The 69,978-nt window shown below is 49.4% G+C and overlaps 2 protein-coding genes across 2 annotated transcripts; one reads left to right on the forward strand and one right to left on the reverse strand.

The window, feature by feature from the left end:
* Positions 1-16,869: 16,869 nt before the first annotated feature.
* LOC148049018 (zinc finger and BTB domain-containing protein 32-like) lies at positions 16,870-29,286 on the forward strand. The gene is made up of 3 exons (XM_087703519.1): positions 16,870-17,032; positions 23,872-23,946; positions 25,184-29,286. The coding sequence occupies exons 1-3, from the start codon at positions 16,870-16,872 to the stop codon at positions 25,411-25,413; spliced, it is 468 nt and encodes a 155-aa protein (XP_087559645.1). The 3' UTR covers positions 25,414-29,286.
* Positions 29,287-43,389: 14,103 nt separating this feature from the next.
* On the reverse strand, positions 43,390-59,422 carry LOC148049019 (5-hydroxytryptamine receptor 3A-like). The gene is made up of 9 exons (XM_087703795.1): positions 59,356-59,422; positions 52,447-52,613; positions 51,306-51,350; positions 51,012-51,121; positions 49,295-49,464; positions 48,473-48,633; positions 46,842-47,052; positions 45,476-45,709; positions 43,390-43,679 (listed from the first exon to the last, which is right to left on the reverse strand). Exons 1-9 carry the CDS (start codon positions 59,420-59,422, stop codon positions 43,390-43,392), a joined length of 1,455 nt encoding a protein of 484 aa, XP_087559921.1.
* Between the last annotated feature and the right edge of the window lie 10,556 nt (positions 59,423-69,978).

Here is a 69,978-nt window from a genome sequence, read left to right on the forward strand (position 1 = left end):
AAGCCAACTCCTGGTCCCCACAAAAACCCCTTTTATGTGAATTCTGCTCCTTCACATCCAGCAAAGTCTTTCGAGGGAGGATTTACAGTCACAGACCTCATCTGGCTTGGAGAGCTGCCAGGGCGATCTCTGCAGAACTTGGCAAGGAGTCTCAGAGTGACATGAACCAATTAAGCGAACTAATGGTCTCCTGCAAACTCCACTCCCCTTTCGCTCCTCTTTTATTTCTTCTGGGAGGGGCCATTCACCGTCCACCTGTGGCCTTACTCCCAAGTCGACCCCTGTTCTTTAGCTGTTCCCTTCGTCTGGCAACTCTGCACATGCGCACACTGGGAACAGGCTCCAGCTGTTCTTCTGCCTCACTGATGTCTGACTCCGAAGGCAGCTGATAACTGTCAGACAGCAATAGCAGTTAGACTTATATACCGCTTCATAGGGCTTTCAGCCCTCTCTAAGCGGTTTACAGAGTCAGCATATCGCCCCCACAGTCTGGGTCCTCATTTCACCCACCTCGGAAGGATGGAAGGCTGAGTCAACCCTGAGCCGGTGGGATTTGAACAGCCGAACTGCAGAACTGCAGTCAGCTGAAGTAGCCTGTAGTGCTGCACTCTAACCACTGCGCCACCTCGGCTCTCAAGATGGCCCTGGCCCCCTCTCTGCCTCCGACACAGAGCCCTCGTCAGAGCCTTCCCCAGACTCCAGAAGTGGCCCATCTTCCTCCCCAACCTCCCCACTGTCCGAGTCTACTCTGCTGGCCGCTGGTGGGCCACAACACAACGCTTGATGTGCTAGAAAACCTGTTGGACTCATAACGTCCCCCATAATAGACTCTTAAGAGATTTGGGGAACCTTAGAAGGTCTCAATCCAAAGGAAGGTCAATCCGTCAGAATAGGGCTGGAAGGGACCTTGGAGGTCTTCTACTCCAACCCATGTCTTGTTTTTAGGTTGCCCGTTGCACCGATGGGTGGGCAAGCCCCTTTGTCTCCTCTGAACTCCAGCCCCCGACAAAGAGGGGAGAAAGAGAAAGCCCCATCGTTTGCCGGCACTCAGAGGGGCCATGTGAAGAGGAGGGACGCAGAGGTCGAGGGAGGAGGGTGTGACTAACATGGCCAGCCATTCAAAGATGGGACCACATTGTTCCCAAAGTCCAGATGGCCCCTGGAATAAATCAGCGGAGGCTGGAGCAGAAAGTTTCTTCACAACTCAGCGGTGTAATGGGGAGGCAGAGCCAGGAGCCGCTCCTGAGAAATGGACATTTGGACACCAGGAAATACTTTTCAGGCTGCAGCCAATTCGCTTCCCTTCATTTTGAAGACCTCTGCTTTTCTTTAAAAAAAAAAAAGACGTATTACACTCCAACTTTTAAGGCTGTTGTTACATTCTCGACTTCTGTTATGTATCTTATCATAGGACGTTTTGTCCTGTCATCCCTGAATTGGCAACGGAGACTGTATATGTGAGAAAGTCTGTTGTTGTTGCTGTTGTTGGAAGCAGCTGAGAGCCATCGACAGGGTTGTTAGTGGTCAAGGGAGTTTGCAAGAGGCAGGAATGTTGATTGGGGCTTGGCCAGGTTACACTCTTCACACCCCTCTGCTGTTGCTTTGTGAGATGGAGGCTCTTCTCATGCGGGAGAAGCACACTTAAAAGGGAGGAAATACACATTTACCTGGTTGGGATCTAAATGCCATCTATAAAACATCTTATAAAAATTTTCTCTCAGGTTTTGTGCTTGTGTAAATTTCACATTTCTTACCCATACTCTTTCCCACGTGTCCAGCATTATTGGTTCTTCAATATTCTGAGCCCTCTTTATCATACAATCTTTAACCAATTCCGTTTCCGAATCCATCTGTATTAGTGCATTATATACCTCTTTATATGCATTAAGCTTTGATCTCTTATTTGTTTAAACAGATTATCCTCAACTTGGATAAAATCAGTTTTTTGGTCTATTTTCCACCTGGCCTGTAATTGGCCATACTGGAACCATGTTTGAACTACCTTCTCCTCTTTCAGTACCTCTAAAGATTTTAGACATTTACCTGGTTGAACAGATTGCTTCCTCCATTTCTCAAGCTATGCTGGTAGTCAGATTACTTCCACATCGTGGCACGACAAAACCGCAGTCCACTAAAGCGCGCCCAATTAAAGCGCGTACGTGACGTCATCAGCAGCGCGACAAATAAAATTAAAAATGAATTAAAATTAAAATAAAATTAAAGCAAGCCGATTCACATAAAGGTAAGGGTTAGGGTTAGGGTTAGGTTAAGGGTTAGCGTTAGGTTTAGCGTTAGGTTAAGGGTTAGGCTTAGGGTTAGGTTTAGGGTTAGGTTTGGGGGGGTTAGGTTTAGATTTACGCGTTAATTTTAAGTTTACCGCTCACAGCGTGCTGTTTTCGTCGCGCTGTGATGACGTCACGTATGCGCTTTCGTCGAGCGCGCTTTAGTCTACCGCGGTTTTGTGTCCACACAGCTTGGGGAGGAGGGAAAACCTAGTTCTTCCGTGGAAATGCTTAGGAAGAGAAACTGTCCCTTTTGCTAAAAGCAGAGCCAGCATCTCACCTGTGCGAGAAACGGAATTTGCTTGATCCTTGCCCATGTTAGTCTTCAATTTTAGAAAACAGCCTTTGAAGTTGACCTAGAGAAACGGCCAAATCCATTCTAAGACAAATGCCAGATTCTTTTTTTAGACTCACGCGTGTCTTCTAAGATCTTATTTCCCCTCTTGCCTTGTGATTTTTCCACAACACGTAGAAAAGTCTGTCCTTAAGTGGAACGGAGCTCATGTTTTACCCATGGATGCCCCACCTCAGTCTGGGGCAGGGCTTCTCATCAACTGGATGGGGGATTGCAAGGGTTGAGGTCCACCCCAATTAACGTTGGTCTAGGGGGCATCGTCAGTTAAAAGATTCTCAGGTGGCAAGTATCTGAGATACTTCACTCTCCAGGTTAGGAAGGGCAGGAGGACTTGGTCAGCACCTCTAGAACTTCAGTGTTTCTGCCAGTTGGAGGCAGCCTTTCTTTCCCGAATCCCCCGCTAGAAAATTTCTCATAGGTTTCTTTACTCCGGGTGCCTGCTGGTTGAGTGATGTTCCCCAAACGTTTGAGACAGAACATCAAAGTCTCACTGATGGTCAGTGATGAAAACAAGCCTCCTCCCCTGTCCCCCAGCAATGTGTCCCTGTTGTAAGGAGGCTGTCTTCATTTTGGACCTTGCTCTGACAGGTTTCACTCCTCAGCCCTTGATCTGTTGGGGGTTGCTCCAGCAGAGAGAAAGCTTGCTTGTTTTCAGGCAGGTGGGATTGATCTGAAGGCAGCTGAAAGGAATAGGAAGTAAGGGAAGGCTGGAGAAGGAACCAAAGACACCCCCAAAAAGCATTGGGAGAACCTGTGGATATTGTCTGCAGATCTGTGACTTTGGCCCCTTGTTGTTTACATTTGATTCCTGGTCATTTGAGTCCTCATTACAGAACTTTTCTGGTAGATATATATTAATATTCTCTGTAATGACAATAAAAATGTGATTTTAATTTTATTTACTTACGAAATTTATTTGCTGTCCATTCTGTATCTATCGATTCTGGGTGGCTTACAACATACTTTTAATGCTGAGATAAAACCATCTCCATCAAAGGCCACGGAAATACCAAAAATATATAAAGGACTCTGTTCTGTGGCTTTGCTGGAAATACATCCCAGATATGACAACTCACATTGGCCAACTCAACTTGGCCAACTCAACATGGCCAATTGGCTGCAAGGCAAGCGTTACACTAATATCGAAGAAATGGTGGAATAGAATCATTAAAGAAAGGATGAAAAAGGAAGGGACAGAATGAAATCTGAAGGGCAAAAATGAAAACATTGTTTTAACTCTTTTAAATAATTAAATTGAATTGTTGAATTCTCCCTTGGTGAGTTGTTCGTGGCAAGGTGTCCATGGTGTGCAGGGAGTTGTCCCATTCCATCCCAAGTGAAGGCCAAGAAATCTACTGAACTCTCACTGATGGAACTCCAGCTGGTCTGTTCAAGGCTCAGCAGAAAAGGATTCCAGAATCTCAGCAACCCAGCCGTCCCTCTTGATCCAGTCGGAGTTTTGATACTGTTCACTTCAACCAACGCACCTCCAGAAAAACAAACGGTGTGCCTCAATTTTCCACAAGCTGCCGATTTATTGATGCCTTGGACTATAAATCCCATCATTCCCAATCTGTTGATCATGGCGGGCGTTTGACTGAGGAAGGCTGATCCCAGGCTCTGAAAGGGATCAATGATCTTTGAGTATTGTAATATTGGATTTCCATGGTATCAGGCATGCTTTCTTTTTTAATCCACAGAGCTAGTGGTTCAAGAACAGATTTTGCTTTCCCAATAACAATATTTATTCTGGCCATTTATTCCAGAAATGTGTGAGCCACTCCTCAAAGATACATTGTTGATATTCCTAAAGTGTACAGCCACAATGGATAGCCAAATCCCTGACCCCAGCCAGCAAAGAATTCTGGGAGTTGAAGTCCACTTGTCTTAAAGTTGCTAAGGTTGAGTTAACACCGGCGAGGCTGTTCTCATTGAAATAAGGAGTCAGGAGAGAAAAGGAGGCAGGATGGTGGACCTTGCTTTGCAGGCTTTCTTTCGACCTGCTTGTCCTTGTGGATGGTACCACATCACGGTCGACTTCAGAACTTGGCAAGATGACCAAGCCATCTCTGCAGGAAGAAGAGAGCAACGAGGAAGGCGAACGGTTTTACTTTGAAGCAAGCAAACTCTCTGAGGTTCAGTTTTATTTCCAGATTCGAAGGAACAACTGCTAGAGAACCTCTGGAGAACTTCTCCCCATTGGGTGGGATGCTATTGAGCTAGGTGGACCAAGGACCTAGTCAGTTGAAGCAGAAACTCCCTACGAAGTCACGGAGGGTGAGTGCAGGAAACCACAGGGCTAATACTCACAGTCATTTCACTTTGGGTTTCAAAGAAGCATCCAAAATTAAATCAGAATCCGAGGCAAAGGATTCCTCAAAGTTCCAATTGATGAAGAGAGACATGTTGGCACATCTGGGGAAACCCGAATCTGAAAGCTTCCCGGTTTTCCCCACCCAGTTGAAAGTTCAAGATCTTGCCTCCACACCCATAAGTCCATTCCACGGTCCAATCTCCCACTGACACGCTGGCAGCTTCCACCCATCCAGTTCCGGTCGGGTGCAGAGGTGCAGAGACAAAGGATGACCTTGGTTTTCTAGAAAGAACGTTGTTATGGCTACATAGCATCTAACTCTGTACAATCCTCCCTCCCGTTTTCCCACCATAGAAACAGCATAGTAGAATAATAGAAAGTGTGGCAGACCCAAAAGAAAAGATGGCGGCAGGCCTGACATCAGGAGGGTTGAGTCAAAATATTCCATGGAAAAGGTGACATTCTAAACAAAACAATACGATGGCCTTGCATCCCTGTTCTTTGAGGGACTCAAGGGTGGAGAATGGTGGAGTCTCTGCTTCTTTGGAGAGGTTGTATGGACTCTTTTGTACCCTGAGACATTCATTTCCTGGGAAGCCACCCTTGGGAAGACTTCAACCCCCACAATCCCCAAGCACCAGGAATTATGGTCACCCAACCCACTAAACTCTAAACCTAGCTTAGCAAGCATCGTGGCCACCTGCACAGAACAGGTTGCACCCCCAAAAGAAACCCCGTGGTGCCTGAAATATTTGCCCCCCACCCCAGAGCTGAGGTCCCGCAAGACGCTGCCTTGCAAACTCCCCCTCCCCCAAAAGCCCACCGAGCTTCCTTCCCCAACGTGTGTCCTGTGGACTCAGCCAGGCGGGCGGTGTGTGTTTCTGTATTTTTATTTTTTCCAGGGTGGAGGGTAAGGAGACTTGAAGTCAAATGTCTGAAAGTCAGATCCCTTTTTAGTATGAATTTGCTGTATCTCATTCCGAGCACTAATTCCAATTTAATTGCAAGTGGCCCGAAGCCTCTTCAATAGGAGTAACAAATGGTTTGATTTTGTAAACTTCATCAGACTGCATTTTAAATGCGACACAGTAGCCTGGCTCGAATGCCAATGAAGCACTGAAGTAGCTCTCTGTTTACTAATTATCCGTTTTTACTTCAAGCCACGCTGGCTGGCTTGTCTGATTAAATCGGATTTGTGGGATACAGAGCAGCTAGCTGAGTTTTCTCTATAGTAAACGAGATTGGAGCTATGGAGCGCCTGGCTGCACACTGTAAATTATATTTCCTTTTAAAGGGGACGTGTCTCTTTTATGCCTTCGGCCTGCCTGCTGCATATTAAACATGGCGGGATGGGAGAAGGGAGGCAGCCGGCTTTAACTTTTAATGGGATGTGTGTCTCCAGCCGTATTTATTTCCCCCCAAGCTCACCGGAGGCCGAGCTGCCACCCGGTCCGGCTGCAGGGAGGATGAGCGGCTGTGCCCCCCCCCCCCTGGTTTGGGGGAAAGGGGGAGGAAGTGGGCATTGGAGAGAGGGGGAGGGATGGGAAGGAGGAAGAGGAGAGGGAGGGGGAGAGGAAGAGGAGAGGGAGGGGGAGAGGAAGGAAAGAGGAAGGAAGATGGGAGGGAAGGAAGGAAGGAGAGAGGAAAAAGAATGAGAGGGGGGGAGAAGGTAAAAAAGGAAAGGAATATAGAAGAAGGGAAAGCAAGGGAAGGGAAGGATAAGGGAAATGAAGGGAAGGGAAAGGAAGGAAAGGAAAAGAAAGAGAAGGGAAAGAAAGAAGGGAAAGGAAGGAAGGGAAGGGAAAGAAAAGAAAGAGAAGGGAAAGAAAGAGAAGGGAAAGGAAGGGAAGGAAAGGAAAGGAAAAGAAAGGGAAGGGAAAGAAAGGGAAGGGAAGGGAAAGAAAGAAGGGAAAGGAAAGGAAAAGAAAGGAAAGGAAAGGAAAAGAAAGGAAAGGAAAAGAAAAGAAAGGAAAGGAAAAGAAAGGAAAGGAAAGGAAAAGAAAGAGAAGGGGAGGGGAAAGGAAAGGAAAGAAAAGAAAGAGAAGGGAAAGAAAGAGAAGGGAAGGGAAAGAAAGAAGGGAAAGGAAAGGAAAGGAAGGAAAGGAAAAGAAAGGAAAGGAAAGGAAAGGAAAAGAAAGAGAAGAGAAAGGAAGGGAGGGGAAAGGAAAGGAAAGGGAAAAGGAGGGGAAGGGAAGGAAGATTCTGGGGAAGGGAAGGGCTTGAAAGATGAATCAGGACAGATTCATTCAATCGTAGCATTTATAAAATCCAGCAGTGAGGAAGCTGAACTTTGGGCCTGTAGGAGCAGCTCCTGGTCCAGCCTCCCTTCCACAAATGCTGCTTTGCAAAGAGCTAAGACTCCGGGCAGCTCTTTTCCTTTCACCCTCCCTCCCTCTCTTCCTCTCCTGCAGCCCCTCCGTTGCGTCCCCCCAACTGGGTGCCAGCCTCTTTTCACCTTTGATGTATGTCGCATTTATTGGTTGGCTCCTGCTGGCGTCTGAAGGAAAGAGACCCGCGTCCAGTTGTTGTCCTGACAAAGCCCCCACATGCCTGACCCCACTTCTCCCCCCCTCCCCCCTCCCCTCCCCCCCCAAAGCCAGAAAGGCCGGGGAGGGGTGGGCCTGCACTGCCACGTCACGGGGGCCCCCCCTTAAGCCTCCTCGGCTGCTGCAGGGGGGGGGACTTTAATTCCACAGGGTTGACCTCTCTTGCCCCTTCTTTCCATATCTGTCTTTTGTGCTGGGAGCTTTTTATATTTTAATTTGCTTTTGAATGTCCTACAAAATTAATGGTACACTTTTCTCTCTCTTTGGGCGATTGTGCGCCGTACAGTCCTGCCGAGGCCCCACGGTGCTTTCTGATAGCGCCGTTACCGTGGAAATGAATGGCCGCAATGCTTTTCCCCATCCATATTCTCCCGTTTTAATTGTTGACAGTAAAAAGCATTTAAATGCTCTAAATTTGTAATCATCTTCTGGAGAAGGAAAAAAGGGAGGGGGAAAAACATTAAAATGTCAAGCCCGTGAATAAGTCTGCCCCGTCCCCATTTCTGGGATTGCATCTCCCCTTCTTCAAACGCTCTCCCAGCCACCCCCACAAAAATGCCTCGGGGTGAGGGTGGGGGGCTGGTTGTTATTTTGGGGGTGACTTCTCCCCAATTGCCTTGCCTGGATTTGCCTGGATGTTCCAATATCAAAATCTGTCTTCAAAACAAGGAGAATTTGCCCTTTTCACAAATGTTCCCTTTTTGTCCACTTCCGGACAGGAAAAAGGGTTGTTCTTAAGATTCCCCAAAAAAGCAAATGGTTGCACACACACAAACACACACACGCACACACACACACACACACACACAAACACACACACAGACACACACCTCCATTTGTGGGCCTCTATCAAGTTGATGAAAAGAATCGCCAGTAGCTTCAAGCCAATGAAATGGGACACACTGGATTTTTATTTTATTTTATTTTTTAAAGGCAAACGTGCAAACATTTTGTGGGAGACCGCAAAAACTAAAAAAGTATACCTCCACCATCATCAGGAGCATCCTGACAGTCAGAAGAATTAATTCGTGGAACAACTCGCCTCCAGAGATTGTGGGTACTCTGACTTTGGAGGTTTAAACAGCCATTTGTTCTGAATTGGTGTAGGGTTTCCTGCCTGAGCAGGGGGCTGGACTAGAAGACCTTCATGGCCCCTTCTGAGTCTGTTGTTCGGTTAAAACAGGGGAATTTGCTGAAATTGGGCAGAGGTAGGAGGACATAGCGGAGTGCCGTCTCTCTCTAGGTTTAATCACGTCCCTGGGAAGGGCCCCAGGTTTGGGCTGATCAGGAAGCGCGAAAGCCGAAAACACGAAACCATTTGAGTCCCCCAAAGTCGAAATGGTGACTGCAAACGCAGGACCGGATGTTCCAGGTGTGGTGACGGGGCGTCCCATCCTGACTCGCTGGCCATCGTCTCCTCAGTGGACTCCCGGAGGATAAACTAAAGGGGCTGCAGTCGGAAAACGAGTCCAATCAAAAGAAGAAGATGAAATGAAACAATCTTGGCAGCACAAACTTACGTGAATCCGAGGAGCAGAAGAAATAGACGGGAAGAAAGGACTTGAGAATGCCATGATGAAGCCAAGGTGGAAATACAGAAATGAGCAGGGCATTTTTTCCCCTGGCTATGGGAAATAGCAACCCCCACCCCCACCCCTCCGGCCACGTGGCAGATTGAGCGTCTGCCTGGGGGGGTGGGGGACACAATGCTGTGAGGGGTGTTGTGCCAGCAATTGGCAAGGCTGCCAAAGACTAGACAAACAGCCTTGGCAGTTGCCATGAACAGGGTTAAGCCCCCGCCTCACCTCCACACACGGATTTGGCTCCCGAAAAAGCTCTTTAATTCCTGGCCCTGGGCCAGGCAGCCCCTCCAGGCTCCCTCCCCGGCTGAGCATCTGCCAAAGTTGGCCGAAAGGGAAATGGTGGAGAAAGGACGGTGCCCTTTGTCCCTTTCTGAACACTCAGCCTGCTGGAAAAACCAGCCGCCAAACCGCCCAGCTTCCCACTCCTCCAGGGAAGCCTACACAATTTTGCCAGATTTCCACGCTTACGCTGTATTTCACAATTGCAGTAGACAAATAGGGACACGGTGGCTCAGGGGCTTAGACGCTGAGCTTGTCGATCAGAGGTCGGCCGTTCTGCGGTGTGAATCCCTAACGCCGACTAGCCCACATCTGCTCTGCAGCCAAACCTGAGATGCTTCTTTAGGTGAAGCATGCAGAGCACATGGCCAGATTTGTTTAAACCCCACCCCACCCCCAACTTTGCTCTCCACACCATCCTCTGGAGTAGCGGGCACCAAAATTAGAGGTCCAGGGAGGGAGGGGGGGTGTTGCATTTTTGGCAAACATTTTTGCATTTTTGCATTGTGCAAACTTTATAGAAGCAGCTCACGCATTGTCTGATGCAGTGTTTCTCAACCTTGGCGACTTTCAGTCCTGTGGACTTCAACTCCCAGAATTGAAGCATAGCTGGCTGGGGGATTCTGGGAGTTGAAGTCCAAAGGACTGACAGTTGCCAAGGTTGAGAAACACTGGTCTGATGCAACAACTTAGCATCTCATGATGGCCGGCCTTTGCCACACAGGGGGGTAGAATAGCCTAGCTTGACTTCTGGCTGGGAATCTGCAACTCACCTGGATCTGGGATGCCTTCCTGGGGAAGGGGTTACTCTACAAGGGGCAGCTAGAGGGGGTTGCTTTCCCGGCGTACCCAGTGGCACACCCACCACATCTGGAGGGCCCTCTGAAGGCCTGCAACTGGACACCCTGCTCTCTCAGCCCCCCCGGACAAAAAGGGGGAGTGATCCAGCCCTGCCAAGACAGGATCCCTGCCCCTTGGGTGTAGATCTTGAGAATCTGCTGATGGTATCGGGTGGAGCCATCAGCTTCTATCCAATTGGGTTGGAAACCAAATCCTCTTTTGGGCACAGACTTTGGGCACAGAGGTGGCGCAATGGTTAAATGCAGCACTGCAGGCTACTTCAGCTGACTGCTAGTTCTGCAGTTCAGCTGTTCAAATCTGACCGGCTCAGGGTTGACTCAGCCTTCCATCCTTCCGAGGTGGGTGAAATGAGGACCCGGATTGTTGTTGGGGCCAATATGCTGACTCTGTAAACCGCTTAGAGAGGGCTGAAAGCCCTATGAAGCGGTATATAAGTCTAACTGCGATTGCTATTATTTTGTGTTTGGCAACGGCTGGAGAAGAAGGTTCAGCGCGCACGATGCTTCCTCCTGCCCCCTTCCGCCCCCGCCCCCCATTATCGGGGCCCAATTAGTTCCACAAATGAGGGTCCGGGGGTGCCTCTGTAGATTTGTTCCAGCCCTGCGCACCGGCCCAGCGTCATTGTCCGGCCTTCATCTCCTGCTGGCAACTTTTGTCTTGGCCTCAGCGGGTGCAACGTACGGGAGAGCGCTCTGGCCAGGCATCCTGCCGGCTGGGGGCCGCTTTGCCACAGCTGGCCGAGGTGCTCAGGCCCTCGGACCCCTGACCTTTGCCCCCAGCCCTGCTGACATTTTGAAAGTGACAGCCCCGAGGCCTGCATACTTTGGGGGATTTAGTCTTTGAGGGGTGCCTCTCCCCCCCCCCACCCTCCTGCTTTTGTTGCCAGAAGTGGTGGGGTTGGGAGCACCAGCGAGGCTTGGCCAGGCTGCGTGTGGGACTGGGGAGCGGGGGTAGATAAGAGGGATTCTGGCCCAAGAGCGGAGGCTCCTCTTAAAATGCGTCTCTTCATTCTTTGCCTCATTAATTCATCGCCAGGCAGGTCCTTTGCCTGTCACTGGGAGGGATGGGATAATTCCTGCTCCCCCCCCCCTTGGCTTGGCAATGGGAGCATCTGCCATCCAACAGGTGCATTCAGGAGCTGCACTTCTCACAGACTCCATTAGGGAAGGAAGGGAAGAGCCCAGTTGTTAGAGGGTCCCTGCTGCTTTGGCTGTCCCAATCTGGGATCTGTGGAAGCCTCCATGCTCTCTCTTTTTGGTCCCAGGAGGCTTCAGGGAGGCCTAGGCCCAAAATGGGGCATGGGGGGGGGGTTTGCACGCATGCACAGGGAGGTTGTGGGGAGGTCATGCACATGTGCAAGGGGGGATTGTGTGCACATGCACAGGGGAGCAGGGCGCATTGCATTGTGGGTGTAGGCACGTACGCATGTGCACAATTTCGGCACGTGAGGACAAACAGGCTCGCCATCATCACTGGTCGAGGGTTTCCTGCTTCAGCAAGGGTTGGGCTAGAAGACCTCCAGGGTCCCTTCCAGCTCTGTTCTGATTCCGAGGGCCACCATCTTTCCCGTGAAGACAGCAACTGTGGTTTCCAGGTGTAAAGTTTATCCATCCGGCCCGAATTCTTGGTGTCTCTGCTTGTCCGTCTCCTCGGCCTTGGGGAAGCTGGGAAACGCAGAGGCCGCTGTCTTCATTTGGGTGACCTCACGTTTGTCCTCTACCCCCACCCCAAAGTCCCTGGCACTGGCATGCCGCTTTGCAAATTGCCACCCTCAGAAAGCCCGTGTCTATTTCGAGGCCCTCTCTGTGATGAAGCTGGCGTTTGCCACGCAAGATAATGAGAGCTTTGTGCCGGGAAGGTGTGCGCACCTGGGCCTGGCTCCAGCAGGGCCCCTCCCTCCGGGGTATAATTGGGGGGGAAGACAGTGCAGGTTGTGAACAGAAGAGGCTGCTTGGCTGGCACTGGGGCTGGATTGTCTCCCAAGGCACGTGGCCGTGTCAGAGCGAGAGGAAGGATTCGGGCTTTTATCGGCGTCAGGAAGCGTTTATTCCCGAGCCGTTCCTGCCAAAAGCTCAGCCGGCAGCCTCCGGCGTGTGTGGCTTCATAAGCAGCTCCGTGCAAAGACCCGGAAGAGAAGGAACAGCCCTCCCCCACCCCCGGATCCCGGATTTCTGAACACCTGTGGCTTTTGGGGAAGGGGTGTTCCCAGGGGTCTCAAGGTGGTCTGTCTTAGAAGCCCAGTTGGGGCCTTTGGTGCACCAGGCGCACCTTGGTAAAAGTCCTTTGTACATTTTTAAGGCCCTGGACTAGAAACCAGGAGACTGTGAGTTCTAGCCCTGAAAGCCAGCTAGGTGACTTTGGGCCAGCCAATCTCTCTCTCGATCCAACTGACCTCACAGGTGAGGAGGAGGAGGAAGGTGTACCAGCAGGGTTCGCTGCCTGTGTTGTTTCTAAAAATAATAAAGGCAGGATATTAAATAAATAAAGAGTGCGGAGAAGCACACCAGAGATGATTAGGGGGCTGGAGGCAGGACAAGAAGCAACAGATGGAAACTAATCTAGGAGAGAAGCAACTTGGAATTAAGGAGAAACTTCCTAACAGTGAGGACAATTAACCAGTGGAAATGGAGAAGGAAGGAAGGTAGGGGAAGGAGAGGGGAGGAAGGAAGAAATGAAGGAAGGAAAGAAAGAGAAAAAGGGAGGGAGGGGAAGGAAGGAAGGAAAATGGAGAAGGAAGGAAGGGGAAGCGGCCACTTTCACGGGTGAAATTCAGCAGGTTCTGACAGTTTCTGGAGAACCGGTAGCAGAAATTTTGAGTAGTTTGGAGAACCGGCAAATGCCACCTCTGGCTGGCCCCACCCCCATCTATTCTCTGCCTCCCGAGTCCGGGAGGGAAAGGGAGATTTTGCAGTATCCTTCCCCTGCCACGCCCACCAAGCCACACCATGCCCACCAAGCCAGCCCACAGAACCAGTAGTAAAAGAAATTGAATTTCACCACTTGGATGGCTCCCCTCCCCACCCCACATGGTTTTCTTTGACTAGATGCCACAGGAATTGATTTCAAAATGTGTTGCCAATATTTTACGGGGGGAGAGATCTTTTCTGCACAGACAGGACATTACTCAGGAGCATCTCTCCCTCTGAGCACCTTCCTGGAGTGACCTGCGTTCGGCATGGAACCGAATTTAGCCTTTGTGATGAAGGCAATTGGCACCACTCCCCCACCACCACCCAGTTTCCTTACAAACATCATCATGGACAGTTCATTTCTGGCATGCAAATGAAGTCACAATTGCCTCTCATTTTCTCTTCCCTTTCCTCTCCCCCCCCCCACCCCTTTCATTCTTTCAAGGCAGCGCACCACATTCCTTGCAATGTTGTGCGGCTGCTAATGAATTGCTCGTATAATTTCCTAGATCATTTAATTTTCCATCTTTCTCCAAAAGGGCCTTTAAGAAATCCGCCATTCGCTTCCTTTATTCTTGCCAGGCTGATCTGATTTTGACTGTTTGATGTTTCAAGATAATGAACGGTGCATCAAGTGAAAGAAATTGGCCTTACGGTACAAAAGGTCAGCGGGTGTTTCGTCTTGGCTACCCGTAAAAATTGAAATGAGGGTGGGAGAGCTTGGTCACCTCTGCAGACCCAGGCCGGAGAAGACCCTTGGGTCAAAGGTCTGTAGACAGTTCCCTGGGGATTCTCCAAGGGTCCATAAGCTGGAGACTGAACTCAAAATCTTGACCCTCCAGTGGTGGGATTCAGCCGGATCGCATCCTTTCAGGAGAACCAACTGTTAACTTTCTGAGCAGTTTGGTGAACTGATTGTTAGAAGAAATCTTACGGCAGAGAACCAGTTGTTAAATTATTTGAATCCCACCACTGGATGGGTGGGTGGGTAGGTGGCTAGGTAGGTAGGTAGATACAGACAGACAGGCAGATGATGTGAGAGAGAGACAGAATCTAGGGAGAGAGAGAGGGAGGGAGAGGGAGAGACAGGCAGAAGAAAGATAGATACAATGGTGGGGTTCAGCCAGTTCGCACCCCTTCGGGAGAACCAGTTGTTAACCTTCTGAGCAGTTGGGTGAACTGGTTGTTGGAAGAAATCATCAGGGCAGACAACCGGGTTGTTCAATCATTTGAATCCCACCACTGACCTTCGTCCCTTTGGTGGGTGAACACGTCCCGGCACCCTTGCACAATTGGTGTGGAAGCTGTTGGAGGTTGTGCTGAGCTGGCAGGGAGAGTGAAGAAGTAGGCTTCCTTCTGACCTGTCTCCACAAGCAGGTATCTCAAGTGAGACACACGCTTGTGAAGACAGGTCCGAAGGGGCACAATCGAGCAGGCGGCACCGTGTCTTTCCCAGCTGTGAAAATGTTCCCAACTGAGCTGGCATTAATTTCCTTCTTCAAAGAGAAGAGCATCTTCTGAAGCTGCCCTTGTTGCTCAAGAAGACCCCATAACTGTCCTGGATTGTCCCAAACCGTGGAGACCAAGAATGGCTCCTGCACACCCACCCCAGAAAGATAATTCTCAGAATATTTGGAAGTTCAGGTTTTGGGAGCTGTGAAAAGAAAGTCCTGACTCTTTTGGAGTTAAGTGCAGAGGTTTTTCCACCAGCGGCTATTATTATGTTTATTTTTTTAATTTTACATTTTGAAAATAATCTCTGGTTTCCTTTGGATATGTGGGAAGCCTATTAGAGAAAGCATCTCTTCTCAATTGCAGATGGTGAAATTACACATCTACCCTATGAATATGCTTGCATTCCTTATTTTCCGTCTCTCTTTAATTTACCTACTATTTCATTTTATATTATTCTGTTCTAATTTGCTCCCTAACTAGTATAATAATCAGGTTTCATTAGAGAGAAGGGAGGGGGGGGGATATTTAGTTAATAAGTTCCTTTGATTGTTGCCTGTGATAGAACTCCATACATTCAAAGTCACAATCTTCGCTACTATTGTTATCGTTCAAGGAGGTTGTGTGGTGAAAACTTGCTTGAGTTCCCTGCTGTAAAACAGGTAGTTAGGTAGGCAGGTACAGTATATAGGAGTTTGGGAGTGGGATGGATGGATGGATGGATGGATGGATGGATGGATGGATGGATGGATGGATGGACGGACGGACACAGAGACAGACAACTAAAAAGATGAAAACTCCAAATGCTGAATGAACTCATGAGTCGAGTTTGCATAATTTCATTTCTCCCAAGAGGGAAGCAGGCCAGGGTCTCTGCATATTGGGTGGAGACCATCCATGGGGAGAAGAGGTTCGTGAATGTCAGATTTGTAAAAAACTTGCCTGATCCATGCATAATTCTTTTTTTTTTAAAGTTTTAAAATAAACATTGTCCAACAATGTTGGAGATGGTGCGACGTTTCTGGCATAATCATTTCCTTGGAGTTTTTTTGCTCTTACAACAATAACAGTTTGTATCATTACCAGTCGAATTACCTACACATTAAACCCTTACATGATATAGTTACTATCACTGCATATACATATCCAATGCCTACCTTTCGTACAATATTAATACCATATTTTCCAATTCTTAACTTATCCGTGTTATTCTGTCCCAACCTTTTCCCCTCGTTTCTAACCATTTCTCCCAGATTTCGTGGTATTCCGCCTTGCCCTCGTCTTTGAGCTCTAGAGTCTGTCCATTTCTGTGCACGTCAGTATCTTCTTTATTATTTCTTGTTCTGGGGAGATCTCTTCATTTTTTCCAGTTCTGTACAAAGACCAATTTGGCTGCTGTTAAAATATGCAACATTAAATATAATCCACCTTTGCTATGTTTTTCTTTTGTAATCCCTAACAGAAATAGTTCCGGCCTATCAACTCTATCCTTTTTGATTTAGCATCTCTTCTAACCACTTTCTTGCCTGGTGCCAAAAGGCTTTCGAGCACTCCCACCACATATGGCTAAAGGTTCCTAGCACAGGATCTATGCATAATTCTTATCCTTTTCCCAAATCGTGGAAACTAAAAGAAATTATGATCGATAGGTAATGATTGTGAACTAATTTGCAAAGTCTTATTGGATTTGTTCCTCAATCTAGGTAGGGATTTGTGACCGATGGACGTGTTGGCCACTGTCCCCCTTTCTCTGGCCATTCACAAATCGTCCATGTCCCAGACGCAGGTAGTATAAGCTGAGACGGAGCCCCCTGGGGGTGCAGGCCTTCTGCCCACCTAGCCAGGCATTTCTTGAATGTTGAATGTTGAATGTTGATTTTATTTATATGTTGCCCTTTTCCCCCGAAGGGGACTCAGGGCGGCTCACAACTCAACCAGGGAAGGGGGGATACAGACAAAATTAAAAACGACACAAAACAATGCATGGTTTAAAACACACGTCATACCATTCGAGACGGGGGCAACGGCTCTTTAGCCCCAGGCCTGTCGGAACAGCCAGGTTTTAAGGGCTTTGCGGAAGGCCTGGAGGGTGGTGAGGGTTCGAATCTCCACAGGGAGTTCGTTCCAGAGGGTCGGAGCAGCCACAGAGAAGGCCCTCCTCCGGGTAGTCGCCAGTCGACACTGGCCGACGGATGGAATTCGGAGGAGGCCTAGTCTGTGGGATCTAATCGGTCTGGTGGAGGTAATTGGAGCTGACCTCCCATTTCCCTCTTCTTCCAGGCTCGGACATGGCCGTCTTCTGCCTGCTCTGTGGGAAACGCTTCCAAACGCAGACGGCCCTGCAGCAGCACATGGAGGTGCATGCTGGTGTGAGAAGCTACATCTGCAGCGAGTGCAACCGCACATTCCCCAGCCACACGGCCCTCAAAAGGCACCTACGCTCGCATACAGGTAAGCAAGGGGAGCTCTCTGGGAAATGTACCCGGACAGTGACGGGCAGGGGGTGAACGACGTGCTTCTGATGAGCAGCACCTGGCGCATTGCTCTACCCAGGCTTCTTCAAATACACCTTCACAGCCAGGGAATTCTGGGAGTTGCAGTCCACATATCTTCACGTTGCCACGGTTGAGAAACCTGGGTTTAGCCAGCTGTCCCTTCCCACAAAAGGGGAGGCCTGTGCTGGCTTGGAAGTGGGGCTGACTTGACCCATTGGTGTTCACCCTTCCTCATCCCCTCCAGGCTGCAAATCATACAGAAAGGCCAAACCAGACCTTAAAGGTTTACCTGCTGTTGATGGGTGCTTCGTTTGAGTTCCCTTGTCGATCTGTCCTCGGAAGACCCTGTCCCACAATGGCACAGGATGCTGCGAGCTTTTTTTAAAAAGGGGGGATTTCAAGGAGTAGAATCTTGTTTATTCTCAGCTCCAACCTCCTGGATGAGGATCTAACCAGATTTGACCCTTTTGAATTGTGTCTCTGCATTGTGTGTGTCCGAGGGCATCATCCAGGAGATGCCACAGATGCTGCAGCACCAGTGGGCATGGCTCAGTGAGCCTAATCATAACAGATGCACCAGCCAGTTTTAGCACAAATCACGTCTGTGTGTGAGAGAGAGAGGGGGGGGAGAGAGAGGAAGGAAGGAAGAAAAGAAAGGGAGAGAGAGAAAGAAAGGAAGGTAGGAAGGAAAGAAGAAGAGAAAGAGAAAGGAAGGGAAGGCAGGAAGGAAGGTAGGAAGATAGGAAGAAGAGAAAGAGAGAAAAAGGAAGGGAAGGAAGGAAGGAAGGATGAAGAGGAGAAAGAGAAAGAAAGAGAGAGACAGAGAGAAAGGAAGGAAGGGAAGGAAGGAAGGAAGAAGAGAAGGAGAAAGAGAAAGAAAGAGACAGAGAGAAAGGAAGGAAGGAAAGAAGGAGGGCAGGTAGGAAGGAAGAAAGAAGAGAAAGGAAGTGAAGGAAAGAAGGAAGGTAGGAAGGAAGGAAGAAGAGAAAGAGAGAAAGAAAGAGAGAAATGAAGGGAAGGAAAAGAAAAGGTAGGAAGGAAGAAGAGAAAGAGAAAGGAAGGAAGGAAAGAAGGTAGGAAGGAAGAAGAGAAAGAGAGAAAGGAAGGAAGCAAGGAAGGAAGAAGAGAAGGAGAAAGAGAGAGACAGAGAGAAAGGAATGAAGGAAGGAAAGAAGGAGGGCAGGTGGGAAGGAAGGAAGAAGAGAAAGGAAGGGAAGGAAAGAAGGAATGTAGGAAGGAAGAAAAGAAAGAGAAAGGAAGGGAAGGAAGGAAAGGAGGAAAGGAGGAAAGAAGGAAGAAGAGAAAGAGAGAAAGAAAGAGAGAAAGGAAAGAAAGAAGGAAGATAGGAAGGAAGAAGAGAAAGAAAGAAAGAGAAAGAGAGAAAGAAAGAGAGAGAGAAAAAGAGAGTGAGTGTATTAAGGGTTTGATGTCCTAGACCTCTGTCCTCTAACTACCGAAAGCAGTCTGAGGGCTGACTGCACCTGTTGGACAGCAGCCTCCTTTGCCTTCTGCAAAATGCCTCCTGCGTGCTGATTCGTCAGCCACATTTGCTTCCGGAGTGGCATCTTTCGCATCAGCAGCTGCGTGTGGGGCAGAGCCCAGGCAGCTCCTGGCACTGACAGATCCCTGATTCACGGGGCTGCTTGTATAATAAAACCAGGTTGCTGTGCCGGCGAGGAGGGTGGGCTCCCGCTTTGGGGATGGGCTAACCAGGTAACAAGAGATTAGGGGGGGGGAGACGGGGTCCCAGGTGCAGCCGGCCAGCCAGAGGGGGCTGCAATTAGTCCCGCTTGCCCTGGACTTCATGTCAGCCTCATTAAGCGGCCTTGCAAAGTGAATCAACGAGCCATAAATTGGATTTTTTTTTTTAAAAAAAGAAAACAATCAGGGGTTTTGTGTACAGTAGAGAAGGACGCAGCCCCCACTTCCTGCTTCTGAGCCAACGGTTATTGGTTGGAGCCGGGGAGGCCAGGTTCAAACCTCTTCATCACGGGACTGGCCCTCTTCGTTGGGGTTTCCAAAGGGGGCTTCTGCTGGCTGAGCCGAGGGAGGCCATTCCAAAGAAGAAGAAGCCCAAGCTAGCAGGGAAGACCCTTCCTGCGCCTCTGAGGAGCTCTCTCCACCCAAGGCCAGCTGCTGGGTGAGGGGGCTTCTGCGGCAGCTGAGCCCCATCAATGCTCAGGGGTGGCTCTCTTTGAAAAATTAATTTGACAGATTTATTGTCCCTCCCGACAGAGACGCACGGAGGAGGCTGTGGCTGCGTGGAGAGTTTGTGTCTGTGTTGCTGTGTGTGTGTGTGTGTGTGTGTGTGTGTCGTTGCCTCTTCTCTCCAGGACTGAGAGGTTTAAGAGTAGGAAAAGTCTTGATACAAGAGAAGGAGTCACCTTAGAACAGTGTTTTTCAACCTTGTCAACTTGAAGTCCTGTGGACTTCAACTCCCAGAATTCCCCAGCCAGCTATGCTGGCTGGGGGATTCTGGGAGTTGAAGTCCACAGGACTTCAAGTTGACAAGGTTGAAAAACACTGCCTTAGAAGGTGGTTTTAGAAAGCCAAGTAGGACGGCTGTGTGACAGGTGTCACGCAGGACGCGATGCCCTGTGGGACACCCCTGTAGTGGAACCCAGGTGGAGTTTCCACCCCACACCTGCAGCCTCCATCTTGACTCTTCTGATCTCCCCCTGTGGACAAAACCTGATCAGAAGCAGAGTTCCAGCGTCTTTACAGCCACATGGGACCAGGTGTGGCCTGCGCCTGGGAAGTGAGTTGAAGCCGTTCCCATTTTACAAGGGGGAAAAACTGAGGCTGAGGGTTCCCAGGAAGAATCCGTAGCCCTGGAGGAACCAACACTTTGCCTTCATCCCAAGCCCAAAATTTTATGATGCCTTTCCTTGCTCAGCTCCAGAACCAACTTCTTCTCCCCTTCTGCAAAGTAGGCTTGGTTTGGTATCAAAAATGGAGAAACAGAGCAGGAGGAGAAGGAGGAGGAGGAGGAGGAGGAGGAGGAGGAGGAGGAGGAGGAGGAGGAGGAGGAGGAGGAGGAGGAGGAGGAGGAGGAGGAGGAGGAGGAGAAGAAGAAGAAGAAGAAGAAGAAGAAGAAGAAGAAGAAGAAGAAGAAGAAGAAGAGGGGGGATGAGAAGAGGAAGAGGAAGAAGAGGAGGAGGGGTGAGAAGGAAGAGGAGAAGAAGAAGAAGGGAGAGAGGGGAAAGAGAAGAAGAAGAGGGGGAAGAAGAGGAGGGGGAGGAGGAAGAGGAGGAGGAGAAGAAGAGAGGGTAGGAGGAGGAGGAGAAGAAGAAGAGGGGGAAGAAGAGGGGGGAGGAGGAAGAGGAGGAGGAGAAGAAGAAGAAGAGGGGGAAGAAGAGGAGGGGGAGGAGGAAGAGGAGGAGGAGGAGAAGAAGAGAGGGTAGGAGGAGAAGGAAGAAGAAGGGGAGGAGAAGAAGAAGAGGGGGAGGAGGAAAAGAAGAAGAGGAAGAAGAAGAGGAGGGGTGAGAAGGAAGAGGAGGAGAAGAAGAAGGGGGAGAGGGGAAAGAGAAGAAGAAGAGGGGGAAGAAGAGGAGGGGGAGGAGGAAGAGGAGGAGGAGGAGAAGAAGAGAGGGTAGGAGGAGAAGGAAGAAGAAGGGGGAGGAGAAGAAGAAGAGGGGGAGGAGGAAAAGAAGAAGAGGAAGAAGAAGAGGAGGGGTGAGAAGGAAGAGGAGGAGAAGAAGAAGGGGGAGAGGGGAAAGAGAAGAAGAAGAGGGGGAAGAAGAGGAGGGGGAGGAGGAAGAGGAGGAGGAGAAGAAGAGAGGGTAGGAGGAGAAGGAAGAAGAAGGGGGAGGAGAAGAAGAAGAAGAGGGGGGAAGAAGAGGGAGGAGGAGAGCAGCAGGAGGAGGAGAAGAAGGAAGAAGAGGAGGAGGAGGAGAAGTAGAAGTAGTGGTGGTGGTGGTGGAGGAGGAGGGCCCTAAGGTAGGAGACTTGGTGCCTAAAGACCCGTCTTTGGGGGGGGGTGGGGAAGCAGCTGGCGGGAGGGCAGAAAGGGAGCCTCCTTTCCTGGGCCGAGGAAGTGGAGGCGCCCGCCTGTGAGTCTATAACGAGGAGGAGAATTTATGCTCAGGCACGAGTTGCCTCTGACATGGGGATAATGAAAAAGCGTAGGTCATTGTGGATGACTTAAGCTTTCAGCAGCGGAGGCAAATGTATGAAATGGGAGCAGCATTACACGCTTGGCGGCTCCGCACATCTGCAGCGGGACCCGTGAAATACAGTGGGGCCATTCTTTACCATAAACTTGTGGCCGTCGGATTTGCCGAGCCCGGAGAAGATTGTAATTACACTGACAAGACAAATCAGCAATATTTAAATATTCATGAAGAAAGTCTGGGGTGATCAATCTATCTTTATTGTCCTTCCATTCAGCTTCTGTAATAAATATTTCTTCAAAGAGGGGGAGAAGGAGCTGGAGCTGCTCACTTCCTCCTCCTCCTTCCTCCCCCACCCACCCACCACCTCCTTGAAGAAGGAAGCCTGAGATTTGGAAGGCAGGAGGGAGATTGGTGGCCGGAATCTGGATCTCCTCAACAACGGTCACCAGAAATAAGCTGAAGGGGGTCAACAATTCCTTGAGAACTTCTCCTGGGCAGCTGCATGGATGGAGGGCGGCAGAAGACACCAAAAGAACCAGCATCCCTGGGTGGAAAAACATTCCATGTTCCACAACCTGTTGATTGTTGAACTCCAGAAGAAATAAGGTCTATCTCCAGAAGATATAAGGTCTATCTCCAGAAGAAATAAGGTGTAACTCCAGAAGATATAAGGTCTATCTCCAGAAGAAATAAGGTCTATCTCCAGAAGAAATAAGGTCTATCTCCAGAAGAAATAAGGTCTATCTCCAGAAGAAATAAGGTCTATCTCCAGAAGATATAAGGTCTATCTCCAGAAGAAATAAGGTCTATCTCCAGAAGATATAAGGTCTATCTCCAGAAGATATAAGGTCTATCTCCATAAGAAATAAGGTCTATCTCCAGAAGATATAAGGTCTATCTCCAGAAGATATAAGGTCTATCTCCAGAAGATTATAAGGTCTATCTCCAGAAGAAATAAGGTCTATCTCCAGAAGAAATAAGGTCTATCTCCAGAAGAAATAAGGTCTATCTCCAGAAGAAATAAGGTCTATCTCCAGAAGATATAAGGTCTATCTCCAGAAGATATAAGGTCTATCTCCAGAAGAAATAAGGTCTATCTCCAGAAGAAGATCAGTCATTCCTTAAGGTGGCCCAGAATCTTCTCCCTCTCGTGTTCCCATCCTACAATTCTTTGGACTCCACCTTGTTCTCAAAGGTCTACCAAAAAACCCATCTCCACCCCTCCTGGAGACCTCTGTCCTCACGATCAGCTTTTGACCCCAGGAAAGACATCTTGGCTTCTGAATCTACAGGGTGGACCTAATTCTTCCACCCCTTTTCCATGACGGATCCTGAGGTGTGTCGTTTCATCCCAGTGATGTTTTCACAACATTAATGGAAAATTATGGGCATTCTACTACTGAGACAACTTAGACCCGGGGGGGGGGGGTGTCGGCCATCCATATTAGTTGCAATGTAGGATGCCAACATCGCAAGCATGAAATGATTTTGTCTTTCCTACCCAAAGTGGAGCACAACATTGAATAAAGAACCACTGAAAATCGATTCGAAGTATTTGTTGAAAAACCATAAAGGTTTCCCTTTTAAGCTGATTATTTGGTATTAAAGCCTGAGGGGGTCCTTGGTGCCCTCTGAGCTTGGGTGTTTTCTTGCAGACGTTTCGTTACCTAAGCCAGGTAATGTCATCAATGCTAGAAGGGAGTGTGGGGCTTGTGGAGAGGAGGAGGGGAAGGGGGAGGAGAAGGACTGAGGGGTCTTTGGTGACCTCTGAGCTTGGGTGTTTTCTTGCAGGCGTTTCGTTATCCAAACTAGGTAACATCGTCAGTAACATAGTGACTAGAATTGATGATGTTACCTAGCTGGGTCATGAAATGTCTGCAAGAAAACAGCCAAGCTCAGAGGTCACCAAGGACCCCTCAGTCCTTCCCCTCCCCCTCCACAGTCCTTTTCCTCCTCCTCTTCCTCCTTCTCCTCCTCCTCCTCCTCCTCCTCCTCCTCCTCCTCCTCCTCTTCCTCCTCTTCCTTCTCCGCCTCTTCCTCCTCCTCCTGGTCCTCCTCCTCCTCCTCTTCTTCTTCCTCCTCCACTCCCCTTTCTCCTCCGCCTCCTCCCCTTCTCCTCCCTCCACTCTGCAAACCCCTCTCCCTTCTAGCACTGATGAGGTTACCTAGCTGGGTCATGAAACATCTGCAAGAATACAGCCGAGCTCAGAGGGCATCAAGGACTCCACAGCCTTCATCCTCCTTCTCCTCCTCTTCCTCCTTCTCTTCCTCCTCCTCCTCCTCTTCCTCCTCCTCCTCCTCCTCCTCCTCTTCTTCTTCCTCCTCCACTCCCCTTTCTCCTCCGCCTCCTCCCCTTCTCTTCCCTCCACTCTGCAAACCCCTCTCCCTTCTAGCACTGATGAAGTTACCTAGCTGGGTCATGAAACGTCTGCAAGAAAACAGCCGAGCTCAGAGAGGAGCGAGGACCCCTCGTTTCAACCCTGAGCTACCAACGTCCCCTGGGCCCTCGTGGGCGGGCGGGTGTGGGCCTGGTCTCTTGGCCACAGGACAGCTTCCCTCTGACCCCCCCCCCTCTTGTCTTGGCTGCAGGCGACCATCCGTACGAGTGTGAATTCTGCGGGAGCTGCTTCCGGGATGAGAGCACTTTGAAAGGACACAAGCGCATCCACACCGGGAGAAGCCTACGAATGCAACGGCTGCGGGAAGAAGTTCAGCCTGAAGCATCAGCTGGAGACCCACTACAGGGTCCACACGGGTAAGGGGACGGCCGGACGGCCTGCAGGAGGCAGGGTCCCCCCCCCCCCACACACACAGACCTCCTGGGCAACTTCTGCCTGCAGCTTTTGTAAATAGCCGGTCGATATTCAGATTGCTTTTTCTGTTCATTACTTCATTATCCGCTCTGCCTGGGCATGGATGGGTATTGATACCGAGAAAAAGCCAGGCGGTTAATTACTGCACTGAAGGAAGCCCCCTCGGCTTTCGACCGCAGCTGCAGCCGACGGTGCCTGGAGGGGCTTTCTGGGAGAGGCCCCCAGCCCAGCTGGCTCTGGCCTGGGAAGGGAAGGAGTGGCCCCGGACCAGGCCACGCAAGGCCCGAGATTGGGGAGGGGGGCATTCTCACTCTGACTGCCATGTTCCTGGAAGAGGGTCCAGACTGTTGCAATAACTTCTAACATCCCACACTCATGATTTCCCCCTCCTCCTCTTTCTCTTTCCTCTTTTATTTCTCCTTCCCTTCTCCTATTTTTTCTCCTCTTTCCTTTCTCCTTCCTCTCACCTCCTTTCCCTTCCTTATCTTTCATCTCCTATTTCTCCTTCCCCTCCTCCTCCTCTTTCTCTTTCCTCTTTTATTTCTCCTTCCCTTCTCCTATTTTTTCTCCTCTTTCCTTTCTCCTTCCTCTCACCTCCTTTCCCTTCCTTATCTTTCATCTCCTATTTCTCCTTCCCCTCCTCCTCCTCTTTCTCTTTCCTCTTTTATTTCTCCTTCCCTTCTCCTATTTTTTCTCCTCTTTCCTTTCTCCTTCCTCTCACCTCCTTTCCCTTCCTTATCTTTCATCTCCTATTTCTCCTTCCCCTCCTCCTCCTCTTTCTCTTTCCTCTTTTATTTCTCCTTCCCTTCTCCTATTTTTTCTCCTCTTTCCTTTCTCCTTCTCCTTCCTCTTACCTCCTTTCCCTTCCTTATCTTTCATCTCCTATTTCTCCTTCCTCTCCTCCTGCTTTCTTCTTCTTCCCCTCCTCCTTCTCCTTCTTCTCTTTCTCCTTCCTCTCCCCTCCTTTTCCCTTCTCATCTTTCCTCTCTCATTTCTCTTTCTCCTTCTTCTCATTCCTCTCTCCTTTTCCTTCTTCCCCTTCTCTTTCCTCTCCCCTCCTTTCCTCTTCTCCTCTTTCCTCTCTCCTTTCTGCTTCCCCTTCTCCTCTCTCTCCTTCTCCTTCCTCTCCCCTCCTTTCCCCTCCTCCTTTTCCCGCTTCCTCCTTCTCCCACTCCGCAGGCGAGAAGCCCTTTGAGTGCAAACTCTGCCACCAGCGGTCTCGAGATTACTCCGCCATGATCAAGCATCTCAGGACCCACAACGGCGCCTCTCCTTACCAGTGCACCATCTGCCTGGAATACTGCCCCAGCCTTTCCGCCATGCAGAAGCACATGAAGGGCCACAAGCCGGAGGAGATCCCCGCCGACTGGAGGATAGAGAAGACCTATCTCTACCTGTGCTACGTCTGACGGGAAGAGAAGAGAAGCTGGGAAGGACTGGACAGAACCAACCCCCTCCGTCGCTCCCTCCCCTTCTCCTTTCCTCCCCTTCGCTCCCCCCATTTCCTTCCTCATTTCGCTTGGGGTTCTCTTCGCCCAGGAGCTGCTGGCCCCTCCCTTCCCAGCTTCATGAGCGAGGGGGGAGAGAGCCCGTTGGGGTCCCTCAAAGGAGCATCCCCTCAACCCACCCCCAGCCCTGGACAGCTGTGAAGTTGTCTCACGTGGGGGCTGTGTCCCCCCCCGGGGCTGCCTCGGGGCTCCAGACTTCTTTGGTGCCACTGTTGCTCCTTGGGGGGCGGGGGGAGGGCTAATTTCTCTCTGTCGGGGTGCACGCTGAGAACCAATCAACCCTCTGAGCTGCTGCCTTGGTTTCCCCAAGGATGCTTGGAATTGTAGCATCGTGAGGAGTCTCTACTGGGCCCCCTTTATTTTGCCCCCAATGTGGATCCCTAACACACCCATCCATGGTCCTCCTGGAAGCCACATCAACAGCAGGATGCAATGTTCCACACACGCATCCAGCCGATTCCCCAAATTCACCCACGCGCACACACCCTGTCCTCCCTGGTCCCTCTGAGAGGTGACCTATCTGCCAAGCCAAGGACATGTTTGGGGGAGATAGAACTGTTAGGGAGCAGAGGAGCCACAGAGTTCTGGGGTGCCACAGCTGTGGGGAAGGTACCAGCTGCCTTGGGACTTCCTGGATCCCTCCTGGAATCTGCTTGAGAAGATCAAGGAAGATCAGAGGGTGTCCTGGGGGAGGGGGTGTCTCTGCTAGGGGAGAGCATTAGGACCCCCAGCGCCAACCCTTTTCCCATTGATTCTACCAATGGCGTTTAGGCCTTGGTGACTCAAATGTTGAGGGTTGCTGCCACAAAGATCGAGGCCCCCAGATGCGCTCAGAATTGGCCTCCAGCCTGGGAGCTGTGACCCTTTCTTCTGACCAAAGACCATTCTATGCATTTATTTTTATTTATTTGTTTTTTGAGCAAGAGGGGAGAGGAGGAGGCAGGCAGGCAGGCAGACAGCATAAGTTTGCACATTTGCTAGCTTGGACGGCCGGCCGTGTCTGAGCGGAGGAGAAATCCAAATGACAAGGCTTAGGGGAAACCCAGCGGCTGCTAGAGAGGCCCCCGATCCTACCCTCTGGGGCCTTGGGGAGTTCTGCGGAGCCCCTATTCTCAAGCCCTTTCCCATTGGCTTCCATGGGGGGGTGGGGGGTGGAAGGGCTGTGCTTTCTCCTAGTCAACAGCCTCAGTCCCACGCCTTCCTCTGCAATAACCACGAGGCAAACTCCATGGAAGCCTCAGCTCCATCCACATGGAGAGAACCTGACCATCAGTGGATGGGAACCAACCCAGGCATGGCTTCAGTTACTCATGAGGATGGGCTGTCTGGAGACTCTGGCCACCTGTAGCCGATCGTGGTACCTGGGTTTGAGGTGCAATGCCCAGCAGTGTGGAAGCCTCCTTGCAGTCTTGACTTCTGCACATGGAACAGCCTTCTTGGTCCATGGAGCTGTCCAAGGTTCAGCTCAGAGCTTCCTTCTGCCCAGGACGGATGTCCTGATCTCTGCCTAGCAAATGCGGGGATGGGTGAGCTGAAGAGACAGGGCTGGTTCAGCCTTCTCCCTTTCCTGCTCCCTGTGCATCATTGGCAGCTGGATAAATTGGCTGGGTGGACCTGACCCAAAGTTGAGAGTGTCATTGAAGCACCACTTCCTCTTCTCGGAAGGGTGGAAGACCTGAATTCCCAGAGATGTAGGAAGCTAATGCTGTCTCTGGGCAGGTGTGTCTCCTGGCAGCCACCTGCCAGCTTATTTGAGAGGCTAAGGAGCCATTTGTCCCGCTGGTCCATCTTGCAACCATCAGCAAATCTTCATGTCCCCAATATTTTCTTCCAGGGAGGATCTTCTGCTTGTGCTTTGCACATAACAACATCGCCAAGAGGACGAACAGTTCTTACTATAGGCCTATCTCTTGGTTGGGGGGTGGGTCTCCTGCCTTGATTGGGGGCTGCCTCTTCCAGCTCATCCCTCTTTCTGCTCCAGGGATGTTGTGAAACCTGGGACCTCTCCCCTCCCTTCCAGGACCCTAGGTTAGGGGCAGCTTCCAGAGTTTTTCCCCAAATAGCCCCCAAATAGCAATTTGGCAGAAGGAAGGAAGGAAGGAAGGAAGGAAGGAAGGAAGGAAGGAAGGAAGGAAGGAAGGAAGGAAGGAAGGAAGGAAGGAATACAGGTCTGGAAGAACGACTGTTGAGTGGACTTCATGTCCTTGATTTAAGTGCAATCAAAATTCAGTCCAGTTTAGATTTTTACTCGCCCCCCTCCCTCGATGTCCTTGTCCTGGGATGCCCCTTCTGGAGGACCACCTGAGCTGGAAAAGGTGTCCCCTCTGCCCACTTGAAGCCCTGGGAAGTGGCTTGAGGCTCCCTTGCTTCTCCACCTTGGCCCTTGGTGACTTCAGCCAAGGGGAGAGGTTCTTTCTCTTCTCTCTTGCCCCTCCCCCCATGGAACCCCATCCCATCAAGACTTCTCTGGAGGCCCTTCCTGCCCGGGACGTCTGTCGCCATCGCAACTGAGTGGGGAACGCAGCTGCCCTCCATCTTCGCTGTGTCTTTGCTTTCGTTTTGATGATTTTTTTCTCATTTTCGCACATTGTACTTGAAATGACCTTGGTTTCTTGTGACCTCATGAGCTTCTTTGAGTCGGCTTCCTGTGGGGAAGGTGGGACGAGTTGGGGTCTTCATTGCTGAAAAGACCACCTGGCAGGGCTGGGAAGGAGGGTTTGCACCCGTGTCCAAACACAGCCGACAACCCCCCTCCCCCCCCCGGACGTTGCTCTCCTCGCCAGCCTTCCTGTTTCGTGTTGATTGTGCATTATTATTGTTGTTGTTATTACCAAAATTGGTGTTTGTTTTGATGATCCAGCCTGACCCGGCTCAGAGATGATCTTGAAAAGCTACCTCTTTTTAAGTTGATGTTGTTATTGTTAAGTTTCTTGTTCCTATTTTTTTTTTTTTTGGCAGTTACAGAAGCACAGTTTTTGCAATATTTTAAGGGCGGGTGGCTTTGTAAATTTCACCTCATCTCATGCTTTATATTTACCATTGTACCTTTTATTTTGTAAGTTAGCTGCTTTTATACATGGGGGGTGGGGAATGTTCAGCGAAGGCAGATCCATGTTGCTCCACCCCTTTAAGCGTTGGTGTGGACTCCAACTCCCAGAATCCCCCCAATCCTGGCTGGGGAATTCTGGGAACTGAAGTCCGTGCAGTTTAAAAGGGGCCAAAATTGAGACTCGCTGGTGTCGATGGAAGAACTTTTAAGCGATCTATCTCTGTGTTGTTGCTCCACACACTTTCCCTCCTGAAATCTGACCCTGATCCTTCCTCAACGTTGGAAAATACTGAAGGCCTTAAAAACGGGGATGGGGGGGGGGAGAGAGAAAGAGTGATAAAAGAGACTCTATACGTCATTGTTAAGTCCAGAGAGCTAAAAATTTAGTGAAACCTTTAGCAATTTGGCAAAAGAAAAGGAAAAAATAAATAAACCAGTTAAACTTGAATATGTGAATAGTTAAGTAGAGTTTTGTTTATAATGTGAAAAAGAGAGAGAGAGAGAGAGAGAGAATTGACAGCATACAAAGAAGACCTTTGGATGAACAATATGCAGTAAATGTATCAGTGTGACGTATGTCGGAGGCCCACCCGATGTAGCCCCAACCTCGTTGGGTGTCGTCTTTTTAAAAACGGGGAGGGGGAGGCGTTTGAGGGGTCTTCCTCTCTCCCCCGCCCCTCCCCAAGCTAAAAGTGTTGGACTGATAAATTATTTCAAAAGTGTAATATTTTTGTAACCTTTGTTAGTCTCTGTGTCAAGAGGATGTCGTCCCTCTCCTTCCCTTTGTGACTGTGAACCGGAATACGTTTGCGTCTGAGGGGGGATGCGTTGGAAACCTAGTATTAAATAATAAATCACGCAGTATTGTTGCAACGAGTTCGCCATAGCAGACGGTACTCAACTCAAAGCACACTTGGGAAGGGCCCGGGGTCCAAGGTTTGTCGGTGGGACCCTCGGCCTGCCACGGAGAGGACGGGCGGGACGGGGTGGGAAGGAGACTCCACTGGTTTGGGGGAGCAAAGGGTGGGCGGGCCTCATGCCACTTGCCTCCCTCCCTCTCTAAATGATGGTTGGCTTCCTATCATTGCTGGCTTGACCAGTGACAGGGTGGCAAAGTGCTTGGCGCCACAAGGAGGAGGAAGAGGGCCAGTCACAAAGCGGGACCTGCAGAAACCAGATGGAATTTGGCGGGTTGTCTGGGGCCCCTTCCTTTCTTCCTTGGCCCTTCTGCCCCCCACCCAACCGCTCTGAGCGTGGGATCCCCTCCCAACGACCCCCACCCCCCACCCCTCTGGCGTGTCCCCCTCCCACCGCCCCCCTCCGTGGGCTTTTAATTTGGCTTCCCTTTGCAAGTATATATTCCTGGCTGTCTGTGATTGTGGCTTTGGGATGACATTTCAGAAACTGAAAGCAGTACGGTTATTGTGTACAAACCCTTGCCGGTGTGTGTTTCGTGCGTGTCCGTCCGATGGAGAAATATAACTTTGTGGCTTCTTTGTGGTGGGAAACAAGACTGGGGCGGCTTCATTGTACGATCCTCAACACAACTTTGGGGGGGGGAAATGGCTTTTTTTTTTTCCTTTTGGTCAATCTTTGTGCCTGAAAACAAGTGTGTTTGTGTGTGTGTGTGTGTGTTGTTGATTTCTGCGCATTTTTGAAAAGCAAAAGAGGAATAAAATGTTGCAGTGCTTTCTTAATGATTTGGTACCTTGGGGGATTAGGATGGCGGGGGGGGGACTTGCTCGCTGAGGAATGTCATGGTATTGCCCCATCTTTATTCTGGCACCTCCCTCCCTCCTGCAGTTCTCGGCCCATGGTTCCCTGGCACTGGGGGAAGAGGCTCCGTTGGCACAAGGAAGGAAGCCCGGGCCACGTTGCACTCCAGTATGCACACCCATCCTTTGTGCCCCTTCCACCTCACAGGGCTGTGTTCTGCTTCACAGCAACACAACCTGCCCCGCCAAAGTGTGGGAGGCCACGCCAACGCTGCCAAGCGTTACAGAGATTCAATCAAAGCCTCCTGAATGGCCACTCCCACGCTTTAAGCGGTCTCGCTTCCAATTCCAAATAATCCAATGGAATTCTCCGCCCCGCCCGCTTCTTCCTAGGCCCCGCCCACTTCCTCCTGACCCCACCCTCCAGTCTCTAAAGGCTGCCCCAGGAGTTTGCTTCCCCTTGATGGAGGCCAAAGGGTTTTGGCAGGGAAGGCTGTGGTCGGGGTGGGCAGGGGGCGCAAAAGTTGTGGTCGAGGGCTGGATGTCTCTGCAAGCTTTCCCTCTCCCCTTACCATGACCTCCCTCAGCCCAGGCCTGTCATTTTCTTGACACACATCTCAGTATTGGTTGGGCATCATGTCTAAAGGAGGCCTGGCTTTTGGGGAGGCTCAGAAGCCGTGCCCAATCTCCACGGACGCTCGTAGATTTCAGATATCTATATATATTAGCACTGAGGACCAACCGTGTCCTTCCGGACCAAGCAAATGGAAAGCTTATTCTTCACTTGTTGTGTTTAATCTCTTTATCTCTCCATGTCGTCGCAGTTAAAAGTGCCAGTTTGATTGCTTCATGTTAAAAGAGAAAATCTGTTTCTTGCATTGCTATATCCTGGCTCGGTCTACCTCAGCACCTCCTGCTAGCCTGACTTAAGAAGGTGCCAGTTATTGTTTTTTTTTTTTTTGTTATTTACTTTATTTTTCCAAATACGGTGTTATGTGTATATAGATTTTTTTTTCCCCCTGTACAAAGTACTTTTCTGTTCGTTCCTTTGCAGTGCAGCTTCTGCGTCTTGTTATAAGCTTCGTCCAGAGTCTTAGATGCATTGAAGTTAAAAATACACACACACACACACACACACACAATAAATCAGTTCCCCTCCACCCCCCCCCCCAAAGAAAGTTGTGGTGTCCCTTTTCTAGTTGCCATTCTCTCCTCCTGCATCTATTCTGAAAGGCCCAGGAGCGTTCTCTGTCAACCTTCCGTGTTTTCTGGCGAGGGGGGGGGGGAAAAACACGACAAAAGGAGGGGTTTTCCCCCACCCCCACCCCCAAAAAATGATGTATTGCTGCAGGTTTTTTTTTCTCTCCATCTGTCACTAAGTGAAGTTTGTGCCTTCTATAGCAAAGAGAATATTTTTTACATCCTACTAACAGTAGATTTTTTTGTAGTGGACATTTTTTGTATTTTTATTTATAAGTCTCATAAGGAAAATAGCAATGTTCAGTTGTATATCTTGAATCTGCAGTTAGGAATAAAAAAAATACAATAAAGTTAATTCAGTCGTTGATGCTGGTGGCTCTTGGTTTCCTTTCCTTCTGTGCAGTTTCCCAGCTGGGACGGAGGAGGAGGAGGGGTCTCTTGAGCCCATTTATGAACTGAATTTATCTCATCCTCACCTCCCCTTGCCAAAAAAAAACAGCATCCAGGATTGGCCACTGCAGGAGGAAGGGAGGGAGAGAGAAGAAAGAAAAAAGAAAGAAGGAAGAAAAGGAAGGAAGGAGAAAAGGAAGAGAGAAAGAAAAAGAAAAGAAAGAGAAAGAAAGGGGAGATGGAGGGACTGAAAGAGAAAGAGAGGGAGGAAGAGAGAAAGAAGAAAGAAAAAAAGAAAGAAAAGAAAGAAAGAAAAAGGGGAGAGAGGAACTGAAAGAGAGAGACAGGAGGGAGGGAGAAGAAAGAAAAAAGAAGGAAGGAAGAAAAGGAGAGAAGGAGAAAAGGAGAGAAAGAAAAAGAAAAAAAAGAAAGTGGAAAGGGAGGGACTGAGAGAGAGAGAAGAAGGGAGGGAGAGAGAGAAGAAAGAAAAAGAAAAAGAAAAGAAAGGGAGAGAGAGAGGAACTGAAAGGGAGAGAAGAAGGGAGGGAGGGAGAGAAAGAAAAAGAAAGAAAAGGAAGGAAGGAGAAAAGGAAGAGAGAAAGAAAGAGGAGAGAGAGAGGAAGTGAAAAAAGAGAAAGTGTGTGTGTGTGTGTGTGTGAGAGAGAGAGAGAGAGAGAGAGATTAGATAGATGATAGATAGATAGATGATAGATAGATAGATGATAGATAGATAGATGATAGATAGATAGATAGATAGATAGATAGATAGATAGATAGATAGATAGATAGATAGATAGATAGATAGATAGAGGCTTCATACACCACACCAAGCCACAACTCTGGTTAGTTGAACAATCCATGATTCAGGTCTTCTAATCCAAGTCATACATCTATCTGTCCTGCAGAGCAGAGATGGGACTCATCCAGACAACAGAGGCTTTGTGTGATGAATGAAATCTGGGCTTCAACTCCCCAGATTTTCACTAGGCAAGTCACAAACTCTGTTGTCCCCAAAGCTTGGCGCATGGCTGTGGTTCCAGGTTTGAATGGCCTATGGCAGTGTTCCTCAACCTTGGCCACTTGAAGATGGGAGACTTCAACTCCCAGAATCCCCCAGCCAGCAACGCCCCCACCCCCTCAAGCAGGAGACCTTCCACCATTTCTGACAGATGGCAGTCCAGTCTCTTCTCGAAAGCCTCCAGCGATGAAGCTCCCACAGTCTCTGAAGGCAACTTGGTTGATGGTTCTCACTGTCAGAAAAATCCCTCCTTACTTCCAGGTTGGATCTCTCCTTGGTCAGTTTCCATCCATTCTTCCTTGTCCGACTTTTCGGGGGCTTCGGAAAACAGCTTGGCCCCCTCCTCTCTGTGGCAGATCTTGGAAGACGGGTCTCGTGTCCCCTCTGGTCCTTCTCTTCACCATGCCCGGTTCCCGCAACCCTCGTTCTTCCTACCTTGGAGCCTCTCGGAGTCCTGCATGGCGCTTTGGCTTTGGGGGGCGGGGGGGGGGGAGAAGCAGAACCCGTCGAGGGAGGGGAGCGTTTGAGTGGTAGCAAAACCGAGTCCTGCGGTGCTGGTTATTTCACCGGCTGCCTCGAAATAAGCCTCCGTGGCATTCTAGGACCAGGGTGGGTCTGGGTTCGAGTGTTTGGGGGGCTGGGCGGGGGGCTTGCTGGCAGCCCAGGCGTTCCTCCGCTGCCTCCGGGGGGGGCCTTTTGCCAAGGCTGTTCTGGGTGTATCCGAGGCCCCCCCGGGGAGCTGAGCAAGTTTGCTTCAATGAAAGTGAAGTCGCTCATTTAAACCTGACTATAGGCTGCTCCGGCCTCCTGCTGGGTTAATTATCCTGTAGTTCTAAACTGATTGCTCTACACCCCGCTTAAGCCCTCCTTTATTTATTTACTGATTACATTAACTGCTGCGCCTTGGCCCCCTTTTTTTATTGAGATGCAAACTGTACAGCCCTTTGCCCCGCGCTCGGCGCCCGCGTGCTCGGAGGGGAGGGGAGGGGAGGCACTCTGCAGCAGCTCCGCACGCCAGGAGGGGGAGGCCCGGTGGGCAGACGCCGGTGGGCAGACGGCGGCCCCTCCCTGCCCGGGCAGGCGGGAAGGAAGGATGCTTCTTGGGGAGGGGTCTTTGTGGGCTGCCACACTGGCCCGGCCCCCCCAGCCCCAATTTAAACCATGCCTTGAGCTGCTGCCACCATCCATGCCAGCTTAAGCAGGCCCTTCTGGGGCTGTCCCTTCTCAGCTCTCGGCTTCTAAATCGAAAATACGGACATCCGATTTTTATGGCATGAACCTTTCCCGGGGGGAGGGGAGGGGAGGAGATTTGCCCTTCCAAGCTGCGTAATCCCATGAAAATTAAAATGCAGTTAAACGCTAATTGCGTGGAATCAACGGGGTAATTAGTGTTACTTAAATATAGTGTGCTGTTTATATTCAAATTATTTATGAGCATATCTAGGCGGTTTCAGCTGCCCCATCCAGAAATATGGCTGGCCTGGCTCCTTGCCTTGTCCCAACCCAGGAAGGAAAGGAGCTGGGCTAATAGAACAAGGCAGGAAAGCTTTTTTAAAAATCCCTTTTTCATGGCTTGGTATGACTGGTCAATGATGATGAATGGTTTAACATGTTGGGCATACCATCAGCATAACAGAACAGTTGGAAGGCACCTTGGAGGTCTTCTAGTTCAACCCCCTGCTCAAGCAGGAGACCCTACACCAGAGGTGGGTCCCTACCAGTTCACACCTATTTGGTAGAACCGGTTCGCCAAATCTACCGAACCGGTTAGAAGAGATTCCACCAGTGGACCCGGAAAGCAGGCCACACATACAGAAGAGGTCCCAAAATTTTTTGAAACCCACCACTGCCCCCCCAACACAGAGAGACAGACAGGCTGACACAGAGAGAGAGAGAGAAAGAGAAAGAAAGGAAGAAATAAATAAAGAAAAAAGAAAAAGTGAGAGAGAGAGATGAAAGAAAAAAGGGACAGAGAGACAAAAGGAAGGAAAGAGAGAGAGAAAGGAAGAAATAAATAAATAAAAAAGAAAAAGTGAGAGAGATGAAAGAAAAAAGAAAAAAGGGACAGAGAGACAAAAGGAAGGAAAGAGAGGGAGAGAAAGAGAAAGAAAGAAAAAGAAAGAAAGAAAGAAAGAAAACACATGGCTGGCAAGCCACTCCCACCAGGTCACATGGCCAGCAAGCCACTCCCACAAAGGAGGCCACACCCACAGAGTAGGTTCCAAAAAATTTTGAAACCCACCACTGCCCTACACCACTTCAGATAGGTGGCAAGCTGTTCCCTTGGTTAATTGTCCTCACTGTTAGGAAGTTTCTCCTTAATTCCAGGCTGCTGCTCTCCTTAGTTTCCATCCATTGTTTCTTGCCCTGCCCTCTCTAGCGCTTTGGAAAATAAGTTGAACCCCTCCTCTCTGTGGCAGCCCCTCCAATTCTGGAGCACTGCTATCATATCAGCTCCTGGTCCTTCTGCCTATATCCAAATCCTGCAACCGTTCTTCCTATGTTTTAGCCTCCCGTTCCCAGTCGAAGTAACCAGGTTTACATGCCCAATCATTCCCCCCCCCCCACAACGTCCTGTGCCAACGTCTTTTTACTCGGTATGTTGTGTGGAGTCAGCCCTTACGGTTTATCAACAAATCATGGTTAAATAACTTCAGCATGAAACAGTGCAGAGTAAATTAAGCCTGTGCCAAATATATCTCTTCGCAAACATTGGCAAGCCAGCCACTTCTTTAACAACGCTGAATTTATGCCCTTCTATCCTGAAACAAATGTCAGAGCATCATAACCGAGACATAAAGGATGTTATATTTTAAAATAATATCTCCCCCCTCCACCCCACTCCACCTCCCCCCACCCTGTTCCTTTCGCTGGATGATTTCAGATGTTTCCTTCTAAAATGCCGTCTGATTCTCTTGTACTATCCTCATTTGCTCCGGCTCTTCATCGGGCCTTTATTTAGCTTATGTGCTATTTTGGATGGCTCATGTCATGCGGCTGCGTTTGCTGACCTCCGGCGAGGTCAGCCGTTCAGAGGCACGATGGCAGAGAACAGCCTGTTCCTCCCACATTCCTGAGTTTTTGGGGGAGCCACCCATAGAGACATTCAGAAGGATGAGCACCCCCATGGGAAGAGAGGAGCACTGGAACATTGGAGGCAGGGAGAAACTCCAGCTTCGAAGCCGGTTGGCAAATGGAGACTCAACACCCCTGAACACCAGCAGACAACGAAGCTTTAGAAAAGGCCCCCATTCCGAAGATCTGCCTGCATCCTCCCTGCACATTTAACTCTCCTCTCTTGCTTCAGAGGGAATTCTGCCCTGCTCAAAGCTTCAACTCCCTTTCAAGCTTCTAGTCCTTTATCTTTTGGTGCTACATAGCTTTTTTCTTGTTTATTGGAGCTGTCAATAGGTTTCACACACACACCCCTTAAACTGGTATGCTGGGACCCTGGGCAGAATTTCTTTAGAACTTCACGATGGCTGAAAGATGTTTGTGACCGGAGCAGAAATTCCCTTTAATATCCGGTGAAAACTGGCATATTTGTCCCCACAAAGCCTCAGTCTCGACTTTAATTGCCAAAGCTCTGGAACCAGGTTAGAGCGTCCCCACCTGGCACTGGATCTTTCGCAGCCTCGTCCTGATTTCCTGTCTCATCAACTCTAGAGCAATTTCCACATTTTCTGGGCTGCAAACCATTCACTGCACATTACCAGCAAGTTGCCTTTCGGGCTTCCACGTAACACTTCTAGTCACCCAGACCTTTTTCAAAATTATTTCAACTTATTTCAAGATGAGGCTGGTTGCAAGCCACCATCCTATCTTGACAGAGGCGGCTGCTACCATTCCTATCCTGGCGGGACCCCCAAAGCCCACTTGCCAATTTTGCATGACAAGCTTGCCCTCCGTTTCAAGGCCTGGTGATCCAAATATATCTACTACCCAGCGTATCTCCCCTCTGCAAGCCGTGGGATGCCAGCGGGAATGTGGAGGGCTGGGATCCCTCCTTGTCTTCGGAAGCTTGTAAGCTGCAGAATCCCTGGGCTCTGCCGCCATCGTGTGGGCAGCTCACACACACCGCCCTCCCCTTGCTGGACAGGGCAAACGCGTCCACTTAGGGAAACTAGAAAGCAGAGTGTTTTTCTGGCAAAAAAAGGGAGCTGGCCGCTTTCTCTTTCTCCCTCTGAGTTCAAGCTGTGCTGCTGCTTGCTGGAGGAATAGAATAGAATAACAAAGTTGGAAGGTACCTTGGAGGTCTTCTAGTCCAACCCCCTGCTTAGGCAGAAAACCCTCTACCATTTCAGACAAATGGCTAACCAACATCTTAGACTTCCAGTGTTGGGGCATTCACAACTTCTGGAGGCAAGTGTTTCCACTGATTAATTGTTCTCACTGTCGGGAAATTTATCCTCAGTTCTAAGTTGCTTCTCTCCTTGATCAGTTTCCACCCATTGCTGCTTGTCCTGCCCTCAGGTGCTTTGGAGAATAGCTTGACTCCCTCTTCTTTGTGGCAACCCCTGAGATATTGGAAGAGTGCTATCATGTCTCCCCTTCTTTTCATCAAACTAGACATACCCAGTTCCTGCAACTGTTCTTCATATGTTTTAGCCTCCAGTCCCCTAATCCTCTTTGTTGCTCTTCTCTGCACTCTTTCTAGAGTCTCCACATCTTTTCTACATCGTGGCAAACAAAACTGGATGCCGTATTCCTAATGTGGCCTTACCCGTATAAAGTGGTATTAACACTTCACCTGATTCTTGATTCTATCCCTCTGTTAATGCCGCCTAGGATTGCATTGGCCTTTTTGACAGCTGTCACACACACTGCTGGCATCTATTTAAGTGGTTGTCCACTGAGACTCCAAGATCCCTCTCACAGTCACTACTATTGAGCCAAGTATGGGCGTCGCATGTTTTGTTCAGTGGGTATAGATATGGCGACCCAGCCTACAGGCACGAGTGCATCTCAGACACTGGCGTGCTAATGCATTCCTTTCTTGAAACTGTATATGGTATAGGGGCACACGCACCCACCTCGTCACAGCACCAGGAAGTACCAGGTCGATGTGTCGATTGGATTTGTCTGTTGAAGCATTTGATGTTACATGAAGGCAGCTCATTCCAGTGGTTGTTAATTGCCCATTGTAGTGATCAGGTCTGTAGCAGCATCGATCTCGCGAGGATCAATGGGGCTGATTTAGTGTCTCACTAACTCTTTAACAGGACACCTCATCAATAGCCAGCCACTTACAGATCGTCAGTACGTTATACAGGAGCCCCACTGCCGAGACCCCACACTGGCACTAACCCACTCCCCACTTGCCAGTCATTCATATATGTCCATCAGAAAGGTCAGCAGTTTGGCGGTTTGAATCCCTAGCGCCGCGTAACTGAGTGAGCTCCCGTTACTTGTCCCAGCTTCTGCCAACCTAGCAGTTCGAAAGCAGGTAAAAAATGCAAGTAGAAAAATAGGAGCCACCTTTGGTGGGAAGGGAACAGCGTTCCGTGCGCCTTCGGCGTTGAGCCATGCCGGCCACATGACCACAGAGACGTCTTCGGACAGCGCTGGCTTTTCGGCTTTGAAATGGAGATGAGCACTGCCCCCTAGAGTTGGGAACGACTAGCATGCATGTGTGAGGGGAACCTTTACTTTTAATCAAGATTAGACCAATTAGGATCAATTTGTTCCAACTCTTTAGAAGGCACATACTTTTCGATGCATTGATTTTCAACCTATTTCAGGTAAATTCCATATCCACTTCATACTCGGTGTTACTCAATTCCCCCTTCCTGTTGAAAATCTAGTTTGTTCATTGGAGGGTTGACTGTGGAATACAGAATCCCTTCCAAGAAAGAAGCTTTACTTGGTGTCCCATGTATGGACACCACAAGCTGAGCTATCAATGACACAAAGATCAGTTGAACTGTAACTTTGCAGAAGATTACACTATATATTGGCATGCATACAACAGAGGTGGGATTCAGCAGGTTCTGACCAGTTCTGGAGAACCGGTAGTGGAAGTTTTGAGAGGTTTGGAGAACCGGCAAATACCACCTCTGGCTGGCCCCGCCCCATCTATTCTCTGCCTCCCTAGTCCCAGCTGATATGGAGGGAATGGGGATTTTGCAGTAACCTTCCCCTGCCATGCCCACCAAGCCATGCCAACCAAGCCATGCCACATCCACCAAGCCAGGCCCACAGAACCGGTAATAAAAAAAACTTTGAATCCCACCACTGGCATAGAAGTGTGTTGGAAGAATAGCATTACACTCACGATGGGTTTGAGAACCTCAGTCTTAGCCTACTGCTGGAGATTCAGTGTTTTTCACAGGGATGACAGCAAGCCCATCCGTTTCACAGGGAAGGGTAGCTGCTCCTTGGAAAGGCACAGCTCCGGTTGTTCCAGGGGAGCAAAAGGACTTGGAAGCAGCCCAGCAATTCCTTCTGAAGCTCTAATTTGTAAGGCAGCAGAAAAGTAACACAATGCGCAATACATGGCAGGTAATTGTATTAACTGAAATGTGATTCTGTTTTAATTCAATTTCAATTAAAATGAATCCAATTCAGTGCTGGACTTCATTCCACCCTTGCATTGGAATGTGGTCCCTGGTCTTCAGCCTAAACATGTTGCCTGCTCAAAATTGTAGCTGCCAGGAGATATTTTGGCAGAAGCCCCCCCCCCCGCCACCGCCGCCACCAGGACTTCCATGCACTCACCTGGCACCTATAAAAATATTAGCCAGTATTAATAGGTGGTTAAGACCACATTCCCTGGCAGGGCATATATGATGCCTGCAGCTTGTGACAAATTTCCCTTCCTTGGCATCTGTTGGTGGTGCATTTTGAGCGTCTTCCTCCTGACAGCTCCTGGGAAGCTCGCCATCCTTCATTTTCCAGCTGATGCATCTTTCAGTTGGAGCCCTGACCTTCTGGACGAACGCAAGATGGAGAGGGACTGAAAGATCAACTTTGGTGAATAACCGATTGTGAGAAACAGTTGGATGCGACTAGCATCCGCTTCCCAAAACAGATGGATGCTTGGAGGACGGTTTGTAAGCTGTTATTCTTCAGAGGCTCGTTTGCCTCACATCCCAGGAGAATCACTCAAGGACTTACAACACCAACCTCTCTCCAAAGCCTTGAACCGACTGCCAGAATCTCTAGGCACGCAGGAGAGTGAGGGATTCTGGAGTTAATGTCCAAGGCAGAGGAAAGGCACCTGCTTGGTGAGGCTCTTCTGTCAAAATGGGAAGTTCTCATTGACCAGAAATGCTCATCCTAAGTATGGCTTCTATAGGGGGAATCCGAGAAAATGTTTGTCACTCAAGAGAAGGACAGGAGTGAATATTCTGCCTATTTCTTACATTTTGCCATAGAAGTGTCTTTGGCACCAAGGGCCATTGAGTGGGATGCATTAAGGCTTGCTCTAACATTCCAGATGTGCTTTTTTCAAGAGTCAACAGGACGACCAGGTCCAGAAAGTCCAGTTGCCTCTGGAAAAAGCACCTCTGGGACAACCAGGACCTGGATGACTGAGAACCTCCATAGATGCTTGCTCTAACATTTGCCAAGTGGCAGATAGGCAGAAGGGTGTGTGTGGGGGGGTGAGCCCTCACAGACTCCCAGCTCTTGTTTCCCATCCTTAAGGAGCCAAGGTGGCGCAGTGGTTAAATGCAGCACTGCAGGCTACTGCTAGATCAGCAGGTCAGTGGTTCAAATCTCACCGGCTCAGGGTTGGCTCAGCCTTCCATCCTTCCGAGGTGGGTAAAATGAGGACCCAGATTGTTGGGGGCAATATGCTGACTCTCTGTAAACCGCTTAGAGAGGCCTGAAAGGCCTATGAAGCGGTATATAAGTCTACTGCTATTGCTATTCCATGGAGAACGAGGCATCTATTTCTCTCTCATTTTCCTTCTCTTGAGCTTTGTGAGGTCTAAAGCTCACGCGTGGCTTTTACACCCCTGCTTAGCAACACCCGGAGGGAGAGAGGCCCTATAAATGTACCTATTACATTTAGTTTCTGGAAGTTGTGTTGTTGTTTTTTTAAAGAATCAGGAGCTGTTCCCTGCCATGTGGCAAATCTGCTAGCTCTGTCCATGGTGCTGAACAGGATCCCCTAGCCATGAACTTCTGTCTTGAGGAAATTTATGTAAAGCCAGTGTATGTATGTAATGTATGTAAATGTATGTACGTATGTATGTATATAAATGTATGAATGTATAAGAGCCGAGGTGGCGCAGTGGTTAGGGTGCAGTACTGCAGGCCACTTTAGCTGTTCAAATCTCACCGGCTCAAGGTTGACTCCGCCTTCCATCCTTCCGAGGTGGGTGAAATGAGGACCCGGACTGTGTTGCTGACTCAATTTGCAAAAAAAATTGTAAACCGCCTGGAGAGGGCTGAAAGCCCTATGAAGCGGTATATAAGTCTAATTAATAATAAATTAATATTAATAAATGTATGAATGTATGTATGTATGCATGTATGTATGTAAAGAAACATGCAGACAGTTCCAAAGTCAAGCACTGCTATCTTCTGGAAGGGCAATAAACCTGTGTTAAGCAAGATAAGGGACAAGGTGGCTCAGTGGCTAAGACACTGAGCTTGTTGAGCAGAAGATTGGCAGTTCGGCAGTTTGAATCGCTAGCACCACATAATGGAGTGAGCTCCTGTTGCTTGTCCCAGCTTCTGCCAACCTAGCAGTTCGAAAGCACGTAAAAAATGCAAGTTGAAAAAGAGGAGCCACCTTTGGTGGGAAGGGAAGAGCGTTCCGTGAGCCTTCGGCATTGAGTCATGCCGGCCACATGACCATGGAGATGTCTTTGGACAGTGCTGGCTCTTTGGCTTTGAATAGGAGATGAACACCGCCCCCTAGAGTCAGGAATGTGTAGCACATATGTGCGAGGGGAACCTTGACCTTGACCTTATGTAAAGCTGGAGGGGATTGGGTGATATTCTGTTTGGGGTCAATGTTGTTTCTTGCTCTTGCATGTGAGACATTTTAGCTTACACAAACATTTTAACATCAAATATGCCAGTTCACTCCTAAATTTTTAACTGCTGCATCTTGTAAGGAAGACAGAGCCATGGATGAGAACTAATCAACATGGACAAGAAGCAACGGATGCAAATCAGTCAAGGAGAGAAGCAATCTAGAACTAAGAAGAAATGGGCTAATGGGGAGAACAATTCACCAGTGGAACTACTTGCCTCCGGAAGTTGTGGGTGCTCCAACGCTGGAGGTTTTTAACGAGACTGGACAGCCAGTTGTCTGGGGTGGTATAGGGCAGTGTTTTTCAACCTTGGCAACTTGAAGATGTCTGGACTTCAACTCCCAGAATTCCCCAGCCAGCGAATGCTGGCTGGGGAATTCTGGGAGTTGAAGTCCAGACATCTTCAAGTTGCCAAGGTTGAAAAACACTGGTATAGGGATTCCTGGCTGTGCAGGGGGGTAGACTAGAAGACCTCCCAGGTCCCTTCCAACTCTGTTATTCTGTTAAGATTGCCAGTGGATAAGCTGATGGACTTTCAGAATGGGAGGATAAATCGTTTGGTCAAATGGGATCCGAAATCATTTACATTCCAGGAAATTATCAAAACTGCTGTATTAATTTCAACAGAATTTGCTCTGGTACAAAGCAGACCTCTTCCCTCTCCCTCACCTCAAAGCAGCTTCAGGCTTTCTTGCATTTTGAAATATTTCCTCTCTCTTTCTCTTACAATGTAATATCATTGTTGCTTTCAAAATATTCAGCCTCGTGCAAGACTATTTATTTGCTTGCTTATTTATTTATACAATTTCTATAGACGGCCGTCTCAGCCAAGGGACTCTGGGCGGCTTACAATTCTGAAGGCGATTTTTTTTTTTAATTAGCCATTTAAATAAGCATTTTATTTCCCCTCAAATCAAAGCTCTCTTTAAGAACAGCTGCAACCATTTACCTCTGCTAGATACCCAAGCGAGAAGTCTTCTCTGATTCTTCATTTATAAGCTAAGCAACCAGGCCCACACTTCTTGGATGGGTTCAGTTTAATTCTGTTTATTGTAGGACAGATAGGAGCACAGCAAGAAAAGCAGCTGCCCATTTTACAGACAGGCCAATTGACAATATTAGTGCAAATAGCCACCCGGAACAGAAATGCTGTTGAACACTACTTCAAAACACACTTAAACTTTCTATTAATACCCATCTTGGGGATTGAAATTCACTAAAAAAGGAACAGATCCCAGGGACCAAAATTCCCCTTCTTAAAGAGATAACACAGATATAGACAAGAAGATGCAAAGGACATAATGTCCTTAGAAAAAGCTAATTAAAAAATAGATGCCCCCCAAAATGTGAAAAGCTGGGATAAAGAGATTTACAATAACTGGCGCGCCAACCTCAGCAAGAGAGATTGGGGTTTGGGGCTTTATGGGGAACCTGAACGTTGAGCCAACATTCATTCCTAAATTGAGAATCAGTGGGGCGTGTCCTGCCTAGCTCTTCCCTGGTAAGGTGGGGGCCTCAGGCGTACTGCCAGATGGACCACAGTGTGCCAAGGGTGATGCTGTATGCCAACACCGCCACCAAGTAGGCGCGGAAGAGGAGGACATCCAAAACGTAGCCCACCTGCAGCCACTCGCGGGCGATGTCCCGGAATTCGTCTCGCTTCTCCAGGAACTGGCGGATGGCTGCGATCTCGTGCAGGATGTGCGCCACCGACTCCGGGCTCTGGCCCTGCGGTGGGGCTGTGGCATCACCCGTCCTGCCTTCGTAGTCACGGGGGGCGTCACAGCTGTAGTGGTTCAGCTTGGCTGGAGGAAGTGGATGGAGAGGGGAAGTGGATGAGGCAGGGCCAGACCCAGGGGATGCATGTGGGAACCTGCCTGCTGAAGAGGAGGCTTCCGTGCTTTGCTTAGCACCCATCATGAACCTTCAAGAGCCGAGGTGGCGCAGTGGTTAGAGTGCAGCACTGCAGGCTACTTCAGCTGACTGCTATCTGCACTTCAGCGGTTCTAATCTCACCGGTTCAAGGTTGACTCAGCCTTCCATCCTTCCGAGGTGGGTAAAATGAGGACCCGGATTGTTGTTGGGGGCGATATGTTGACTCTGTAAACTGCTTAGAGAGGGCTGAAAGCCCTATGAAGCGGTATATAAGTCTAACTGCTATTGCTATTGCTATTGCTATTGCTATTGCTATCTATCTATCTATCATCTATCTATCTATCTATCTATCTATCTATCTATCTATCTATCTATCTATCTATCTATCTATCTATCGGATTGTTGGGGGCGATATGCTGACTCTGTAAACCGCTTAGAGAGGGCTGAAAGCCCTATGAAGCGGTATATAAGTCTAACTGCTATTGCTATTGCTATTGCTATTGCTATTGCTATCTATCTATCTATCTATCATCTATCATCTATCATCTATCATCTATCTATCTATCTATCTATCTATCTATCTATCTATCTATCTATCTATCTATCTATCTATCTGATTGTTGGGGGCGATATGCTGACTCTGTAAACCGCTTAGAGAGGGCTGAAAGCCCTATGAAGTGGTATAAAAGTCTAACTGCTATTGCTATTGCTATTGCTATCTATCTATCTATCATCTATCTATCTATCTATCTATCTATCTATCTATCTATCTATCTATCTATCGGATTGTTGGGGGCGATATGCTGACTCTGTAAACCGCTTAGAGAGGGCTGAAAGCCCTATGAAGCGGTATATAAGTCTAACTGCTGTTGCTATTGCTATTCAAGAACCTTCAAGGCTCATAAAGTAAGATCTCTCTCCCTCTCTCTCTCTCTCTCTCTCTCTCTCTCCCTCCCTCCCTCCCTCCCTCCCTCCCTCCCTCTCCCAAAGAGATATTATTCATCCCAATGGAGAGGTCAGGGGTAGGATCCTGCTGGCATTACTACCAGTTCAGCGCATGAAATGTTTTGTGTGTTGCGCGCATGCACATTTGGACTTTAAAAGGTCTCCGCACGCGCACACCATTAAAAAAAAGGGGGGAATTACATTTTTTCAACGAAGATTGTTCTGCGCATGTGCAGAACAGAAAATCAAGATGGCGCCGCCAAGGATAAAACCAGTACAGTCACGTGTCCAGCTGAGTTACTACCTATTCGGCCGAACCTGTCCAAACCGGGAGGAACCCATACAGGTAGTCCTCAACTTACGCCCACAATGGAGCCCAAAATTTATGTCGCTAAGTGAGAAATTTGTGAAGTGAATCGCTGCAGTTCTTAAATTAGTGCCACCGTTGTTAAGGGAATCTGGTTTCCCCATTGATTTTTGCCTCTCGGAAGGTCTCAGAAGGGGATTGCATGAGCAGCCGTCATAAATGTGAGTCCATTGTCAAGCATCCGGATGTAAATCACGTGACCATGGGGGTGCTGCAACTTTTCCCGGTGCCGTTGTATCTTTGGCCACTAAACGAACTGTTGTAAGTGGAGGACTGGCCTACAGCTAGGCTTACCACCTTACACAAAACTGTGCCTTGTTGTGTAAACCCAGCCGATTGTGTTGCATTTGACAAATTGTGGCTGAATGCAATGTGAGGAACTGAATGACCGGGCTGTGACTGAGGGCGTCTCACCTGTGCTGTCGTTATTCTCCATGTTCCGGGAGATGCTTGAGCTCTGAGTGCAGACGGGGCGGAAGGCTTTCCTGTCGTGGATGCAGAGCAGGAGGGTGGCCCGTTCTAGAACCCAGCGCTTCACCCAGTCGGGAACATGGGGTTGGAGGTCCTGCTTGTGCACCAGCCGTACAATGAGGATTGTCTCGGTCAAGCTGATGACCAGCAAGGCCATGCAGACCACAAAATAGATCCCTGTGCAGGAGCAAAAGAGGGACGTCAGCAAACCCCTCGTGTCGACCTTAACGTTCTCCGCTGCTCAGATCAAGGATCCTAGTTTCTCCCGGATCTCATCTCTTCCCTCCTCGGTTGATCTTAGACTTCAACCGAGGCAACAGATTGAGTCCCAGGTGTGAATTACGCGTGAATTCCTGAGATTGAGATTTGTTTTATTTATATGCCGCCCTATTCCCGGAGGGACTCAGGGCGGCGAACAACTCAAGGGGGGAAAGGGAACACAAAGGTACAAGACAAGCAGTTAAAATAGCCAACAGCCACACGATTCGAGAGGGGAAGGGAACTCATCAACCCCAGGCCTGCCGACACAGCCAGGTTTTAACGGCTTTTCGGAAGGCCTGGAGAGAGGTGAGGGTCCGAATCTCTGCGGGGAGTTCGTTCCAGAGGGCTGGAGCTGCCACAGAGAAGGCCCTCCCCCGGGTCGTAGCCAGATGACATTGGCTGGTAGACGGAACCCGGAGGAGGCCAACCCTGATCTTGGCCATCATTCCCAGCACTGCTTCCTAAAGCAAACCAGGAGACATTTTCTACAAGCCACTTGGATGGTCTTCCTTCTCTGACCAGAGCAGACCTCAGAAGGATTTCTTCTCTTCCTCAACATGTTGCCAGTAACTTATCCCAGCAAATACTATAAAGCAGTGGTGAAATTCAGGGTTCGTTTTTTTTACTACCGGTTCTGTGGGCGTGGCTTGGTGGGCGTGGCAGGGGAAGGATACTGCAAAATCCCCATTCCCTCCCGATCAGCTGGGACTCGGGAGGCAGAGAATAGATTGGGGAGGGGGGCAGCCAGAGGTGCCATTTGCCGGTTCTCCAAACTACTCAAAATTTCTGCTACCGGTTCTCCAGAACCTGTCAGAACCGGCTGAATTTCACCCCTGCTATAAAGGTGCTAGGAGCCCAGCGGTTAGGATGCAAGCTAACTCCAGGCTACCATCTGGAGTTCAATTCTGTCAGGGCTCAAGGCTGACTCAGCCTTCCGTCCTTCCGAGGCTGGTCAGATGAGGACCCAGATTGTTGAGGGCAATACGCTGCCTCTGTAAACCACCCAGTAAAGCACTATGGGGCAGTCTATAAGCTATTACCCTCGTACCTATAAGAGGGGTCCCGATAGCCGTCGCTGGCAGCGTGTCGGACACAATGATCAGGAAAACCGAGTAGCCGAGGAGCAGCGTGATCTTGAAGGAGACCCTTTCCCCACTGTCGGGGGGCAGGTAGAAGCCCACGATGTCCATGACCATTAGAAAAATGCTGGGGAGCAGCAGGCTGACCGCGTAGAAAAGGGGGCGCCTCCGGATGACCACCTGTTGGGACAGAGAGAGAGAGATCTGGACGCTTAGGGTGTTCTCCAGAGATGGGAAGGCCGAGGTGGCACAGTGGTTAGAGTGCAGTACTGCAGGCCACTTCAGCTGACTGTTATCTGCAGTTCGGCTGTTCAAATCTCACCGGCTCAAGGTTGACTCAGCCTTCCATCCTTCCGAGGTGGGTGAAATGAGGACCCGGATTGTTGTTGGGAGCGATATGCTGACTCTGTAAACCGCTTAGAGGGGGCTGAAAGCCCTATGAAGCGGTATATAAGTCTAACTGCAATTGCTATTGCTATAAGGCCAGACGCAAAACTCTCAGACCAGCTCAGCAAAGAGCAGCCGCTATTTTATTCCTACACCACTCCAGCTGCAGCTTCTAGGCATGAACCTATGGCCAGAGGTGGCACGCAGAGCCCTCTGGGTGGGCACGGGCACTGTTGCCAGCTACTCTTCTGCTTCCCAGAACCCCAGAATCCCAAAGACCAGGTGGCTGGTGAGCACATGTGCACCGGCCAAGCTAGACTTTGGGTTTCCAGAGTCCCGGCACATGTGAAGACCAGCTGGCTGGGTGCAAGTGCATGCACTGGAAAACCAGAGGACCAGGTGGCCAGCACACACATGCGCCCTGGCCAGATGGTCTCCAGGTTTCTGGCACATGCGCGCATGCATGTACACATGCACAAATTCCAGTTTGGGCACCGAAAAGGTTCGCCTGTCAATCCCCACAGTTGTCATGGCGAGGGAAGGAGGGGGAGTGCATTCCACGCATACTTTCGGCTCCGATGACTGCAGCAGGCTTGGGAGGGGTGCAGCCCATTGGGGAATGAGATTATGAGGAAGGCTGAGGGGAGGGAAGGAAGAGGGGTAAAGTGCAGCTGTAACTCAAATAAAGTTTAGGTCTGACTGCGAAAAGATCTTGCCCAAAATAAATGCTCCTAATAAATGTCTAATTTTCCTTTGAAGTTTGATCCGAGGCTGGTGAATCAATTAGGGCATTTTTGGGAAACCTGACACCGCCACCACTGTTCTAGACCAGTGTTTCTCAACCTTGGCAACTTGAAGATGTCCGGACTTCAACTCCCAGAATTCCCCAGCCAGCTGGCTGGGGAATTCTGGGAGTTGAAGTCCGGACATCTTCAAGTGGCCAAGGTTGAGAAACACTGGTTTAGTGTTTTGCTTTGATTCACAGGCTTGAAGTCCGGACATCTTCAAGTTGCCAAGGTTGAGAAACACTGGTCTAGACCATAAGAAGGATGGCTGCCCATAAACTCTGCTATAATTACTGCATCTGGTCAGGCACTTATTTGTTCTGGGGGTCCCATCCTCCCACCTCAGGTCTTTGGGGGCAGTTGCTGTGCCAGTGCTGCGCCTGGCACCCAGTCCAGCTTCCCCTCCAATGCCCACTCTGGCAACTTACGAAGAACTTCATCTCTGCGTAGTAATCGTTGTCCCCAACACTGAACTCCCGGAACTGGCTGAGCACGTGAAGGAGTTCCCACTCGCCCTGATTCATGAAGACGCTCCTGTCGTTTTTCACCTCCTCCGAGGTCCTCCACAAGGACAGGTTGATGTCTCGTACTGAGGATAAAGAGATGGAAAAGGGCACCGAAGAGGCATCTGACCGGAGGATCCAAAGCCAGCCGTTGACTTAAACAGCCTCATAGCAAGTGATGAGAAGGTAGCCAACGTGTAACACCCAGATCTAGGCTTTAGCATGTTGTGTGAATCCAGGTGCCGTGTTACGGGAAACTGTCACAGAGAGCCTTGACCCTCCCGGCATGCAGGAGCCCCCCCCCCCAAGAATCTTGAGAGACCGCCTACTGCCAATCACCTCCACTCAACCTATTAGATCCCATCGACTAGGCCTCCTCCGAGTTCCATCTGCCGGTCAATGCCGACTGGCAACCACGCGGAGGAGAGCCTTCTCGGTGGCAGCTCCGACCCTATGGAACGATCTCCCCATGGAGATTCGTACCCTCACCACCCTCCAGACCTTCCGCACAGCCCTCAAAATCTGGCTATCCCGTCAGGCCTGGGGCTAAAGACTGTAACCCACCCGAATGGTACGAATGTCGTGTTTTTTTTAATGACGTATTGTCCTATGTGTTAAATGTTTGTTTCCCCCCCCCCTTTTCAAGTTGTAAGCCGCCCTGAGTCCCCCCAGGGAAAAGGGCGGCATATAAATAAACTTCTCAATCTCTCTCTCAATCTCAATCCATCCATGCAGCTTGGGACCTACTGTTATGCAGCCAACTGGTGAAGGTCAGGGAGCAATTCTGTACGTCAAAGGGGAAGTTGTAGATGTCCAGGCTGCAGGCGGTCACCACTTGCACAGGCTTGAGGTTCCTCACCTCCCCGTCGTAGAGGATGTAGACGTAGGGGATTTCTGGGGATTTGCCCACGTCCACACTGCGGGAAGCGGAAGTGGAGAAACAGGAAAATGCAAGGAAAAAAGCTCCCCCAATGGTCGATCTTCTAGGCCAGGAACGGCTAACCTATTTCTCCTTGCGTGCCAAAATAGCACACACGGATGCAACAGCACACACATGTGTGCCTACACCCATAATGCAATGCGCCCCGCCCCCCCTGTGCATGTACGCACAACCTCCCTGCAGCCCCCCCTGCTCCCCTGCACATGTGCATGACCCCTGCGCTCCCCCTCCCATTCCCCCTTTTGCACCTAGCAGCCTCCTGGGATCAACAACGCTGCGCCCCCTGCATTCCCCACACCTTCCTGTGCATGAGCCCCCCCCCGCCTGTCTCCTACATGCGTGGCAGAGACCCCAAAATCAGCTGGTTGGTGGGAGGCATGCACGCATGCAGAGTGGAGCTCAGCTAGGCGACAGCTCGCATGCCCCTCAGAGAGGACTCCGCCTGCCCCCCGTGGCACACGTGCCATAGGCTTTCCACCCTGGCTCTCAAGTCCTGAATGCAGGCTGGCCCTGGGACGTCCCCAAGGCCGGTTTTCCAAAGTGGGGAACGGATTCTCTTTGGGAAATGGGACCTTAAAGGAAATCCACTCTCTTCTGCAACCCGCCTGCTGCCCATTAATTAATTCGTGCAAAAGAGTCTGTTTCAAGAAAAAAAATTCAGAGCGGGAGGAAGAGGAAACAAGAACAAACAAGGAACATTTGGGGCGCCTGGTATTCTCTGCACATGGCATGTTGCTCTAAGAAAACGGGGGGGGGGGGCGGGTTGGCCAGTGAAGTCGTTTGACATTAATAAATTGCTCTGGAAACGGGAGGGGGGAGAAGGAGCTCTCCTCCCCAAAGGACCCTCCTAGCCCTCCTTGCAAAGGGCCTGGCAATAGCAGGACTAGGAGGCCCGTTGGCACCAGAGATGCCTTCTCGCACTGGTTCCAGAGGAGCTTGGCGGTTCCGCAGCTGCCCCTCCATTGTCTCCACAAAGGCCTCCTCACAACGCCCAGCCCAAGAAGGGTAATTATGGCTGTTTATAGTTCCCCATTCCTGGAACCGTCCCAATCCTCAGCCTTCTCTCCATCTGCAATGTACAGCACACAGAAGACAGGGCCGGTTACCAGCCAAGGAAATGCGTGGCTGAGAATACTAAGCGCATCGCGAGCACCAGGGAGGGGGGGAGGAGAAGACGCACCAAACTAGCAATAGCAATAGCAGTTAGACTTATATACCGCTTCAAAGGGCTTTCAGCCCTCTCTAAGCGGTTGACAGAGTCAGCATATCGCCCCCAACAACAATCCGGGTCCTCATTTCACCCACCTTGGAAGGATGGAAGGCTGAGTCAACCTTGAGCCGGTGAGTTTTGAACAGCCGAACTGCAGAACTGCAGTCAGCTGAAGTAGCCTGCAGTGCTGCATTTAACCACTGCGCCACCTTGGCTCTTGGTTTCTGCCTGGTTTCCCCTCTAACCTGTCCTCACCCACAAACGCTGGCACCGGGGGGGGCAGTGGGAACCCAAGAAGGATCCCGCAGACTTACAATTCGTTGATCAGGATATCTGGGACCCAGATGGCTTCGGTGGGGACGGACATCTGGCTAATGTTGTCGAACTCCTGTGGATTCCATTTCAGGAATTCATCGATCCAGTGCTGCACATCGGATGAAAAAAAAAATGATGGCAGATATCATGTTTACCTCTCTAAGTAGATGCTGGACCTTTGGAACAACGCTAGATCCACAATTACACAAAACCCACTTAGCCCCAGGAGGGAAGGAGAACCAACGAGGAAGGAGATGAAGTCAGAGGAGATGCTACCGGAGAGGCCTCCTTACCTGCCTGTACCAGATATAGGTGGTCAGAACCTGGTTTTTTTCATCCTGTGGAAAGCAGAAAAAGAAAGTTGAGGCTGGAGGACTGAAGGGGGGGCTCACCCCCAGCCTCTGCTTGCAAAACTAGCCAAGATTGGGAAGGAAGGGGGAGGGAGGGAGGGAGGTTTTGTCACTTTTCCCAAGCCTGGAGAGCTGGCTTTATCTAAAGAAGGTCTGTCTGTCTGTCTATCCATCTGTCCATCCGTCCATCTGTCTGTCCACCCACCCATCCATCCACACATCCATCCACCCATTCATCCACCCACCCACCCACCCACCCACCCATCCATCCATCCACCCACCCACCCACCCACCCACCCACCCATCCATCCATCCATCCACCCATTCATCCATCCACCCATCCATCCATCCACCCACCCACCCACCCATCCATCCATCCACCCATTCATCCATCCACCCATTCATCCATCCACCCATCCATCCATCCACCCACCCACCCATCCATCCATCCATCCATCCACCCATCCATCCATCCACCCATCCATCCATCCACCCACCCACCCACCCACCCACCCACCCATCCATCCATCCATCCATCCACCCATTCATCCATCCACCCATTCATCCATCCACCCACCCACCCACCCATCCACCCATTCATCCATCCACCCATCCATCCATCCATCCATCCATCCATCCATCCATCCGCCCATCCATCCATCCATCCATCCGCCCATTCATCCATCCATCCATCCATCCACCCATCTCACCTTTAAATGCATTTAAACCAGTGTTTCTCAACCTTGGCAAATTGAAGATGTCCGGACTTCAACTCCCAGAATTCCCCAGCCAGCGAATGCTGGCTGGGGAATTCTGGGAGTTGAAGTCCGGGCATCTTCAAGTTGCCAAGGTTGAGAAACACTGATCTAAACCTTTAATCCACCTTTAAATGCCTACAATGCCAAACATGTTATATTTTTAAAGTCCTACATTATAATAAAAAAGGGGGGGGAAGTTTTCGGAGAGGCCTTTTAGAACTAAACCCTGATTGGGGGGGGAGCTGTCCTGTTCCCCACCCATGTAGCCAAGGAAGGGGGAAAAAAAGGTGTGAGGGGGATTTCCCGAGGAAGGAGAGGGTTCCTACCACGCTCAGAATAGCATAAATCATGACGTCGATGGCCACATTGGTGGTCTTCCTCCAGTTCCAGACCGGCCGGATGTCCTTCTTGTAATTGGCAAATAAATAATCAGAGAGCTGGCGCAGGGCAGCTTTGCTTGAGCCGAGGGTCTTGTTGGGTATTTTCTGAGAAACTGCAAAACAAGCCAAGCAGAGCCATTGTAGATGCCGCTGATTTATTTCTGTTCAGTATATTTTTTCCCATCTCTCCCACCTAGCATTCCCTCCGTGGCCTTCCAGCTCTTTATTCATAGCACTGGGAGCTGCCTTCTCTCCATGCAAACCTTCTGCTCTGACCTGGGCTTCCGGAGAAAACATAAATCCCAATTTTGGTCCTCCAAACCCTCTTTTTATTTACAGGGCTGTGAATTATGGTTATTCCCAATCCGCAAGGCTTCACGGTCAGTCCATGAAGGTTCCGACAGATGCCTGCTCGAGTTGCCACAGTCTTTCAGGGGAATGTTGATAAACACCCACCTTTATCTCCCTCGGAATGCTGCCAGGGACCTCATTGCTAAACCTAGCACAGAGTCAAACAGGACTTTTCAAAGCTTGAACCGGACCAGACGAACTAATTGCTTCTTGCAAAGGCTCACATCCAGTTCGCTCCTCTTTTATGTCTTATGGGAGGGGCCAATCATCTCCAAGCCTTCCTCCCAAGTTGACCCTGTTTTCTTAAAGAGCCGAGGTAGCGCAGTGGTTAAATGCAGCACTGCAGGCCACTTCAGCTGGCTGCTATCTGCAGTTCGGCGGTTCAAATCTCACCGGCTCAGGGTTGACTCAACCTTCCATCCTTCCGAGGTGGGTGAAATGAGGACCCGGATTGTTGGGGGCGATATGCTGACTCTGTAAACCGCTTAGAGAGGGCTGAAAGCCCTAGGAAGCGGTGTATAAGTCTAACTGCTATTGCTATTAATCATTCTTGCCTTCTGGCAGCTCTGCACATGCGCACACTGGGAACAGGCTCCCACTGTTCTTCTGCCTCGCTGATGTCAGACTCCGGAGGCAGAAAATAACTACCAGATGGCCTTGGCCCTCTGTCTGCCTCCGATGTAGAGTCCTCATCTAAGCTTTCCCCAGAGTCCAGGACTGGCCAAGTTCCTCCCCAACCTCCGCACTGTCCAACTCTGTTGGCCACTGGTGGGTCCCAACACCTTCTGTCCTCTTGGTCTCCTTCTCTCCTCGACCTCCAGCATTTAATTATTGATCTTTTCTTAGAACTTTCTCTTAACATCATGTCTGTTGTGCAGCACCACCACCTTCCTGTTGTGACTCAGCAGAAGCTTGCTGTGAGTTGCGTTGGGATGCAGGAATAATGAGCAGCTGTTGCTCGTTAGGGTCATCTTCTGCAGATAAAAGATGGATGGTACCACGCTTAGTTGCAGAAGTCAACGTCGCTCGTGGTTCGTTTTTCATTTGTTCGTGAGTTCAGTTTCGTGTTTCAAAGAGGCACTTGGATAAGTGATTTGCTTTCTGTAAACCTGGTTTGCTGTAAGAGCTTTTTGTTTTTGCATTTGCTGTGTAACCTTTTGCCAGAGACTTTATCTACATTTATTTTGGGCTCGCAGCCAGCTTGAGCCAGGACTGATAAAGATATTTCCTTTGAAGTTCTGTCTGACTGTCGTTTTTGAATGAGCAAAGAGGGGGGTCAGAACACCTTCCTATAGGTGTCTTTTTTGCAGGTCCTCCTTCGTTGTCTCAGTTCCTGTTCGGCTGCTACCTGAACGAGGAGCCTTTTTCTGGTTTCCATCAACCCTCTGAGGTAGGCCGCATCGAGAATCAGATGTGAGTTTGATTTTCCGGAAATCTTGAAAGCTTCCTCTCTTCCCCACCTCACACCTGAAATATCAGGTGCAGTTATTTTGAGTTTCTTTCTGACACTCACCCTTTTCCTTCTTTCTCAGGGCCAAATAATCTTTTCTGCAAGTTCTCCGATAATGGCTGAGTCATGTCTCCCCCTTTCCCAAGACCCGCTCCCATATCGCTCTTGCCCTGTTCTCAATCCGGCCTGCTCTGCTTTCCATCCATACTCGAATGTAACTCAATCTATGACACCAACAACCTCCTTTGACCAAAGCTACCCGGAGACAATTTGCTCATTTATTGAGATTTAGACTGAAGCTCTCCTGCCAAAGTCCAGGGCATTTCTGCAGACTTCCTTAGATGCTTCGATGAAGATGGGGCTAAACAATCCTAAATAACCACGGACTCTGCACAATTTATCTCGAGAGTTATGTTTTCGACCCAGAAGGATTCGATTTGGTGGCCCGCTGATGGGGCAACCATGAAATGCCATATCTGGCTAATCTTGTAGTGCCCTCCAAGTTTCCAGAAACCATTTCTTTCAGCTCTAGCAGCAGAACAGTGGCTTCAGAGGCAAACCTCATCCTGCAAGGCAACCGGGCGAGGAGAGAAGGCGAGACAAACACCGAAGCTGCTATTTGCAAAGCCTCTTCTCCTTGTACATGACTTTCTACCACTTGGGCACAATTCGCACCTTCCGAGCAGCTCCTAATTGGAATAGATCTGCCAGGGCTTGGGGGAAGCAGGCTCAGAGGCGGCTTTTGAAGCAGGCCCCTCTGCCTTTTCACACAATCCCTAATGCCTCAGAGTCCGCTTTCTGCACGAGCACATCTGGCCAGCTGGATGGCCAGACAAGGGAGAGGGCAGAGGAGAAGCAGGAAAACAAATTAGGGGGGGGATTCGGCAGCCAGCAGACGGCCTCCTTAAATGTGCAGCAGGATCTGCCTTTGTTATTGTCTCGGTGACCCTTGAAAATATAAATGACGGGTGGGGGGAATTCTACAGCTTTCTTTTGGATCTTTGACCTGCCACACTTTCTATTATTCTCCTATGCCCTTTTCCACAGTGGGAAAATGGGAGGAGGGATTGTATAGAGTCAGATGCTATGTAGCCATAACAACATTCTTTCTAGAAAGCTAAGGTCATCCTTTGGCTCTGCACCTCTGCGCCTGACCGGAATTGGATGGGTGGAAGCTGCCAGCATGGCAGTGGGAGATTGGACCATGGGATGGGCTTGTGGGTGTGGGGGGCAAGATCTTGAACTTTCAACTGGGTGGGGAAAACCAGGAAGCTTTCAGATTCGGGTTTTCCCAGATGAGCCAATATGGCTCTCTTAATAAATTGGAACTTTGAGGAATCCTTTGCCTTGGACTCTGATTTAATTTTGGATGCTATTTGGAATCCTGACACAGCTCAGGTCAGACTCCACAATCAGCTCTTAGATGCCTTCATGCCCATCACCCCACCCCCATTGTTATAAAGGAAAAGGGATAGTTTGATGGGCTACAATAGGCGTCTCAGATAAATATGTTTCATCAATTCCAGAAACGCTGAGTCAACACGTGGGACCTTCTCTTGGAGTCTACAGGTTCACTGCCAAAACGAGCTCACCCACTTTTCAAGAAGACTTTGATCTTTGGGAGGATTGGGGTGGGATCTCTGTCTCCATTGCTTAGCACCCTTTGAAGATAACAGTTACCATCTCTTCTGCCCCCATATTTTTTCATCAAGAGCTGAAGTGATTCCCCATTCCCAAGAATCATGGTTTCGTGAGCAAACGGAGCAGCCCTGCTTCCAGAATGTTTTTTTTGGGGGGGGGGGTGGCGGCATCAAATCAACGTTTGCTGTGCCATCAAACATCTCTTGGCTTTAGAGTTGACTATTGACCCTTGGTGATGGGAAGGTAAAAGTCCCAAACATGACGATAGAAGATTTACAGGGGGCAGGTGTGGCTATTTCCTGGACCCCTGAGAACGTAGAAAACGGTTTGCCAATCTGGAAGGTCATTATGGACAAAAGAAAGAAAAGTATCCATGATGTGTTTGTGTGTCTCAAAATGTGCCTTAGGATGACAACTAAACAAGCCCAACTGTCCACCGATTGTTAGTATTTCCCAGCTCCTCGTGATTCTCTTCTTTGTAGTTTAGCAAGATGAAAAGCTCTTAATTGATTAACAGATTAACATTAGGTGACTCAGCGCCCGGAGCCTACGGGAACAGGAAGTTTGAACAGCTAGGCTGTCATCTGTTCTCTGGGCTCTGGGTGTTATCCAGTCATCCAGCCCCCACCATCCCAAGTCACAAGGAATGTTTTTTCTGAGCCCACTGGTTCCACGCTTTAGCTTCACAAATGGTGTCCTTATTTATTGGTGCCTGGTTTGCAACCGGCACGGATTATTTTTTTTTACAACTTCCCAAAGGTGCAGAAGAATGCTTACAATGGAGAAGACAATTAATGGGATGCTAAATGTGAGTTCTGTAGCGTGACCCGTCAAAACCGCGTTCCACAAAAGCGCGGTCGACGAAATCGCGTATGTGACGTCATCACAACGCGACGAAAAAGATCGAAAAATTGAAATAAAAATTAAATTACAGCAAGCCGATTCACATAAAGGTAAGGGTTAGGGTTAGGGTTAGGGTTAGGTTAAGGGTTAGGGTTAGGTTTAGAGCGTTAGCGTTACGTTTAGCATTAGGTTAAGGGTTAGCGTTAGGTTTTTCGTTACGTTAACGGTTAAGTTTAGGGTTAGATTTAGGCTTAGGTTAAGGGTTAGATTTAGGGTTAGGTTTAGGGTTAGGTTTAGGGTTAGGTTTGGGGGGGTTAGGGTAAGGTTTTCGCTTTATTTTTACATTTTTCGATCTTTTTCGTCGCGCTGTGATGACATCACATACGCGCTTTCGTCGACCGCGATTTTGTCGTCCGCGGTTTTGTGGTGGAACCGTTCTGTAGCACTTATGATGGATTTTCTTTGAAGACGTTTCGCTTCTCATCCAAGAAGCTTCATCGCCTCTGACTGGATGGAGGGGAATGGAAGGATTTAATGTATTAAAATGATTTAATAAATCCTTTTATTCCCCACCATCCAAAGCAAGGTAGACTTGGGTTAAGGTGTGCTTCTTCCTCGTTCTCACATGCTGCAGGTGTCCCCACCTTCTCGTGTGGGACCTCCGTGGCCAGTAGCCGTGCCATAAATTCCCCATAAATTCCAGGGGAAACATCCTAATGGTGAAGAGCTTCTTGGATGAGAAGCAAAACGTCTTCAAAGAGGAAGGAGGGAATGTAGGAGAGAAGGAAGGGGGGGAAGGAAGGAGGAAAGGAAGGGGGAAAGGAAGGAGAGAAGGAGAAAAGAAAGGAGGGAAGGAAGGAAGGAGGGAATGTAGGAGAGAAGGAAGGGGGAAGGAAGGAGGAAAGGAAGGGGGAAAGGAAGGAGAGAAGGAGAAAAGAAAGGAGGGAAGGAAGGAAGGAGGGAAGGAAGGAGGGAAGGAGAGAAGGAGGGAAGGGGAAGGAGGGAGGGAAGGAAGGGGAGTAGGAGAGAAGAAACGAGGGAAGGAAAGAGGGAGGGAGGGAAGGAGAGAAGGAGGGAAGGGGGAAGGAGGGAGGGAAGGAAGGAGGGAAGGAAGGAGAGCAGGAGAGAAGAAACGAGGGAAGGAAAGAGGGAGGGAGGGAAGAAGAAGTAGGACCGTTGTAAGATAAGATGGATCTATGGGATGTTAAAAAAGCAATCTTCAAGTATATTGTCAACAGTAGGGAAAAATTGTTATAAATACATATTATTAATAACAGTTATGAGATCGTATAATTGTGAATGTATATATGAAATTGATAAAATAAAATAATTTTTTTTTAAAAAAACGTCTTCAAAGAAAAACCGGAAAGCCCACTTGCCTCTTGAAAAATGCACCTTTGGGAGAGCACTGATGATGTTACTTAGTTTGGTGATTAAAAGTCTGCCAAAAAACAGCCAACCACAGAGAGCACCAAGGACCACCTCCCCCCCCCCCCCATTAAGTTCCTCGTGCAGCAATGAGGAATTTAGGCTGAGCTTTTGCAAGCACCAAAGAACAATGTTTGGGGATGTCCTTCAAATCCACCAGGAGCTTCCATGGAAGAGTCCTTGATCTGAGGAATCTACGAGAGGGTTTGGATTAAAAGTCTTTAGATCATCCCATTTCCATGCCTGGTGAGCAAATGATTCCCTATCCCTGGGCAGGAGAGCAAGCCTCATCTGCTCCCTGGTCTCCTAAACCTTTTCTTTGGAAGCAGAACATCTCTGAACATGGTGATTTTCTGTTCCAGACCACCCCTCATTAATATATGTCTAATCCTCCTTCCTCGTTCTTTAGATCAGAGGTCTTCAAACTTGGCAACTTTAAGACTGATGTACTTCAACTCCCAGAAGGCTGGAGAATTCTGAGAGTTGAAGTCCACAAGTCTTAAAGTTGCCAGGTTTGAAGACCTCTGCTTTAAGACAGTGTCCATCTCTGCATCGGGGAGTGAGCATTTCCACACCCATCCTGGGTGACAAGAATTGTACTTATTTTCCTTATCGTTGCCACTTTTTTTCCCCGCGAAGAATATTTCGCACAACCTCCAAAACCCTCGACCAATTCATTTTCACCCTCGTTCTTCTATCAACGCTTTTCAACATCCCTCAACTTCTGAAGCACAGGAGTGTTGATGAGTTGGAAGAACTGGTCCTCTCTCTACGCAGACCCCACGCGTGCAAATCCCTCCACACGTTTGGCAGGCGCAAGAAGAGAGGCTCAAATTATTCTACAAAGCACCCGAGGGCAGGACAAGAACCAATGGTTGGAAACTAATCCAGGAGAGAAGCAACCTGGAATTGAGGAGAAGCTTCCTAACAGTGAGGACAATTAACCAGTGGAACTGCTTGCCACCAGAAGTTGTGGGTGCTTCATCACTGGAGGCTTTTAAGAAGAGACATTTGTCTGAAATAGTATGGGGCCTCCTGCTTGAGCAGGGGGCTGGACTAGAAGACCTCCAAGGTCCCTTCCAGCTCTATTCTATTCCAAGGCAGGCAACCCATTCCTCTGAAGTTTCGCTTGAGCTTCTTACCTTTGCTGTGCACCATGGGCATTACGGCAAGCAGGAGCAAGGAGACCCCCAGGGTAGAAGGAGCCATGGGTGCTTCCAGGAGGGTGGAGAGAGCTGGATTTGTCTTCCTTCTTCGGATCAGCTCATGGACAGCAGCTTGCAACTCGCTCCCACCCCTCCCTCTGCCTTTGCCTCGGCAGAGAAATTAAATGTAATTAAGGAAGCCGTGAGTGCTGGACTCTCCTCCTTTCACATTTTTCCCCATCGGCTGGATTTTAAAAAAATGCATAATTGATGTGGCCATCAGTCCCTCTCCACTGCCTCAAGTTACAGGCGGAGAAGATTCGAAGAGGCTCACACTCCCTGCCTGCCTTCCCCCCGGCTGATGTCACGCAAAGCCGATCACAGACAGATCCTCTTGGCTGATGCCTCTTGTGGAGACGGCCCCCAGGGGCAGATCCACGCCTTGTGACAACCCGAGGGAGGAGAGGCATTACGGGAACCCTGCTTGAGGCTGTCTTGACAAATTGCTGGGGAGGCTTTCAGCTGGAGGTGTCACTCATGAACCTCTCAAGGGTGCTGATCAGAAGAGGATAATCTTGGCGCCATGATCCCTGGTGGGGCTGCCCTTCAGCTTCACGCCAGAGCCAGCCGTGTGCGGCAGCTGCCAAAAAAGCCAACACAGTTCTAGTCTGCATCAACAGACAGATGGAATCAAGATCACGAGAAGGGTTAATACCACTTTATAAGGCCTTGGTAAGGCCACACTTGAAATACTGCATCCAGTTTTGGTTGCCACGATGTAGAAAAGGTGTGGAGAGTTTAGAAAGAGTGCAGAGAAGAGCAACAAAGAGGATTAGGAGACTGGAGGCTAAAACATAGGAAGAACGGTTGCAGGAACTGGGTATGGCTAGTTTAATGGAAAGAAGGACCAGGGGAGACATGATGGGAGTCTTCCAATATCTCAGGGGTTGCCACAAAGAAGAGGGAGTCAAACTATTCTCCAAAGCACCTGAGGCCAGGACAAGAAGAAATGGCTGGAAACTAATCAAGGGGAGAAGCAACTTAGGAGAAATTTCCTGACAGTTAGAACAATTAAGCAGTGGAACAGCTTCCCCCCAGAAGTTGTGAATGCCCCAACACTGGAAGTCTTTAAGAAGATGTTGGGTAGGCATTTGTCTGAAGTGGTGTAGAGTTTCTTGCCTAAGCAGGGGGTTGGACTAGAAGACCTTCAATGTCCTTTCCAACTCTGTTATTCTATTCTAGAATAATAGGTGGTTTGATGGATAGGTAGATGGAGAGAAAGAGAGAGACAGAGACAGACAGACAGTCAGATAGAGATGATGGATGGATGGATGGATAATAAAGATAGATTTATAGAGCTATACAGAGAAAGACCGATAGAGAGGCCATTGCCTGGGAGATCATCCAGTTAGGGCCTCCTTTCAGGTCCCTATGAAATAGGACCCATTTATGTTCTTGTGGTCATCTGCTTTTGAACCACTGGGTTGGTGGGAACTGGAGTCTTTGTCAGGAACTCACCCCACCCCAGGGCAGCAACAGGTCTTGAACACGAGGCTGCTGATCATCAGCCCAGCATTCTAACTTCGTGAGCCACCGTCCTCCTATACATAGACAGATAACAGGTATATAGGGAGGGGTGGGTGTGTTGTTGGTACGGGGAAGGAGAGAATCCCCATCTTCCAGCAGCAGGCCAGAAGGGAGGGGCACAGGAGGGTGCTCACCTTGCCTCATCTGTCTCCATCCAGGCCCAGCTGCAGCCCAGAGCAGCCCAGAGTCACTTAAGGGAGTTAAGAAATTAGTGCTTGGTACTGATGGAGTTGGCCTTTGACTGCCAGTTGTCACGTTGCAGAGATAGTGAGTGCAAAAGCAGTGCTAATTTGATTACCTGTCTCTGTTAGCAGATAGACAGCCTCCTCCCGGCAGAGTGGAAATAGCTGGGAAGGAGGGTGGGCTGTTATTGAATGTTGATAATAAATAAAAGAAAATGCAGAGAACAGTTAAATCACCGCTGGCTGCTGGATTTCTTTTTCTTTTTTCTCTTTCTCAGTGGTATCGTGCTGGTCTGGGCTTTTATGATCATATTTTTTCAGAATTTCCCAAGGTTCTTGAGTTCTTTTCCCCTTTAGGATTTTCATCTAAGTGTTTTCATCCTGCACATCTCAGCTTTTCCCTCCTTCCACATCAACAAAACTGGTCTTTAACATACTTCTGCCTCTCTACTTCTCTGTAGATTTTCTTCCCGTAGCTCTCATCTTGCTCTTTGGTTCCACCACAAATGCGCGCACAACAAAAGCACGCCTGACTAAACCGCGGTGTCTAAAGCACGGTGACAAAACCGTGCGATGAATGAGCGACTAATTAGGCCTAAAGCGCGCCGACAGAAGCGCGCTGTAACGTAACCCTCAACCTAACCCTCAACCTAACCCTAAACCTAACTGTAAATCTTACCTTAAATGAAATCGCACTTCTGTCGGCGCGCTGTTGTCGGCGCGCTTTTGAAATCGCGGTTTTAGCGCCGGGGTGTTGTCGGCGCGCTTATGACGTTCACGCTTTTGACGGGTCACGCTTGCTCTTTTTCAACTACTTCTCTGAACTGTCACTGAAAAAAATCAACAAGTACTAAAAGAGATTTTAGTCCATAAAGTGGACTATAATCCAATATAACAACTAGATTGTTTCAGTCCTCTATACTTCTTTATTCCCGGAGAAGAAAGACTCCAAACTTAAAAAAAACAGTGTTGTTTGAAGCCATTTTGGAGGCTAATCTGTTTCCCTCTAAACTAGTGTCGGGAAGAAGGAACCGAAAAGCGGGCAGAGAAGAGCAACCAAGATGATTAGGGGACTGGAGAGTAAAACATATGAAGAACGGTTGTGGGAAGTGGGCATGACTAGTCATGGCCAGCCATGATGAAGCTTTTGCACAACTAGAGTCCTCAGTTGGGGTGATAACCACCCATCAAAGGGTATAAAGTTGAAAAGGAGCCTGGGAAAATTCATGGAGGACCCAACTAATAAAGACAGCTGGATGTGGGGAGATTTTATGGGGCCTATTGTCCATGTCTTGTGGCTGGGGAGCAGGTCAGTGGCCTTTGACCCTTGCTTGGAAATCCCTGAATGCCTTTTGTTGACCTCCAAGGGAGAAAGGAGGTGGGAAGGAGCTCTTGGTTGCATCCTGCCTCAAAGCTGGGCTGACCTTCCTACCTTCTTGGGAGGTGCTGATACATTGAATGAAACCAATAAAGCAGTGGTGAAATCACATTTTTTCCCCACTGGTTCTGGGTTATGTGACTGGGTTGGGCATGGCCAACTTTTTTTCACTTTCTAAAGCATTTTTTTCCTGGTTTGGGCAAATAGGCAGGGAAAAATACTTTTAAAAAGTGAAAACAAAGCTTCCAAAGATCACGCAGCTCACAGTTCAGCCGCGCAATTCTCGGAAGCTTTTTTTTTACTACCGGTACAAAGAACCAAGGACAATCCTCCATAGCAGTTCAGCCGAACTAGGCTGAACCGGGAGGATTTCACCCCTGAAATAAAGGCTCATCAAATTATTCATTCTAAGCTGGGACACAGAGAAAATTTCAAGACTTCGTTTCCGTGCCCCATCGAATCAGCTGGCTAGCCTGGCATTTGGTATTCCTCCCCACCTCCCTGCCTTTTTTCCATCCATCTCTGACGGCTCACAGGATGCCGGGCAGAAGGGAGGCCTGCAGTGTGAGCCATCAGAGATAAATTGGCAGCATCCGATCAGATTTATTTTCTGAAAATGGTATAATGGGACTTTATTAGTGCTCTAATCTGCTGTTCAGTAATTGGTTTTCCAGGAAATCAAAGACTCTCGGCGTCTAGAGACTGCCAAGTGGCGGAAAGAAGGAAGGAGCTCTCCTTGGGCCGTAACAAACTTTGCTGTCTTCAAACAAACCAGTCCATGGCTGAACGGGATAGCCAAGCCGACGCCTTCGCACCATGGGTGAAATCCAGCCGGTTCTGACAGGTTCTGGAGAACCAGTAGCGGAAATTTTGAGTAGTTCAGAGAACCGGCAAATACCACCTCTGGCTGGCCGCGCCCCTATCTATTCTCTGCCTTCTGAGATCCCAGCTGATCGGGAGGGAATGGGGATGTTGCAATATCCTTCCCCTGCCACGCCCACCAAGCCACACCCACCAAGCCACACCTACAGAACCAGTAGGAAAAAAAATTGAATCCCCCCATTAGAATGGGGACTAAGAAAGTCTTCATAAATGCTTCTCTCATTCGGCTGACTTCATCCCATTCCACTCACGGAATTTCTTTCCCATTACTTTTTGAGAAAGTGGGAAGGGGGGGGAAGGAATAGGACTGGATCCTGGTTTCTCTCTCCCCTTCCCCACCCCCGTTTCCTGCAGTTGGCAAAGATCCTTGAAGCTGCGGAGAAGAGACACCCCCCCCCCTGCCCCAAGGCAGAGCCTCCGACCCCATCTGAGATGGAGAGCAGCCTCTGAAAGGGCTGCGCGGTGAGCCATTCCTTTCCTTGATGGAGACAAGCTCCCCATAAAAGCTAATGGGTTTTTGAAGGATATCAGGCAAGGGACGATCTGTTGGGCTGCGCAAGCCTTCCGTTTTGTGGAAATTGACACAGCCTTGGGGGTGGCATGCCACCAGTCGCACCGATTCAGCCAGGTCTGCGCACGCCACCTTCTTCTGAGATGGAGAAATGGGGCGGAGGGCTAGCAGAGACCAAGGCACTCGAACGCCTCCTTGCAAATGAAAAAAAGACCCCAGCTAAACAGGGATGAGGAGCCACTAACCACCCAAGGGACCTGCCGGCCAAAGCGGGGTAGACTTTTGGCTAAGGTGTGCTTCCTCCTCGTTCTCACATGCTGCAGGCGTCCCCACCTTCTCCTGTGGGGGCCTCCGTGGCCAGTAGCAGTGCCATAGATTCTCCCTAATTCCAGGAGAAACATCCTAACGGTGAAGAGCTGAAGAAGCTTCTTCGATGAGAAGCAAAATGTCTTCGAAAGAAAACCAGAAAGCCCAAAGACCTCTTTAAAAAGAACCTTTGGGGGCTTCCTAACAGTGAGAACAATTGGCCAGTGGAACAGAAGTTGCCTTCAGAAACTGTGGGCACTCCCAAGACTGGCTTTTAAGAAGAGACTGGACAGCCTCCTGTCTGAAATGGCATTCGGAACCTCCTCCTTGATCAGGGGGTTGGACTAGAAGGCCTCCAAGGTCCCTTCCAGTTCTATTCTGAACTGGAAGGGATCTTGAACCGAGGTGGCGCAGTGGTTAGAGTGCAGTACTGCAGCCACTTCAGCTGACTGTTATCTGCAGTTCAGTGGTTCTAATCTCACCGGCTCAAGGTTGACTCAGCCTTCCATCCTTCTGAGGTGGGTAAAATGAGGACCCGGACTGTGGGGGGCGATATGCTGACTCTGTAAACCGCTTAGAGAGGGCTGAAAGCCCTATGAAGCGGTATATAAGTCTAACTGCTATTGCTATTCTGATTGATTGCAATATAGTGAGGGCAGCATCTGGAGGCTGAGGGTTGCCACTAGATCATCTAAGTGGCAGTGGTGGCACAGTGGTTAAATGCAGCACTGCAGGCTACTTCAGCTGACTGCAGTTCTGCAGTTCGGCTGTTCAAATCCCACCGGCTCAGGGTTGACTCAGCCTTCCATCCTTCCGAGGTGGGTAAAATGAGGACCCGGATTGTTGGGGGCAATATGCTGACTCTGTAAACCGCTTAGAGAGGGCTGAAAGCCCTATGAAGCGGCATATAAGTCTCACTGCTATTGCTATTGCTATCCATGCCACTCATCTCTGCCCCAACTTATTGCACAAGGTGGGGACACCGTATCTGGGCATCCGATGACTGCAGATAGCAGCAAAGAGGTGCCACCTTCTGCCATATCACTGCTCTTCCTCTGCAGCCTGGACGAAACGACTTCAGGCTACGTATCAGCCTGGGATCCCCACACGGGTTTAGCAACAGGGGACCCCGTGAGGGGTGAGGGACCCCCCTTGTCATTGTAAGGGGAGGTTCCCCCATCAACTCCACCAAGATTCCTGGAAAGGAAGTTCTCAGCAGGCCTTCTCCATGCTCCCGTACTCCTTAATTCTTCCTGGCTTCCCCCCCCCCCCCACTGTGCTTTAACGGGGAGGGGGAGGCAATTCTCAGTGGTCTAGAAATTTGGCCCCATATCACTTCAAATGCTGTAGAGTGCTCCCTTCTTGCTTGTCCCACAGGCCGAGTCGAGGGGGGGTGGCTGTAATTCAGTTCTGCCGTGCAGCGAAACGGAGCCGAAGTGTAAGTACTACGGGACCTTCCCTGCTGCTCCTGGATCTGATCTGTTGGAAAGCTCGGAGTATTTCGTGAGGAGAGAGGTGGCAGCGCTACACCCCCGTGCTAATTTAATCGCTGTCATGGGTCATTTCCGACACTGATGGGTTTTGCTCCCATACGAAGAAGCAACTCATCACCAGCATTTGGGGGGGGGGGAACGGGGTGTGTTGTCTTGCTAATTACAAAGCCGTAAATGTCTCTTTAGGTAAATAACTCAGCCTAAAAAGAGGGGGCCTGGGACCCGAAGAAGATGGCTGTGGCCGCAGTTGAAGATACTCGTGCTGAGAATTTGCAGGTGTTGCAAAGAATTGGCTGGGGATTTCTTGAAGGAGAGGAACTTTCTTTTTCAAAAGTTTTTTATTCTTTTACATACATTTATAGGTATACATTCATAGAGTTATTCTTCCTCTTTACATTTGTCATTCTTATACATTTATTATTCCATTTAAAAGATTATAATATACAGTTTGAGTTGCTTTATTTACCATCCCTTCCTCCTGTTTTAACCCCACTTTATTTTCCCTTTCTTTTCTCCCTCCCTCACTCAACTTTCTTCCTTCCTCCTTCCTCTTTCTTTCTTCCATTACCTCTACCCTACTCCTACTCTTCCCCTTCCCCTTCCTACCCTCTCTCTCCTTCTCTCTCTCCCTTCCACCCTCCTCTCCTTGCCTCTTCCTTCTTCCCTTACCTCTACCCTACTCCTACTCTTCCCCTTCCCCTTCCTACTCTCTCTCTCCTTCTTTTTCTCTCCCTTCCACCCTCCTCTCCTTGCCTCTTCCTTCCCTCCCTCCTCTTCCTCTCATCCTCAATGAGGAGAACTTTATCCTCGCTGGCAATTTATCTAGTCACAGATCCACTTGGGGGCAAAATCCAGGGGTGAGATTCAGCAGAAGGGTGGGTGGGTGGGAAGGTTGGGAAGGAAATTGGAGCCTTTGGCTGGGACTTTCTCAGAAACCACTTAAAACATTTTTATTTCACTCTGCTTTCTATTAATTGCTGCTGCTCCCCTTAATTGCTGTTGATGTATCGGCTGATGTACCCAGACCGCAATACGATCTTAATAGGAATGAGCCTTTATTAAATTTCATGGCAATCAGGATGATATTTTAGGAAATCTTCTGAAGCATCTAGAAGGGCCTGTTGGAGCTCTAAAAGGTGTGTGTGTGTCTGTGTGTGTGTGTGAGAATGTAAAGAGGGTTGCTAATTATCAAGGTACTCAACTTAGAACAGTTCGTGTGGTTACCGTACAATGGCATTGAAAAAGTGACTTATGACCGTTTTCCACACTTATGACTGTTGCAGCATCCCCGTGATCACGTGATCCAAATTCTGCCGGTTGAACCACTGACTTGTACTTATGACGGTCGCTGTGTCCCCGGGGGGGTCACGTGATCCCCTTCTTTGAGCTTTCTGGCAAGCAAAGGGAATTGGGAAACATGCTTCACTTAACGACCAAGTTACTAACTTAACAACTGCAGTGATTTGCTTAACAACTGCGGCAGGAGAGGTCATAAAATGAGGCAAAACTCACTTAACAAGTGACTCAGCAACAGAAATCTTGGGCTCAAGGGTGGTCATTAGTCGAGGACTATCTGTACCAAAAAGATCACCAAAAAGATTGAGCTGACCTTGAAGCATGAAGGATACCAGTTTGGGGAAATCAGACTTACACAGTTTTACACTGCTACCTATTGAAATTATTCCAGATAATTCAGATTCCATTCCAGCACCTGTTGTATTTATTCCAATCGTTTGAATCGGATCAACTAATTTGGTTTGAAGTTTAAAATGGATTTGGGAAATCAAGTTGAATTGACTCGATACTTGAGTATTAAGTGACAAATCAGATGATTTAATTCTCCAATAGAAATAGCACTTAGACTTATATACGGCTTCACAATGCTTTCCAGCCCTCTCTAAGGGGTTTACAGAGTCAACCTGTTGCCCCCCCAAATCCGGATCCTCATTTTATTGACCTCAGAAGGATGGAAGCCTGAATCAACTCTGAGCCAGTCAGGATCGAACTCCTGGAGTGAGCAGTGATTTAGCCTGAAGTACTGCATTCTAACCACGGAGCAACCACAGCTCATATATGGAGTTGGAAAAAGCCATATTTTATTAAATATGGGAAAGTCCCCCAGTTTCATTTTGTTGAGTTTTTGATTCAACAGGAAAGTTGGATTTGGTGGCGCAGTGGTTAAATGCAGCACTGCAGGCTACGGCTAGATCAGCAGTTCAGCGGTTCAAATCTCACCGGCTCAGGGTTGACTCAGCCTTCCATCCTTCCGAGGTGGGTAAAATGAGGACCCAGATTGTTGGGGGCAATATGCTGACTCTCTGTAAACCGCTTAGAGAGGGCTGAAAGGCCTATGAAGCGGTATATAAGTCTAACTGCTATTGCTATTGCTATTCAGAGAATTGATTGGATGGATTTGATGGGCAGTTGGGTCTGACTATCCAAGCCAAGGAAGTTGGCCCTCCTCCTCCTCCTCCTCCTCCTCCTCCTCCTCCTCCTCCTCCTCCTCCTCCTCCTCCTCCTCCTCCTCCTCTTCCGAGTGAGCTGTTCGTGGTCCTGAACTTCCTGCTCCTCTGCTCCGCTTCCCCGTCCCTCTTCTTCCAAGCTGGCCCTTTCGCTTCCTCCAAATTCCCCAGCAATAGCAATAGCAATAGCAATAGCAGTTAGACTTATATACCGCTTCATAGGGCTTTTAGCCCTCTCTAAGCGGTTTACAGAGAGTCAGCATATCGCCCCCAACAATCTGGGTCCTCATTTTACCCACCTCGGAAGGATGGAAGGCTGAGTCAACCCTGAGCCGGTGGGATTTGAACCGCTGAACTGCTGATCTAGCAGTAGCCTGCAGTGCTGCATTTAACCACTGCGCCACCTTGGCTCTAAGAAGGGAGCAGAAGAAGGGAAGCAAAGAAGGCGGCGTGGTTTCGATTCAGCCACATTGGCCATTAGACACCCTTCAGGTGTTAGCGATATTATGCCATTTCATTATCCATTACCGCCAGGTAATAATAAGTACACAAAAGGTATTTGCAGCCCATTGGCGCTAATGAATGGAATCAATCTCATTCCGTGCCCGTTCCACACTTCCGTGCTTCAGCTAGAATATTACCCAAGGTTAGATGCCAACTGCCTCCTCGGCAGAGGCCCCCACTGGCACACTCAGTCTTGCACAGCTGCCTTGTGACACCAACAGAGGCCGACTTTCAGCCACAAGGTTGTAGATCAGGGGGGGGAGGGAAGGATCTGTCCCCACCGTCCTCATTTCTCCAGCAAAAACTACTGCAACGTGCTCTACATGGGGCAGCCCTTGAAGAGCATTCGGAGACTTCAGCTTGTCCAGAATGCAGCCGCGCGAGCGATTGTGGGTGCACCTCGGTTCACCCACGTAACATCTATCCTCCGCGAGCTGCACTGGCTGCCTATTGGTCTTCAGATACGCTTCAAGGCGCTAGTCGTCACTTATAAAGCCCTTCATGGTATTGGACCCGGGTACTTGAGAGACCGCCTGCTGCCAATTCCCTCCACCAGACCGATTAGATCCCACAGATTAGGCCTCCTCCGAATCCCGTCCGCCGGCCAGTGTCGACTGGCGACTACCCGGAGGAGAGCCTTCTCTGTGGCTGCTCCGACCCTCTGGAACGAGCTCCCCGTGGAGATTCGAACCCTCACCACCCTCCAGGCCTTCCGCAAAGCCCTTAAAACCTGGCTGTTCCGACAGGCCTGGGGCTAAAGAGCTGTTGCCCCCCTCCTCGAATGGTATGACTGTTGTGTGTTTTAAATTATGCATTGTTATGTGTCGTTTTTTAATTTTTTGTCTGTATCCCCCTTCCCTGATTTGATTTGTTAGCTGCCCTGAGTCCCCTTCGGGGGAAAAGGGCGGCATATAAACATAATAAAATGAAATGAAATGAAATGAAAAAAAGTCTTGAAGAATTTTGGCTACCAATTGGTCTCCGGACGCAATTCAAGGTGTGGGTTATTACCTTTAAAGCCCTACATGGCTTAGGGCCAGCGTACCTTCGAGACCGCCTACTGCCACATATCTCCCAGCGGCCAGTAAGATCCCACAGATTGGGGCTCCTTCAGATGCCGTCAGCCAGACAGTGTCGGCTGGCGGGCCCCCGGAGGAGAGCCTTCTCTGTGGCTGCTCCGACCCTTTGGAACCAGCTACCCCCAGAGATCCAGACCTTACCCACTCTCACGGCCTTCAGGAAAGCTGTTAAAACCTGGCTGTTGTGGCAGGCCTGGGGCTGTTGACCTCATTGTGAGGTCCAGCCCCGATTAGAA

This window comes from Thamnophis sirtalis, unplaced genomic scaffold, assembly GCF_051295495.1.
Source record: "Thamnophis sirtalis isolate CommonGarterSnake01/CBP01778 unplaced genomic scaffold, rThaSir2_p1.2 scaffold_2, whole genome shotgun sequence".
In the NCBI taxonomy this organism is placed as follows: domain Eukaryota; kingdom Metazoa; phylum Chordata; class Lepidosauria; order Squamata; family Natricidae; genus Thamnophis; species Thamnophis sirtalis.

Excerpts from the sequence above, each read along its gene's own strand:
- LOC148049018 (XM_087703519.1), top strand. The coding sequence starts at position 16,870 with ATGGCCGTCTTCTGCCTGCTCTGTGGGAAACGCTTCCAAACGCAGACG. Across the intron at positions 17,033-23,871 it reads GCACCTACGCTCGCATACAG|CCTACGAATGCAACGGCTGC; the intron begins GTAAGCAAGGGG and ends CACCGGGAGAAG. Across the intron at positions 23,947-25,183 it reads CCACTACAGGGTCCACACGG|GCGAGAAGCCCTTTGAGTGC; the intron begins GTAAGGGGACGG and ends CCCACTCCGCAG.
- LOC148049019 (XM_087703795.1), bottom strand. The coding sequence starts at position 59,422 with ATGGCTCCTTCTACCCTGGGGGTCTCCTTGCTCCTGCTTGCCGTAATG. Across the intron at positions 51,351-52,446 it reads TTTATGCTATTCTGAGCGTG|GATGAAAAAAACCAGGTTCT; the intron begins GTAGGAACCCTC and ends TGCTTTCCACAG. Across the intron at positions 45,710-46,841 it reads TATCGGGACCCCTCTTATAG|GGATCTATTTTGTGGTCTGC; the intron begins GTACGAGGGTAA and ends GCTCCTGCACAG.